This window comes from Cornus florida, unplaced genomic scaffold, assembly GCF_030987335.1.
Source record: "Cornus florida cultivar Cherokee Brave unplaced genomic scaffold, ASM3098733v1 CherokeeBrave_3.0.0_Hap2_Chr10, whole genome shotgun sequence".
Taxonomy (NCBI): Eukaryota; Viridiplantae; Streptophyta; class Magnoliopsida; order Cornales; family Cornaceae; genus Cornus; species Cornus florida.
Genome location: NW_026775580.1, coordinates 94793499 through 94865237, shown reverse-complemented (window position 1 = coordinate 94865237; position 71739 = coordinate 94793499). Strand labels below are relative to the sequence as shown.

The following is a 71739-nucleotide window of genomic DNA, read 5'->3' as shown; positions in this document are numbered from 1 at the left end:
CTTTCTTTAGCTACAGTATTAATCACACGCAAAATAAACCAAGAGCAATGAGATTAGAGAGGCCGGAGTAGAGGAGAGAGAAAGGGACAAGAGGAGGAGGAGAAGTATTGGTGACTGTTTGCACAATAACAGTGAGGTAAGAAAGTGTATATGTCAAATTGATCTTTGAGTAATTAATTAAATATTGTTTATTTTTGCATAGATATCATCTATTTACTTATTTCTGAATTGTTTCAAAGGCCATCTTGGGTGAATTGATATCTTGGTTATTTCATTTGAATTTTTAGGTTGGAAACTGATGTAAAGACTTGTGATCAGAATTTTAATTACAATTGTATATTAAGTTAAGAGTTATTATTAAATTGATGATTATTGTTTGTAGCACCTTAGAAACAAATATGACCTGATTATAATATTGTATAGGCAAAGAGAAGGGGACGGAAGTTACGATGATACGAAATGACAAATAAATAATTTGAAAAGTAGTTAAGGTGAGTGCACCCACCGGAAGTTTTACATTTGAATGTGTTAATTGATGTATCGATGATATTTATATAAAATGAGGATGTTGATATAATAGGAATATATTATATAAGGTTCATGCTCTGTCCAGTAAGGAGAATAATATATTATATAATATCCATACTCTAGTCCGGAAGGAGAGTAATATTTATATATATATATATATATATATATATATATATATATATAAAGCCCATGCTCGGCCTAGAAAGAGAGTACTATTTTTTAATGTCTGTAAAGTTGTAAGTTATATGTTAATGAAGTTTATTTGATGTTATCAAATAATATTTGTTTATATTACTATGTAATATTGCATTCACTGACCTTTAAGCTCACTCCTTCCATATCTATATTTTTCAGGTACAAGGTTGAGTTGCTACTGCCAAATCTAGAGTCTTAGGTGTGAATAGGAAAGGAACAACAGAAAATCTTTTGTATAAGATGTAAATATTGTAATAGAATTTAGTAGTATAACTTGTAATTAACGGTTTATTTTAAATCGTAAACTATTAAGTAGGCACTCTCATGTATAATGACGTCACTTATGTATAAGGTTAATGCAGATGGTTAGATACATTCCAATTGTTCAATTTAATAAATAGTGTAAATTGAGTTGGGGTGTGTTAGCCTAAACGGGACCTTTCTACCCATTCCCACCCCGTTTAACTTTTTCACCCCACAGGCACCCGCCCCGCCCAGTTTAGTTCCAAAATTTCTCTTCTTTTTAAAATTTTTTTTTTCCTCAAATACAATTATATCACTGTTAAAAAAATCATAAAAAATGAGTAATCAATAATTTAACATAAAATTTAAAGCTACGAGCGTTCTTAATTCGTAGAACTCTGCCACTCTCGATAACGAGTGAGTGAATGTGGCATAGGATTTTTAGAGCTAACTATATATATTAATAAAATAATTTAGTAATTTACCTATCTAAACGGGCAGGGTGGGGTAACCTACCCCGCCCCCGCCCCCGCCGCGAACCCAAGTGGATTTTCATTAATAAAAAATTATTTTCACCCAAATAAGTTAAGCGGTCCCCCAAAAAACTATAAACAAGGCAAAATAGGGCGAATACCTATTCCCGCTAAAAGTCATTCCTCGTTCCACACGCATGAAGAAAAACACAAATCTGATTTCATCTAATATATAAAACTGTTTCAAGCTAGAATTGAAAAATGAAAAATAAAATAAGGGAGAAGATCATTGTAATCCAAATAAAACCACGGAACAAATTGTCATCCCTACGCATCATATAAGACTATAAGAGGAGTCATAAAATATATATATATATAATAATAATAATAATAATAATAAAATAAAATTTGAGGGTCAAGATTTACGGGCCCAATCCATCGTACCTTTAACAATTAAGTTGGTCTCAAAAAAAAAAAAATCCACCTCCCTTTTTAGTACTTTACTTTTTTTTTTTCTTTTGTTTTTTCACCAGCAAGTAGTAAATTTATATTAATCAAAAAGCATTAAGTACATCCAAATGAGCTTTATCTAAAAGATAACTAAGAAAGTTATCATCCCACAATCAATAACTTCTATCCTTCAATACTTGCCCAGTAACTTCATGAGCAACCCCATTCCTTTTTCTACTCACACAAGCCAACAACTAGGCTAATCAAGAGAGATGAAGTACCTTCCTTTTGCACTGCTCGAACAACCACCTCTGCATCAGACTCAAAATAACTTTGTTGTATCCCCATTGAATAACCGTCTCCACCGCTTTTTGAAGCACCAAACACTCGGCAACCGTGGGATCGACCACCCTTTGAAAGAAAAAAGAGGCCAATCGAATCATTCTACCCGTATGACCCCGCAAAACCACACCAACCCCAGCTTCACAAGAGCTTTTAGAGAAGGATACATCCGAATTTGCCTTTAGAACATCCATCGGAGGAGCATGCCAAACCACTGAATTACCTCTGCGACTATCAGCATACTATCTAGAACTCTGATCAACAAGAGGTTTGTCAACATAATTAAAAAACTCTAAGCATTGAGCCTTTCCAATTCTTACAATATCCGCAACATCCCACCATTTCCTTTCAAAGCACCACTTATTTCTGGCCTTCCAAATCTGCCAACGCAAAAACCCAGCAATGCTCTTTAACACTTGCTCTTCACTAGAATTAGACCATATCTCCATCATCGATCTCCACCATCTATCCCACTGCCCATGCCCCACCTCAATACCATCCAACCCGAGCATGGATAGTTTCCACACCAATTTCGCTCTTGGACATCGACATAAAAGGCGACTGGTAGTTTCAGGTTCACTATCACAAACTTTGCAGGTAATTTTATCCATCATTCTCCTCCTACCCAAACTTTCAAATTCTGCCACATCCTCATTCAAGCATCTCCAAAGAAAGTGTTTGATTTTAGGCTTAACCTTTAATTGCCATAAGCCTTTCTATTGAAATTGTTTCTCCCTTCGCACACTTGATTCACCTTCAAAATTGTTGACGTTTTGATTATTACCTCTCTTCAATCGCAAAGCAACATGATATGCGGACTTAAAAATAAAAATTCCATTAGAGGTAAATTGCCACCATTGCTTGTCCATTCCTCCCATTACCCCCAACTGGATCAGAAGGATTCTCTTCCAATCTTCTTCAACAAAAATTTGCTTGATTAAATCCTCATTCCAGACCCCTGCAACAGGATCAATTAAATCTACAACTCCGAAAATACTAGAGTTTTGTGGAGTTGGAGTTAATAGGATTGGATTGTGGTTATCTGGAATCCACCTATCTTCCCACACCCTAATATTCTGACCATCAGCTACTATCCAAACAAGACCAAAAAAACTCTGCCAGATGGATTCAAACTCTTTTCAGCCTTAAGGAACTCGCAATGAGGAAAATACTTACTTCTGCATAACTGAAAAAAGAGTCATTTCCTCTCAACTTGTAAGCTCCAAGTTTGTTTAGCTAACAAAGCAATATTGAAGGCTTCCATATTCTTTAAACCCCAGACCTCCTTCATTCTTATTTTCGGTCATTTTCTGCCAACTAGTCCAATGTGTGGTGTGCTTCCCCGTGTTTCCACTCCACCAAAATTAAGAAATACTATTTTTGATGGGTATTTTGAAACAAGACATAGTATAGGCTGGAATAGCTTGAAGAACACTCTTAACCATAATCTCTCTACGTCCAGCTGATAGGAATTGCACTTGTCACCCGGTAATTTTAGAGTTAACTTTCTGTTCAATATACCCAAAAAATTTTGTTTTAGATCTGCCCACCACTGATGGAAGACCCAAATATCTTTCATTCATTCCTTCCCGTGAAATGCCAAAAATATTTCTGACAATATCCCTATCCGCCGAAGGAGTGTTACCGCTGAAGAAAAGAACTGATTCATCCATGTTAACGGATTGCCCAGAAGATTGTAGGGGTTCTTTTCTACTAGGTAATAAAACAGTAATAAAATAGAGATATTAGGAATACAAATACGAAGGAAAATAGAGGAGATGCTCAGTGCAGGAGAAGGAGAAGAAGGCCAACTAACAAGATAAAGATGGTGGTAGGGCGAGTATACAATATTTCATGACAGCTTTTCTTTCTTTCGGGGGTTGGTTCTTTCTTCATAGGACAGTGCCATTTATAGACCTAGATTCCATTGGTTATTATCCAATGGTTCCTTCCATGCATGATCCCTCGCATGCATCACCCCCAATCCGGATTATGTGAGTAATCCTGAAGATTTAGGGGTCTAAAGGGTCTAATCCTTTCCTCGAGCCTTGTCCCACGTTGCCATGTCACTTCTCCCCTAATCAGGGGCATTAAATGTTGCTTAGCCGTCGGTTTGTCAAGCCTGACATAGCATTAATTGTGATTTTAAGGTTTGCTGTCACGACGTGCATAATCCCATCATCTTGTTAATTGGGCCTTGCCGAGAGTAAAGGCACCTCTTGACTTCTCATCCACCAATCCAAGATCCTCCTAAGTTTCCCAAATATGGATTCCTATAACACGAAGATCCTACCTTCATCTCGTGCTAAGGAGTTCCAATCTTTCAAAACAGCATCGTCTGGCGTAACACCAGGGTTTAAGACATTCGAGAGTGGGTCTATTGAGGCTTGATGGGCCTGGTGTGGTGTCAGGGCTTGGGATGCTCGAGGATCAGTTTCTCGAGGCTTATTAGGCCTGGAGCGATGCCAGGGCTTAGAGTCCTCGAAGTTTGATCTTTCGAGGCTTGATGGGCTTGGAGCAATGTCAGGGCTTAGGGTGCTCGAGATTAGATCTTTCGAGGCTTGAGGGCCTAGAGCTATGCTAAGGCTTAGCGTGCTCGAGATTTGATCTTTCGAGACTTGAGGGCCTGGACAGATGCCAGGGCTTAGAGTGCTCGAGATTTGATCTTTCGAGACTTGAGGGCCTAGAGCGATGCCAGGGCTTAGCGTGCTCGAGATTTGATCTTTCGAAGCTTGAGGGCCTGGAGCGATGCCAGGACTTAGAGTGCTCGAGATTTGATCTTTCGAGGCTTAAGGGCCTGGAGCAATGCCAGGGCTTAGAGTGTTCAAGATTTGATCTTTCGAGGCTTAAGGGCTTGGAGCGATGCCAGGGCTTAGAGTGCTCGAGATTTGTTCTTTTGAGGCTTTTGACTTGTCAAATTGCCACGGAGGATTTGGCTAGGGTTGTATTGACTTGTCAATATGCCACATCAGCGTCTAATAAATGACTCCCACATTTTTCCCCCTGCACGTGCGACGATTCAGAATGAATTATTGCGCGTGCAAAACTAGGTTTCTAGGTCATTTATTGTTTTAAGGAGGTTGAAGGGACGCGAGCTTGAAAAGTCGCCTCCAGTTATTAATGCGCCGTCTATTGCCGATTTAATTTTTGGGGGTTCCCGAGGTGAGAAGGCTATTAAAAGGGAATAGTGACGGTGTATAGGGTTTACTTGTGAAAAGAGTTTAGAAAGTATTGAGGTTACCTGAACTTCCATCGTCGCCGGAGAAAAGATCTTACGAAAGTTTAAAGTTCCTTTGGTTCATTGTTGTTCTTAGTGGAAAGGACTGCCACCACGGTTAGTAAGAAACAAGAGTTATGTAAAAAGGATTGCCCTCTGCCAAAGGTGCTAGCAGATTCAGAATGGCGACGGGCACTATTTTTTGGAAAGAGTGACATGTTTTGGCACCAGGCGAGCAAGTCTGTGGTCGCCGGCGAACTGCTTGAAGTGGTTGAATTGATGGAAGATGAGGTTGAAATTAACCTAGCTCCTCGCATCCCTGCGGATATGATCCTGCGATTTGGGGTCGAGCAAGGGCAATATCCATGGTCCTATGTGAACTTCAATAATCACATAAGTCCAGCCCATAATTGGGGAAAATGGACAGACGCGATCCTTACAAACCCGGTGTACGAGGCAATTTTGGATGCAGTGAGCTTGAGATCGTATATTAAGCTGTTTCGCCAAATACACATTCCTCGCGATACTGCCGGTTTATGGGACTTAACCTCGCAATGGAGCTCAAGCTCGCACACTTTCATTACTGCGTGGGGAGAGTTCACTCCTACTATTGAGGATGTGAGCCAGTTGCTAGGGCTGCCTTTTCAAGGGGTAGAGAATCCTGGCTCTTGGGAATTCGTGCAAGCTGAAGAGACTTTGGCTCATGATCTCGAGACAGCTCTGGAGAAAACCAAAGATTTCAAGTCGTTGTGGGGCGCACAGGGTGTTCGCCATGCTAAGCGAGGCAAAGGTACGCGCAAGGCCACTCTTGGGGTTTGGTGCGATACTACTTCAAGGATTTCCTTATGACAAAAAAGAATCTCTCAGAGGAGGGAAGAAAAGGGATTCCAGGTCCATGGGCTGATCATTCTTTCAGTCTCGCGGCCTACTTGCTATGTTGGCTATCGAGATACCTTTTCGAGGGGAATCCAAAAGATGCTCCACAGCCATGACTTGTAGATCTGGCGGTGAAGCTGGCGAGTGGTGTGAAAGTGGCCCTCGCACCTCTCTTTTTAGGAACATTGTACCATCGTCTCGATATGGTGTGGGAAGACATGGGAGGTCTATGGGGCGCTATGTCCATTGCTCGTACGCATCTACCATGTTTGTACAAATGTTCCTGTACGAAAGGTTCCAATCTTATGCTCCCATCCCAACAGACTTGGCTGTAGACGAAGAGGTAGTGCGAGGCATGAGATGGCATGGTCGGTCGCCGCGAGGACGACTGGGATATGCCTTAGACCAAAGTTTCCAATTCATTAGTCGCCCCTATGCGGTGGACCTGCCTGGGGCTAAAACTCTGCCCATGTATTTTGATGGTAATGAACACATTCCAGAGGGTGTTTACCGCTTGAACGCGAGCGAAGTGTTGTTGATGAGCACCCCTGGCTACTTGCCCGCGATATAGGAAAGGGGCTAAATATCAAAGACATATAACCCTCGCAGAGTCCCTCTGCAATTTGGCTATGATATGGGGTACCTTCACAATACATCTTTGTGGAGGGCGAGGACTCTTACGAAAGTAGCTTCGCGAGGTATGTAGCGGCTCACATTAGGCTACTCCGTGAAGAAATTGGCGCTGTCTTCCTGCCAGAAAGGGGCAAGGTCCCGAGGTGTACAGAGACGGCTCGCTCACTCTGGGCGATAGAATTAGTGAGCTGGAAAGACTTTTGTCAGATATCTGCCCAACGCGCAAAGGCATTGATGATCTATTCGAGGGACTATTCACTGAGGCCCCCTATAGAATTTGACAGGGGGGAACTCTGTAGCTTCGCTCCTGATCCTACACCCACCGCAACGCAACAAGGGAAAACCTCGCAATCTATCGCGGCGACCGCTAACCCTGTCGTCGAGGCAGCCCCAGCGCCTGTCCGTAGGCGCAAGACAAAGGCCACTTCACGCGCAAACCTTGCCCCCCAGCAAATGAGCAGCTGTAAGTGCTACAGAGCCAGCCAGCGCTACCATAAGGGAAGAGAGTGTAAAGCCTTCAGCGCCAAGCACATCTCGACCCATGGCTTCCACGAGCAGAATCCCACTCGTAGATGAACCCACTGAGAGTGAGGATACGACCACTTCTGAAGATGATGGCGAACAGCCTCTTGTTGGAGAGCATGGCTCGATGGCTGCAACCTTTGGGCCGAGGCAAGGTGGGTCGCACAAGCTTCACCGGGTGCAAGATGGTGGAATTGACACCACTATCCATGATATAAGCTCAGGCGAGGTACTAGTTTCTGATAGTGAATTTCCAAATTTACCTACTTTTAACTTTATGTAAGCCTTAGATGAGAGTGCCCTATATTGTTATGGTCAGGAGGACACTTCAGCGAGGGTGAGAGAGGAAGAAATGGAAGAGCTAGCGCTGGATGTCTCGTCTCTCGTCACCATTCGAGACATACCTGTGCCCACATATACCGCTGAGGTGGCAAAGATGATGTGAGAATATGTAAGTGCTACAGTGCCACCTCGAGCGAGTGCTGACATTGCTGAGGCCACAGTTCTTCCCCGAGAAAGGGAAGATATGTCTCGAGACAACGCCCAAATGAGGGCTGAGAATGGGTCAGAATCCCCAAACCCTGAGGTGACAAATCGTTCGGGCGATCCTGCAGCTTAGTCACTTAGGGGCGAAGATGTAAAGGTGCCCCTGCGAGATAGTATAGACACAATGTCGTGCTCGCCCATGGAAGTACAAAAGCCCTCACAACCTAGAGACGAGCATATGGGAGGGCACGCCTCTTCCAAAAGAGGTGAGGCCCCCGATCGAGACCCCCAAGCCTCGCCTTTAGAGACACAGGAGGTATAACAGGCTTCTCTTGTGAACGAGGAGACGTTGCAAGAGGAGAGGGTTCAATCTTCTCCTTTAACGGAGTTGCACCCTTCACCAATCTTCCCTGCACCACAAGCGGAGACCACTGTGGTGAATGTTACGGCTACCCCAGCCAGGCAGTCCGCAGTTCCCACAGTCGAGCAAACCACAGCAGGCTCCATAGGTGAACAATTAGCGCAGGCAGAGCGGACTCATCACCCCTTAGCGAGCCAACCTTGGGGGCTGAGTAACTTGCTGTGAGTGGCGCGGGGACACAAGCTGCTGGTGCAGAAGCGGAGTGGATGGGCATGCCATTCCTTCGTGCCTATGTGCGACTCCTAGAAGCAGCCATTGCACATCATCCCGAGGTTTCACAATTTTTATCATCGCGCTATGCACATGTGCGGCAATCAATGTACCTATGCCTTGGCAAAATTTTAGAGGTTTTTGCAGAAATCGAGCAGGGCGCGACCAATGAAAACCTTATCAAGGAGGCTACACTCCTATTGGATGATGTTCAAAGGCTCGAAGTTCCAGTTTTGTGGCTGTAAAAATGGTTATATGTGGCTGAGAAGTGTTTGTAGCAGCGACTGCTCGCACCACGCCTTCAAGAAGTACGAGCTCGGATTGACAAATTGGAGGGGGAGCTCCCACAAGAGCGAAAAAGCTTGGCAGTATTGACAGCGTACTCGCGGGAGCTCGATGATGATTACTCGCTGCTGTCATCATATATGGATTAGACTTATAGGTTGCTCTTTGATTATTGATGTAAACATGAGTCAAAGACTCCACAATTATAATCGAACAACCTTGAATGAGAAAAGTTTGTGATTATCCCACTCTTGTTGTTATTGTTGTTTTTTTCTTTTTTTTTTAAGAACTCAAGTCATGCACCAAACTGAATAAAACCAGTAATTTTCATTCAGGAAAGCGAAGTTTAACAAAAGTAAGGCTTTAGCCAGATATTATTAATGGGGCTATGATCAGAGCCCTCGAGTGTGCAATAACCACTATCGCTAGATGTCTTGACGATATAGGGGCCCTCCCAATTAGGTGAGAACTTGGGAGCTGAGAGGCCACGCATAATGTGTGGAGTAGCTTTAAGAACGATCTGGCTTGGTTCGAACTGTCAAGGCTGGACATGCTTGTTATATGCTCGCGCTATGTTGTGCTGGTACAGCTGAAGGTGCTACAGGGCTACCTCGCGCTGCTCATCGAGGGCTTCCAACTCATTATCTCGAGACATGGGAATCCTGCTTCGCGAAGCGAGCTGCGCTGTAGGGACTACAATATCAATGAGCAAAACAGCCTTTGTTCCGTAGATAAGAAAGAATGGAGTTTGACCGATAGAGCGTTTAGCGGAAGTGCGATAAGCCCAGAGTGCTAGAGGCAATTGCTCTACCCATGTTCTAGGCTTTTCTTCGAGCGTTCGAGTTAAGATTCGAATGAGATTCTTGTTTAAAGCCTCTGCTTGGCCATTACCCTGCAGGTAATATGGCGAGAAACGCTTAGGCTGGACATTGTACCGCCTGAGCAATCACTTGACTTTATAATTAACGAAAGGAGTACCATTGTCAGTGAAAAGGTATTGAGGGATTCCGAAACGGCAAATGATATTCTCTTGTATGAAAGCCGCGATGGCCCCACAAGTGGCGTGCTTGAGGGGGACCGCCTCAATCCATTTAGTGAAGTACTCTGTTGCAACGAGAATCCACATATGACCTCGCACCGGTGGATGGATAAGCCCAATAAGATCTAGCCCCCATATGTGAAATGGCCAAGGGACTTCTATAGGATGGAGGGGTGTAGCCGGCGTATGGATCTGATGATGATAATATTGACAAGGTCGGCATTTTGATACATGAGACTTGACATCGCGCTCCATAGTAGGCCAATAAATTCCCTTTTGTAACAAGTGCGCAAAAAGCTATCACCTTTGGCGGTTTGCTATCACGACGTGCATAATCCCATCATCTTGTTAATTGGGCCTTGTCGAGAGCGAAGGCACCTCTTGACTTCTCATCCACCAATCCAAGATCCTCCTAAGTTTCCCAAATATGGATTCCTATAACATGAAGATCCTACCTTCATCTCTTGCTAAGGAGTTCCAATCTTTCAAAACAGCATCGTCTGGCTTAACACCAGGGTTCGAGACATTAGAGAGTCGGTCTCTCAAGGCTTGATGGGCCTGGTGTGGTGCCAGGGCTTGGGATGCTCGAGGATTAGCTTTTCGAGGTTTATTGGGCCTGGAGCGATGCCAGGGCTTAGAGTGCTCGAAGTTTGATCTTTTGAGGCTTGATGGGCCTGAAGTAATGCCAGGCCTCAAGGTGCTCGAGATTAGATCTTTCGAGGCTTGAGGGCCTGGAGCGATGCCAGGGCTTAGCGTGCTTGAGATTTGATCTTTCGAGGCTTAAGGGCCTGGACAGATGCCAGGGCTTAGGGTGCTCGAGATTTAATCTTTCGAGGCTTGAGGACCTGGAGCGATTCTAGGGCTTAGCGTGCTCGAGATTTGATCTTTCGAGGCTTAAGGGCCTGGAGCGATGCCAGGGCTTAGAGTGCTTGAGATTTGATCTTTCGAGGCTTGAGGGCCTGGAGCGATGCCAGGGCTTAGAGTGCTCGAGATTTGTTCTTTCGAAGCTTTTGACTTTTTAAATTGCCACGGAGGATTTGGCTAGGATTGTATTGACTTGTCAACATGCCACATCAGCGTCTAATGAGTGATTCCCACAAAGATAACTCATAATCTTTCAAAATAGTAGCTAACCTCTCAACTTCTTCACAATCTTTATTGCAAAAGAGCATACAATCATCTGCAAAAAATAGATAAGAAATTTTGGGAGCTCGATGACAAATTTGTACTCCTGAAAAAAATCTGTGGGCCAAGTTGAAATGCAAAATATTAGAGAGACTCTGAGCACATAAAGAGGAAAAGATAAGGGGATAAAGAGGTCCCTTGTCTCAATCCCCTGTAAGGATAAATCATCCCACGAGGAATACGACCATTCAACACCACTGAATAACTCACTGTAGAGAGACATGTTTTAATCCTCTGCACCCATTCCTCTAAGAATCCCATCTGGTTCATCATTGCTAGGAGATAACTCCATTCAAATCTATCATAAGCTTTGGGAATATCCAATTTTAAAGCAACAAATTAATCCTTTCCCCACTTTTTATTCTTCAAGAAGGGAATAACCTCATGCACAATCAAAATGCTGTCAAATATAAGCCTATTCGGCACAAAAGCAGATTGATGCTCATCGATGATCTTCTCAAGCAAGGGCTTCAACCTGTTCACCAAGGCTTTTGAGAAAATTTTGTAGACCACATTGCAAAGAGCCATAGGCCTAAATTGCATAATTTTTGTTGGGACTTTTCACTTTAGGGACAAGAGCAATAATAGTATGATTCAAACACTTTAGGAGATTACCTGAGCTTAAAAAATCATTAAAATCTCTCAAAATATCAACTTTAAACATGTCCCAATAACATTGGAAAAAAAAAAAAAAAAACCCATCTGGAACCGGGGCCTTCAACGGATCCATAGCAAATAATGCCTCCTTGAGTTCCTCTTCGGTGCCCACTCTCATTAAGAGGTGAAGTGAATAAAGTTGTCAAAAATGGTATTCTGGTCTGAACGATATAAATCTTTAAAATAACTCTCCACAATATTGCCAACCTGTCTTTCAACCTCAACCCATAATCCTTCAGAATTTTTTAATCCTTTACTTTACCTAAGCAATTTTGCAGGCCTCCTGTATTTGTTATAACCTCCCTTTTTTTCCTTCTTTTTTTTTTTTTTCCTTTATTTGATATGTTCCATAAAAACAAATTAAATTTAAAGCATCCCTCTGTCTAATTATTTGATTGAATTGAACCATGTAACAATCCAATGTACTTCCACTATTTCTTCACTTTTTCACACTTTTTTTCTCATTCTTTCAAAATTATCCTCACTTATTATTATATTTTACCTTTTCCGAACTCTTATTTGTGGGTTAATAAGAAATTAATTAACATTATATTTTTGTGTATTTGTAGTCTTTCCCATCTGTAAGTCGCATAAGTAATTTTGGTCTTTGTCATGTGTTAGCCGCATAGGTATTATTTATTTTTACAATCACTCATTCTAATATACATGTTTTTTGTGCACTCCCACACATGCATATGGAGTTTACGTCCATATTTGGAGTCAAAATTAAAACAAAATATTCAACTTTATTAATTTTTTTATTAATTATCTTGATATTTTTAATAATTATATATATATATATCACTTATGATAATTATCAGTACTATATACCTGACATTTTAGATTGTGTGAAATTGTAATGTGAAATTGTAATTTGAATACTTGAATGATCACGAAAGAAAAGTGTCGACACTAATCATATGATGGCAGGAACATCGTGCATTACATTTGCACGAAGTAAGTCTTTTGATCAGAAGAGAAATAAATGCATTTCAAGTATTTATTAAGTCTTTCAATCAGAAGAGAAATAAAAGCATTTCAAGTATTTATTATTTTTCTCACACAAAATGATAAATTATTAATTGCAATCGTTTGCAAAGCGTCACAGCTACAAACATTGTGCACTACTCTCTCTCTCTACACATTAGCATTATGAGGACCACCCCTAACAGAATCGCCATCCACACTACACTTGCACGTGTGTTCTCCACACCCGTAACAGAAACGCCGTCCACATCTGCAAAATCAAATACAAGAGGAATAAATGAATAAATATGGTAAAAAGATGAATATAAACAATGAAAATCATTCCAGGTATATCAACAGTTAGTACTTAGATAAAGAGTTGTGATCATGCTTGCCAACGGGCTCAATTAGATACTAATGTTCTGTTTGGCAGGAGGAGGACAGAGTGGGAAAGAAAGGAGGGGAAGGGAGGAAAAGGGATGGAGTTTTGATTGTTTGGTAGGAAAGAAGAGGAGGGGGGTGTTTTCCTCCAGAGCTACAGGATTCATTCTTTCCAAAGTGGAAGAAAAAAAGGAGGGGAAGGACTCTCCTCAACATTTTGTTCTTATGCATGCATTTTTCCCAAATTCCTTGGATATGTAATGGGAAAGAATGGTGAAATCCTCCTCCTCCTCCTCCTCCTCCTCCTCCTTCCAGTAACCCCAGAAATAGAAATTCTTTTGAGTGGGTGTCATAGGATTAAAAGAAAATGAAGATAATTCATTTTAAAATAAAAATGACGAATATGTATTAAAACTTAATTTTAGTTAATAATATTTGTGCTTATTACATTTGAACGAATACTAGAGAGCCACCAAACGATAGTGATATAGTTTATTATCATCTAAGAAATATGGACATGGATATGGGACCGTATATGCCGTCCTAGAGCAATATTATTTTTCATTCATTAAACTCGGTGACGAAAATTTTTCCAATCATAATAATTAATGAATTATCAACTTTACAACAAGAATCCACAATAAGATTTTTAAAAAATAATAATAATAATAATAAAAATAGTGAGAAAACGAGAGAGTGAGAGATAGTAGTATTACAATGGATGGAGCCGGGCCCATGAATGGAGCAGTAGAGAGTGAAGAACATAGAGGAAGCCAAAAGGAAATCACGAAATGAGACCGTGACATAATTAGCTTTCCAGAGAGATAAACCCTCACTCTTTCGTTTGGAAAAGAATTTTCTTTTTCTTGAATCGTCTTAGATTTCCTTTTGGGAAGCTGTCAACCATATAATTTTAGATTTTTGCTTAAATACGGTGTGTGTGTGTGTCTTATATATATATATATATGGAAGCACGTATATAATTAACCATGGAGAGAAGAATACGTAAATAATTCTTATGTGTTGGTATGAAACTATAATTTGTAGTATAATAACTTCAAAATTAAGATTATATTTGTATCTCTTTTGCATAGTTAGAGTTTAGGATTACGGAAAGTTCCTCAAGCAAATTTAGTGGACAATTGCCTGATGCATTGTAGAGGTACTTTGATAGCTTCAATGTAGACATGCAATGGTAGAGGGCTATGGATCTTTATACTTTTGGAAAGAGAATACTAAGAGAGAAAAACTAGCCTAAGAATAGAATAACAAAGGTTGGAGAAATACAATTTGTTATACAATCTTTAAATTTTTTCCTTGCACATTTTTTTTTTTTTTTGATAAGTAAATTTTTTCCTTGCACATCTCAAATTAAAAATCTTGTAAGTGAATTAAGAGTCTCCCAAACGTTGAATTCAAGTTATTAAGTTATATTAGGGTTTGGATTCCATAATTATAAGTTTGGCTATTTTTTCCTTTCTTTGTTTCAGGATAAAATCACAAATTAAAATTCCTGAAGCATTTTCCTATTAGAAATTCACCAAACAAAAATCGTTACCGATATTTTATTTTATTTTTTAAATTTAATTTTATAGAAAGGTATATGAAATTGAAAAAAAAAAAAACAGAGTAGATGAACAAACTAACCTGCAGTACACATTGTTACAGCCTAGGGTTTTCTCAACATAGAATCTGCAATTAGGACACCGACTCCACCTCTTCTCCTCAGCAAGCTGCTTAAACATAATACCATCCTCCTCTCTCTCATCCTCGTCCATTCTCTGAAAATCCGCGCATTCCATATTCCAATGCCAAGACACCTTACAATCTGCACAAAACCACCTGCTGCAATTGGGACACTGTACCTGGCTACTAACCCTTCCGCCTTCTCTGTCATCATCAATCAAAAGCGCGGAGCAATCGGTGTGGGGACAGTATAATTTCTCCGATCCGGGAATGACCGCCTCGCAGAAAGATTTTCCCCAGCTATCAAACAGCTCCGGTGGCAAAATGGTTCGGCAATACTCTGGTTCCAAAAGCCCTATACAGCGCGAAACAGGGCATCCAATCTGCGGAATGCTTTCTTGTAGCTTTGAAGCCACATATTTGATCACACAATCAGAACAGAAAGAATGTGCACAACCCATTATGAGAAAAGCCTCATAGCATGACTTTGGCTCAACACAAATTTCACACATAAAGGTTGCAGTATGAATTTTATCAGAAGAAGATGATTTAGAATTCCAAGACTCCCCTGTTTCGGTAAACAGCTTATTTTTCAGAGAGGGGTCTTCGTCGCCGTCAATTGGGTCTTCGATGATCGAGGTATTGGGTATTGGGGTTGAGAGAGAGGCCATGATTGCGAGCTGGAGGTCACTTTCTTCATCAGAGTACCGGTTGTGATCAGATAACTGTGATAGATCGTCATCCTCGTCAAAGATGTTTATTGTTGGAAATTTTGGAGTCACGGAGTTCATGGTTGGTTTTATATCGGGTAGGATCGTGCTCGTGCTCGTGCTCGTGCTCGTGCTCGTGCTCGGCTTCTGTGTCGTGTTCGTGATCGGCTTCTGCGTCGTGTCATCGCTTGCGAATCCTGTTGTCCGTCTCATCTCCATCCCTACGCCTGTGTGTGTTTTTTTTTTTTTTTTGGCCTATTGAATTCTGGAAATGTAGACTCAGCTTCCGATTAGTCGTCATTTTATTTTGGGAGTCATCTATTCTCACAAGGAAACTTCCACAGCATCTCCCGATGGGAAACTTAGGGGTTAAGGTTATGTGAATTAGGGTTACGAAAATTCCTAATAGGTACTAGTAGTACTTTTTGGGGTGAGGCATTGACTTCTTCTTTTTTATATAATAAAATTACCATTTTAACCTGCATAAGTCATTTAATGGGCCAAACTGACCCTCTATTTTTTTCATTTAAAACGCTAAATAATTATAATAAAAGATTACCAAAAAAAAAAAAACACACTTAAAGCTAGATATTCAATGACCATTATAAAAACGTACAATAATTTAGACACGTAGAATAAAAACCTAGTCACTATACTTTAGGTTCAAATGAAAAAGAAATTAAAAAACTTCAAACCCCAACTCAAATAAATAACTCGTGACATCTCCCCCTACAACATATTATTGTTAATTTTTTTTCTCAGTTTGCTTGGCTTGGGATTGATAATACAACAATTTAACAATCAGTGTTTTACAGCCACAGCTCTCCTCACGTCTTCTTAGACGACGGCACCCTCCACCTTCACTGCAGCCACCCACACCCTATTTCATCATAATTTAGAGTCGACTAGAGTTTTAGACGAGTTAGGCCGTCGTTTAAGGCCTACTCAATAAGAAGGTCTCAAAATTTTTTATTTCTTTATATATTATTTACCTTTCTAAATTTGTTACTATTATTAAACCTCAACTAATACAGTGATTTAATACTGTGTCAATCCATTCTCATTTCTCTTCTTTACAATTTTTTTTATTTCTGTATATATTATAACTTCCTAATTTTTTATTATTATTAAATTTCAACAAATAGAGATATTTAATAATGGCCCAAAAATTTTCAATCCATTCTCATTTCTCACCTTATTTTTTTATGGGCCCCAATTTTTTTTTTCCTTTATATATTAAAATTAGGACTGCAATTCGGGTGGGCCTAACCCGAAATAACCCGAGCCCGGTCAAAAATTTTGTGAGCTTGAGCAATGTTTTTCTAATTTCGGTTTGGGCTTAAGCTATATATTTTGAGCCCGAATTCAATTCAGACTAGGCTTGGGTTAATATGGATGAAGCTTGAAGCCCAACCCGAGCCCGAAAATATTGTAGCTAAGTTTGATAGTGTACTTGGGATTTATATTTGAGGTTTCATGTTTAAGTCATGGGTGTAGCATTAATTGATCTATTTTTTACACACAAATTCTTCTAAGGTAGGCTCATTAAAATCTCCGTAAAAATAATAGAAGAGGTTAACATTAGATCCTTACTAGTGAAAATTTACAACATAATGTTTAAGTCATGGGTACAGTATTAACTGATTTATTTTTTACACACAATTTCTTCTGAGATGGGCTATTTAAAACCTCATAAAAATAATAGAAGGTGTTAATATTAGATCCTTACTAGTGAGAATTTACAACATACTCACTGTTAATGTGGACCCATAATAAATAAACATGTAATCTTTAATTGCCAAATCAAATATGGTAGGATAAATATTCACTTACCAAATCAAAGGTTGTGATTTTATTACTATCAATAATTTGGTATTTAAAATAAAACGTGTCCATTTATTATTGATTTACACGATGTTATAAATCCCAGGATTTAAGTATTGTTCATCTCCATCCTTATCTCACATTCCCCATATATATATATATATATATATATATATATATATATATATATATATATATCTCAGATTCCTATTTGTGGGTTAATAGGAAATTAATTGATATTATAATTTATATGTGTAGTCTTTCCCATCAGTAAGTCATTATTATTATTTATTTTTTTATTTTTTTGGGACACCTGTAAGTCACATAAGTTATTATTGTAGGTAAAAGACTTTGGTCTTTGTCATGTATCGGCTGCATAGTTAACTATTTACCATCCCACGTTCCAGAAAGGATGAAGTGTAAAAAAAAACTTTCTGAATTATTGACTTTTTGGAATTAATCTTCTGAATAAAAGATTGTTCCTTTAAATTATTAATTTCTTATAATTAAGGATAAATTCATCACAAAAAAATATTTTATTCTTTGTTATTAAATTTGTCATTTTTTATTATATTATTTTTTATTATATTTTTTTCTTATTTAAATATTAATTATACCATTGATTATAAAAATAGAAAAAATAAATAAATTTGTAGTTATCATTTTCTAAAATGATTAATTTATTATAATAAAACTTATTATACTCACTTTAAAAAAAAAATAGTATTAAAAAATATCTTCTTTTTCAAACAATATTCATGAAAAATTAATAAATTACTTAAACAAAAAATATCTTCTTTTTAATGCAATATATTCATGAAAATTAAGAAATTACTTAAATTGTTTCAAAATTTTCTATTTAAAAAATTAAAAGCAAGCTTATGCAAATTTAATGAGAATATTTCATCAAATTAGTATGAATTTTTTTCATAATTTATTTTAACAAAAATATATATATATAAGTGTAATTCAATAAGAAAGAGTATTATGGTCATTTAATGAAAAATAGGTATGACAATGGGGCATTTCACAACTAAATGTGATAATTTAGGAGATTTTATATACAAAACATAGTTCTGGAGGTTATTTGCAAATTTAGACATAGTTTTTTGCACTTTACTCTTCTTAAAATAATGAGGACTGCTAATTGCAGTCACCGCAGTCGCACTTGTAATTAGTTAAAAAATCAACTATAATTAATACATTGATCTTATTTTTATGGAGCATTAAAATCTAATTTTGTAAGACGAAATTACCCTTTTTTGTTTGTTAACTATTATTCTCTCTTCTCCTTCCAATACCTGTCTATATATATATAATATATATTATATATAGCTAACTTTTGTCAATACATTATTTCCTTTCCTTGTTTTTTTTTTTTTGGAATTGTCTTTAAATGGATTCATTCTTTCCTTTTTCATTGTTTTTCTTTTTTCAATTTTTTTTTTTTTTTTTTAATAACCGTGGATGGATTGTGTGCATGTTAAATATTATTTATTTATACTTTAGATGTGAATTTTTAAGACTGTAAATTTTAATTGAAGTAAATTATAGAATTGAATTTTTGAAGTAAAATTGTATAATTGAGTTTAGTTTATTTGTAAAAGATAAAAGTGAATAGTTTAGTAAAGATGTAGGAGAGAAAACTATAGTGGTGATGGAGATAATCACACTTATTGAATTTTAGTTGAAGTAAATTTATATAATTCAGTTTTTATTATTAGTAATGACAAGAGATAAGTGTAATAGTCACGAGATAGTCATATTTTATAGATAAGATGATTTGATGAGTGATGGATAATTATTGATGATAACATAAAATAAATTATTGGTTTTGAAAATATATATATATATATATATATATATATATATACAAATACACAGGAAGAGAGAGAATAAAATCAAAAATATATTGATTATAACTATTTTTATAACCAATCACAAATAGGACAGTGGCGGGCTGCCACTGCAATGAGCAGTCCACAAAAATAATTCTCGTAACAAAGATTTTTATCGAATGATGCGTCATTTATTAAGAGGGACTACAAGACTCTGCACACTACTTATTGGAGTTGGCACCTAAAAAGAGGGACTTTAATCTTATAAAACAAAAATAAAAATAAAAATATTAAAAATAAATAAATAAAAGTATAGTTTTTTTCTAGCATTTGTCAGTTACATACATAGATACGACAAGAGGACAATGGAACACACGTCACTCTCTTATAACCACACTGATCTAAACACGTGTCCACTTCTATGAGCTTAGACTACATGTTACATGTGTGCGTAGTATCAACTTTCAACTCTCTGTGTCAAATTGACCCAATGGATAAGGTGATTAAAAAATTATGTTCGGCAAAAATGATTACAAGGAAGGGATAGAAAAAAAAAAGAAAAGAATAATTTTGGAAGGATAACATAAAATTTATATGGTAACTTTCTTATCTTCTTAAAAACAAGGAAAAAATGGATGAAAAGAAAAGAAGAGACTTGATGTATTATTTTTTATACCAAATTTACCCTTACACAAAACTTGATTTTGGTTTGCAAAACAAGAATTAGAGACCTTGATAAGTTGATTTAGAAAAAATTTAAAACAAAACCCATACATACAAAGTTAGCAATTACAGAGAGAGGGGGGCAAGCTTGAGAGTTGAGAGACAGCGGGCCAACAGCTAAAGCTTGTGAATGGCAAACCCAAACTGGGTTTTGATATTTTGAGCAATTTGAAATGATATGCCGATATAGGTTTTGAACTTCTGATTCTTGCAAACAGATATATGAACGATTCTTGCAAACAGATATATGAACTGATATGCCGATTTGGGTTTTGAACTTCTGATTCTTGCAGACAGATATATGAACTGAAATATATGGGTTTTGAACTTCTGATTCTTGTAGGCTGAAATAATTTGCCCAAAAAATAAAAAAAAATTCCTTGTGGCCCATCATATAAATTATATGGTTAAATCTATAAATTTATTAAAATTTATTATTTTTTTTTTTCTTTTCTTTTTCCAAACATGATTATTATTTTTTCCTTTCTTTTTCTTCATTAATCAACCAAACACTATAAGGGGTTAAAATTATCCTCCTTTCCCTTCTCTTTTTTTTCTTTTCCCTCATAACTAATGTTATCATTTCTTTTCGTTCCCACGTAGCCTAAGAAAAAGCGTCACTTATCCAAAAAAAGTAAAAAGAAAAAAAAAAGAGAGATGATAATAATAAGAAAAACACCCCATTAAGGTAATTTCCATTAGTCATCTTAGTCCTTAATCTTTATCAAAGTCACCCCCGCAACAATTCATGGAAAAAAGCCACATAATGACATAAAGGAGTATAAAGAGGGGAAACAAAAAAAATAACAATAAAAAATAATTGGGTGTAAGGTCGCTTTTAGAGGCAGAACTAAAAAGTCATAAAATTAATGAAAATATACACATTAATATTGATAAATATCACAACCAAAGTCCTATTATGTATAAAGTTATAAACATGTAGCAAGTCCCACTGGGCGAATCCATTTTAGAATAGACTGGCGGGCAATAACTTTAAGAATGGACTTCGTTGTCCAAGTGCAAAGCCATGTGGTTTCAAACACCTTGAATAATGTATTGTACAATTGTAAATCCACGATTGAGATTCTGTACCAACTGGGATATTTACACCATCTAGAGAATTCAGAGATTCATATAGAAAGGGAGTGACTTCACCAGTGTTGCATATTGACGTGAAGAGGGAACTAATACTGAAGTTTGGAATACAGTTCATGAAGGGCAACATACAAAGGCTCAGCAGCGTTTGGCCTGTCTACGGTCCCAATAAGGATGTCCGCCGTGGTCAGATAAGGATCGCCATAGAAGCGTAGATTAGTGTCCATCCTTGTTGCAACAATGTTCCCTTCCAGAGAGACTCCCAAAAATGCACCTAAGTATTTATAACAACACAAACACAAGTCGTTAAGCATAATATCTTAAACTATGCCGTCTACACAGATTACAAAACATTTTTTTTTCCCCGAAAACACATCTAACTTGGGAAAAAAAAGGAAGGGTTCTGTAAGAAACCCAATCCCTTTTAAGTTACCCGAAACACCTTAGTATTTATATATCAGGCAAAAATCCTAAACTATGTTCTCCACGGATAATCCAAATATATACATACAAACACACACACACACATATATATGTTTCAGAAACACTTCTAGCATGGAGAGAAAAGTGGGATTCTGTTCGGAAGTAAATCCTCTTAGTTACCTGGCAATACATCCTCAATTTACCAACAATTCACTTCAAAATATAGAAAAGAAAATTTTACCAAACTAAAATAAATGAGATAGCTAGGCAAAATATAATAGCACTGAGGTTTGACTGAGGTTATACCCCTTGGATAAAATAGAATAGTGAAACAAGATGCATGTAGCTGACCTCAAATAGTTCTAAATACCCTTTGTTGAGTTGCATTTTCGAAAAATCATTAAAACTCTTGTGAAGATGTCCATAGGTATCTTTTATCCCAAAAATAGGGGCTATGCAGTTGGTACCATACATAAATACAATGCTCACATTCATTGTTTGATTAAATGGTCAAATCTAATAGATTTTATCACAGGATAGAAATCCTAATAATTCATAAAACTACAGTTCTGAAATAGGGCAGAAGAAGTATCATCTAGGATACAATACCTTTGCTACAACTGTAAGTATAGCACATGCCGGAACCTTTCTCTCCAGCTCGAAGATCTGCTTCCAACACTCTCCCAACAGGTCCTGCAGCAGCACTGCAACCAGCCCCAAGAGAAAAATGCATGCGACTACAAAATGTTTTCACAGCTTTAGAATCGTGGAGCACAATTATGAAGTCCATGAGCTCACCGCCAACCTATGCAACAAGAGGGCAACAGAAGAATAATCACTTTTTTTTACCAGGAATTTCAAGCAAATAGAATAATCACTTGTTACCAATACATATATATGGAACTTCTTCCAATCAGTGAGTACTAAAAATTTAATCTATATGGAGATTAAATCAACCAATTGTATATAGAAGGTTGATATATCATGGATCCTTGAAAAAGAACATCCCACAAACTGTAAATAAGACACAAAGAATAAACACACAAGTGCAGATGGAAAGAATAGCACAAGTGCAGATGGAAAGAATAGCACCTACATCATATTGACAAAATAAAGACATTCTTCCATGCATCTTTGAAAGGCATAAATATTGTAAAACAGTTAAAGTGTGAGTGCAATTAAAAGTGATGTATGACTTCAGGGAAGATATGGAAAGAGAGCACAATGGATGCAGACTTACAGATATTTTCCGTACTTTGACGAAATGAAAATTCATGTAGGAAAAAATAAAACCAACAGAAACTACATGGATATCAAAATCTTTAAACCGATTATAAGTTTACCTGCGCACCCCATCCCAAACCAACAGAAACTATAGCAGATGGTGCAGACCATGATCCATCTGACCTTCGAGCAACTACCAAACCAGTGCCAATCTTGTATGCAACTAACATCCCAGCTTTAGCAACTGTTAAAATTGCTAAACCTTTTGCTCCTTTCAAAACTGCTGCAGGTATAGACTTCTCAGGATTCAACCTGGCAACCTATTTATTTCAACAAAAAAAAATCTGCACTTAGAATATATATACATTTCATTTTATCCAGACTCCCATACCCATGTCCAAGGGATGTGTTTCCGACACGGGAACTTCACTACGTTTGAAGAGTCCATGTAACAGAGCTTTTGAATTATCTGCAAGTTCTCTCTTACAAAAAACTTTCAACCTTAAAATTGTCATTTCTGGCAGGTCAGTTGTGTACATATAAATTGTGTTTGTGTTTGTGTTTGAGGTAAAGACCGAACAACTTCAATGCTAAATAGATGGTTAGACATCAATCCTTTAATCACAGAAAGTCCAATTATATGAAAAGGCAGAAAGCTGATATTTGTTTCAGAGGAACGCAAAGAATTACTTGTAAAAAGAGATCTTCACCAAGAATGCGAACAATACCTGACAGTAACTCCTCAGTGTATTAGATGATTTATATATCTCATGTTCCATTGACAAACCCACTGGAAGATTCAGCCACCCTCTCATGCATGTCCAATCCATCACATCATGCTTTGCAGCCTGCACAGAATTGCTGATGGTATTGATAAGTACACCTTGTAATGGGTCGAGTCTATCATAACAAGTGTCGCACACCCTCTGCGGATTCCTCTCCCTGAACTTAATAGGTAGCAAGCACCTTCCCTTCGAGCACGCCCTACAAAAGATTCCTCCACAAAACCGACAATGATGTCTCCCACGAGTAAGGGCAGTGAAAGGAGCAGTGCACTGCATGCAAACTGTAGTGGAACTGTCTGGAAGCCACTCTGGAGGATCAGCTTCCAACACTTCTTTGCAAGCACTATAGTTAATCCCATTTAGTTCAAAAAGTGGGGGAGCACTTGGTATGTAGACCGAAGAGTGCAAGACAGTATCTCCATTCTTGGCAGAGCCAAGAAACGAAACATCTGAACTGGAAAAGTGCTGACCTCCACTTAAACTTGAATCTTTATTACGTCCAGTGACAATTGCAACTAAACCACTCAATACATTTTTCAGGTTCACCTCTGGAGATATATTCCGCTGCCTAGAACTAGAATGATCTTCACCAGAATCATATTCTCCATCAACAAAGTCTTCAGATTCTAGGGGAAAATCATATGTATAATCTTCTCGCGAGGCCGAGGGGTAGGGAGTCCGACCTTCTGGCATGGCCCAGACAGAATCACTGTAGTCGTCAATATAGTGGAATTTGCTGTTCTCCTTATCTATATTAGAAAGTGAAGAATATGAAACTTTTCCCTCGGGTATTGCCATAAATTATACCACATGCAGCCAACAACTGAAATCAACTAGATATTACACTGCAAAGAACAAAGTGAATAAACAGTAACAATTCACATCCAATAAAAACCAAATTCTATTCAAAACATTTAACGTGTGTATATATGATTGCATCTGGAATCTGGATTCATGCAAATGAATGCTTAAAGAAAAACCATAACAAAAACAAGTTTCTAGCTAGAAGAATATCAATTATTAGTGACACAATAAAATTTGCCTTTTTTAACCCCAAGGGGTTGGGTCAAGTGGGTAAGTCACTTGGCCCTGGTGCCTCACGAAGCATCCAACTCCTCTTGGATGCAAACAATTCCTTGGAGGTGGGTGTGGAGTACCAACTAGGAAAATAAAAATAAAAATTACTTTTTTCTCTGCCAAACATGCCAAACTCATTTGCCCGAATTTTGAAATAATCACATTGATACCAAATAGTGATTCTAATGAGATGCGAAAGAACCATGGCCTATATGTTTGACATAAGAAGTTCAATAGGAGCCGTACTTGAAATGGCAATCCATATAAATAAATATAAACACGGTCCTAAGATCGGCTAGAACAAATAGATTACCCAAGAGGAATAATCGAACAACATAGTAAATTTAATATAACTGCTCTGGATGGTCCGACACTGAATAAGAGGAGTCTGTCCTCCAGATGGAAGAAGCTTCTCTTTAAAAATAAATTTTGTCCCATCTGCTAGAGCTTGAAGAATTCCCAACCACATGTTAAGTTTGGGAACTCTGGAGGAGCTATTTTTTTGTTGAAGGTTAGATTTTTACTATTTATTTGCAGCATTGAGCACAAATTCTATAACTATTCTGGTTTTTGGTAAAGAATTAAATACAGGCATTAAAGCATACTGCATAAGTCGTCATATGCATACGCACACATAAGAATTAAGAACATAATAGAAAAGATTGAAATAGCACCACCTACCGTACAAATTGAATTGAGAGCCTTTTTTTTTTTATATAATTTCATCAATTAATTGACGAATTGGGTAAAAATAAATATTCATCATGGGATGCAGTTTGTAAACCCTATCGGGAGGCCATGATCGTGCTCTTGCTTTCAAATTAGGGTTTCTGCGTATACCGTTCCCTCCCTCGAGGGTTACCTCTAACCAAGACGATACAAAAAAATAACTTGCAGAGGAATGATACACACAGAAATTAGATGAATACCTCTTTGTTTGCACGAATTTGTGATGATCTTTGATTTCTTCAAGCTATAGACATTAGATGGCTATAGCTTGTATATATCAGATAACCCGTCTTCGGTCCAAACAGTCGTACGGAGATAAGTATATTATGATGGCGTCTACGGAATTTTCGTTAATTGCCCTAGCTACCTTCTTGAAATTTATAATTGTATCCACCCAAATTGACATATTAACTCAACATGCGGTGCTCATGTTTGGTCATTTCTACTATTAAAATCGTGCATAAATTTACAGTAAAATTAAAAAACTTTCTAAAACTAATAAAATTTATCAAATTACTACCAAATTCATGACTAAAGGAGTTGTAGAATTTACAATTTAATATTTAATTAAATGTAAAATTATTATTTTAAAATTTTAAAAATAATATTAGGGACAAAAAATTGGTCATCGTAAAATAACACAACCCATCTAACATTAAATAATATTATTATAAAGGGTATTTTTATAATTTAAAATAATAATTATAACTTTTAATTTAATACTAAATAGTAAAGTCAAATTTGACATTTTACAATCCATCTATTTTAAAATGCTAATACAGATTTAAGGATAACTTGATAAGTTTTGTCAATAAATTTTTAAATTTTACTAGCATTTTATACACGATTTTAAAAGTAGAAGGCACTTTTATAATTTTAACACCCTGAAATTTTATACAGTTGTCTAATTAATTGTGTCATATTTTTTAAAAAATTATTTAAAGTATAGTAGTGTTATTATGATCGCATTTGCAGAATTTTTGTTAATTGCCTATTACTTTTGTGAGATTTATAGTTGTATGGACATATTAACTCGAGGTGCTTTGTTCATGTTTGGCCACAATCATCATTTACAATTAATTAATTGATTAATTAATTTTTATATATGTATATTTTTATTATTAATAAAAAAAACTCGCAAATATGATGGCTATAGAACTTATCAAGTTGACATATTAACTCAACATGCGATGCTCATGTTTGGTCATTTCTACTATTAAAATCGTGCATAAATTTACAGTAAAATTAAAAAACTTTCTAAAACTAATAAAATTTATCAAATTACTACCAAATTCATGACTAAAGGAGTTGTAGAATTTACAATTTAATATTTAATTAAATGTAAAATTTTTATTTTAAAATTTTAAAAATAATATTAGGGACAAAAAATTGGTCATCGTAAAATAACACAACCCATCTAACATTAAATAATATTATTATAAAGGGTATTTTTATAATTTAAAATAATAATTATAACTTTTAATTTAATACTAAATAGTAAAGTCAAATTTGACATTTTACAATCCATCTATTTTAAAATGCTAATACAGATTTAAGGATAACTTGATAAGTTTTGTCAATAAATTTTTAAATTTTACTAGCATTTTATACACGATTTTAAAAGTAGAAGGCACTTTTATAATTTTAACACCCTGAAATTTTATTACAGTTGTCTAATTAATTGTGTCATATTTTTTAAAAAATTATTTAAAGTATAGTAGTGTTATTATGATCGCATTTGCAGAATTTTTGTTAATTGCCTATTACTTTTGTGAGATTTATAGTTGTATGGACATATTAACTCGAGGTGCTTTGTTCATGTTTGGCCACAATCATCATTTACAATTAATTAATTGATTAATTAATTTTTATATATGTATATTTTTATTATTAATAAAAAAAACTCGCAAATATGATGGCTATAGAACTTATCAAGTTGACATATTAACTCAACATGCGGTGCTCATGTTTGGTCATTTCTACTATTAAAATCGTGCATAAATTTACAGTAAAATTAAAAAACTTTCTAAAACTAATAAAATTTATCAAATTACTACCAAATTCATGACTAAAGGAGTTGTAGAATTTACAATTTAATATTTAATTAAATGTAAAATTTTTATTTTAAAATTTTAAAAATAATATTAGGGACAAAAAATTGGTCATCCTAAAATAACACAACCCATCTAACATTAAAATTTATTATTATAAAGGGTATTTTTATAATTTAAAATAATAATTATAACTTTTAATTTAATACTAAATAGTAAAGTCAAATTTGACATTTTACAATCCATCTATTTTAAAATGCTAATACAGATTTAAGGATAACTTGATAAGTTTTGTCAATAAACTTTTAAATTTTACTAGCATTTTATACACGATTTTAAAAGTAGAAGGCACTTTTATAATTTTAACCCTCTGAAATTTTATTACAGTTGTCTAATTAATTGTGTCATATTTTTTTAAAAATTATTTAAAGTATAGTAGTGTTATTATGATCGCATTTGCAGAATTTTTGTTAATTGCCTATTACTTTTGTGAGATTTATAGTTGTATGGACATATTAACTCGAGGTGCTTTGTTCATGTTTGGCCACAATCATCATTTACAATTAATTAATTGATTAATTAATTTTTATATATGTATATTTTTATTATTAATAAAAAAAAACTCGCAAATATCGTCACTCACACATCCACTTTGTTCATTTGAAGATTCCAACTCTCACCATCACTTTAAAAGGTAGAAGAGATATTATGAATCACAAAGCCCTCGGTATCATCATTTATAATTTGATTACACTCCCCTAATTAACTGTGTTATTAAAAAAAATAAAAAATTATTAAAGTATAATGGTATATCATGATGACGTCTACGAAATTTTCGTTAATTACAATGCTATCTTTGTGAAATTTATTATTGTGTCCATTCAAATTGACATATTAATTCAAGGTGTGATGCCCGTGTATAGCCACAATTATAATTTATAATTTAATTATAATCGTTTAATTAATTGTGTCATGTTTTGTTATAAATAAATAATTTTAAATAATTCTTTATAATAAATAATTCTTTTAATTAAAAATATCAAAACTAACACTAATATTTAAAATAAAATAAAATTTTAATTAAACATGTCATCCTAGCAATTGTTTCCTTAATCAACATGGGCTTGTATTCATCCACAGGACAGGATAACCATGGCATGGCAGTATACAAATATAACACGTAAAATAAATTGTCTTCTATGCCAAGCATTGGCGCAATAAAAACACAACAGAATACGTAAGAACTATATTTATACATATATATATATATATATATATATATATATATATATATATATATATCTAGTTAATTATATATGTTACCACATAGACATGTTAAAATGTATATTATTATATACACTATAAATAACTTTGTAGCCCTTTTATCTAAATTATTATGAATTTAATCAATATTTTTCAAATTAACTAGATATGTCGTATTATGTTTTAAATTATATTAAATAATAATAATAATAATAATAATAATAATAACAGCGATAATGATGGTTTCTGCGCTAAATTTAATTTTAACGTGTGCAATAAACCATTTTAATACATTCACTCATATATTTGTATTTGAATTAAGTGTTGTGTAATAAATCACATTACATTACATGACTCTAATAAACTTAGATGATGAAATTTAATTGATTGGTACTCAAAAATAATAATAATAATAATAATAATAATAGTATAATACCTTATATATTTCTTAAGGGTTTAGGTTTATGAAATACCATTACCATATGTTTTCGGGGTTAAGTACAAAAAAAATCCATTAACATATATAAAATGTGCACCAACTACGTTAAAAAATTACTTACTCTTTTAATTGATCAATTATGTAACAAATAAGTAAGTGAAACTCCTCCACTTAATTGAGTTTGAGAAATCACTGCTAATGTTTGGTGTAACCAAATAAGAACAATTTGTTCTTCAAATTGAAGATTGAAATATCTAAAATGTCGTTAACAAAGGTTTAAAGGAATTTATATATATATTTTTAGATTTTGTAATTAAAAAAATATTGAAGATTGAAATAGCCAATTAAAAATTATTGGGTTTGAGAATTCACTGCAATTATCCTTCTTTTTTTTCTTTTTTTTTTTCCTTATACAAACTCTAAAATTTGCAAAAAAAAAAAATTATAAAAACTAGAAAATATCCAATTGAGCAATTAAGGACAATTCTTCAAATTGAAGATTGAAATATCTAAAATGTCGTTAACAAAAATAAAAAAAAAAGTTTAAAAAAATTGGAAATTTTATATATATTTTTAAATTTTATAATTAAAAAATATTGAGGTATTTGGATATTTTATAGTTTTTATAATTTTTTTGCAAATTTTAGAGTTTGTATAAAAAAAAAAAAAAGAAAAAGAAAAAAAAATGTACCTAAAATGCCTGTAAGGATATTTTGTGAGTTTTTATATAAAAAATTGGTCAAAATTGTTGACATGGGACAATTTGTTACAAATTGTCAAAATACATGAATTTACATGTACTTTTTAAACAGCAAGGTTATTTCTTGTATATTTTGTATACAGTTTTTTTATATATTTTTTTATACTTTACCCGGTATTTTTTTATTACCATTCATTTTTTTTTATACTGTGTTCGGTAAAAAGGAAGTAAGAGGTGTAAAAAGAAAATAGAAAGGAAAAAACAAATTTGTATTCAGCAGAGATGATACAAGGAAAAAAATGAGATTAGGAATGATGGGTTATCAACTTATCATACCTCCTTAACAAATTTTCATCTGCTACAAAATAGGTGAAAGAAATGAGAGAAGGTAAGTACACTATTATTATAGAAGTTTTGAATTAAATATTATCTAAATTATACCAATTTTAAATTAGAGTTCTGTCTTCCATAAATTACAATATTATAGATATTATTAGATATAATTGTAAAAATAATTAAAACTTTATCTTTCATTCTCTTAACAAATAAATTATGAGTATTTTCTGTCCAATCGAAAAAAAGAAAAGAAAATACACAATATCTTTTATAGGTGTGGATAAAATTTATCATCTATCCATTATTTTCCATTTATAATATTTAGAGAGTAAAAAAAGTGTGTTTGGAATGTGACCGGCAGATGTAATTTATAGACCATTAAAAAAAGTGTGGATAAAATTTGTTGTTCCAAACAAAAAAAAAAAATCAGGACTCATACAGTAGTATAATACCTGATAATCAGATTGAAAATCATGTGTTCCGTTTGAGGATTATATCCAAAAAAAGTTAAAACTCACAAACACAAGGGTGTTAGAGTGCAAAAGGGCAGATGGAGTAAGGAAATTAAATGTAGGATTATGTAGGTGATATGAGAAGTTTTTTTTCTTATTTTTTTTTTAAAACGATGTCCAACAACATAATTACGATGTTAATATTAAATTAATCTTAAATTAAACAAATTCTTACTACGAATCTGTCAAAAATGACAGCGGGATCAAATAGTGTACAAAAGGGATCATTCTAGAATCAGAATTGGTATTACTCTAATTAGGTCATCAGAATCAATCAGAAGTCGTAAATGGATTGGTTTTTGAGTTGTAGTCGTCACCACGACTTCAGAATTCAGATCAAGCACTCTTCTCACCAACGTATTAAGACTAATAAAAGAAACCTCAATCATTGGAAGTTGTCTTTTTTAATATCATACACTAACCCCGAAAACTGGTAAAATTAAACATTTGACTTTTATATTTGACACACGTTTGCCAAACAGACCTTCGTTGTAATTTAATATATATTTATATAATTTATTTCATAGGTATAAAAGACATTATTTAATTAATTAATCAAAAAAAAAGAAAAAGAAAAGGAAAAATCAAGTATTGTTCACAAGAAGCTCGCACATTAAATTGGCCTTTTGGGTCAGCGGAAAATGGAATAATTTTAGTAACAAAAATAATGTATTTTTTGTGTATATGGTGTGGCCACCCAAGGTGTGGTTTTGATTTCTTCTTCGCATCCGAGAGTTCCTTCTCCTTTCTCTCTCTACATTCATTCACTCTTTCTTGAATCTCTAATAAATATTACCAATATATATCATCATCATCATCAAGAAAATTAGGTATATTCAACTTCGAAGCTTTTCTAGTTCCTCCCACCAAAATTTTTATTTTATTTTTTCATTCTGATCTTTTCCCTGTTCCTCCTCCTACAATATATCCATTTTCAATTTTCAATTTCAAATTTCCCTTAAATTTCGCCTCAATTATCGATCTATCTTATTTCTTTCCAATTTTTGTTTTGCCTCTCGCCATTAGCTTCAAATTGTGTATCTTTTTGTTATCTGTATTATCTGGCCGAAGATCAGAAGCTGTTTGTAGGATTAGAGCCTCTCTTTCTACATCTCTGTGTGTATATAAATAAATATATATAATATATATTGTATATATATAATTATTTTGACACACACATATACAAAGAATTGTGGGTATAATCTAGGGGTTTCTGTTAGGGTGTTTGTTTGTGAATGGAAGACACAAAAAAATTGGAATAAAAGTGAGGAGGGTTGAAGATAGAGAAGGGAAAGAAAATGCTATACTTGAAGCAGCCAAACTTCATGATGGGGTGCATATGGCGGGAAAGTCGGTGAGTTTCTCAGTTGAATGCGAGTCTGATTGCTTCCCGAGCCCGAGGCTCGGGATCTGAACCCTAATGGCGTCGGAGAATGGGAGCCCCCTGCTCACTCTGACAAACACCGAAGACGAATCCTCCTCTCCCGCATCCCAGGCCTGTATGCAGAAATTCAGGCTATACGAGACTCGATCGGTATAAAGATGTTCTGATTTTCTATTGTCTTGAATTGACTAGCTTAGTTAGCTTACTTCGATCTGAAATCATATCTCCAAACTTCTATAACATTAGGTTGTTCAAATTACATTTGTTAGCACTCTTTATATTCAATTAAGGACAAATTTTTCATCAGTGTTGTTGATATCGATGTATGCATTTACCTGCCTTTGTGCTCAAGTTCCAGTTTACATAGAAGTCAAAGCAAACTAATTCATTGTGTCTTACATCAATCTGAAAGGTTTGTCGATTACATAAGGATTTCAGAAGTTTCAAAATTCAGTATAAATATATATTTTTCATTTATGACATTTACAAGATTATAACCTCACTATTTATTTTATGCATTTGGTTTCATTACAGCAGTATAGCATATACATTGTGCTACTATCAGTTTTCGTGTGCAACAACAAAAAGTTTGAATTTGGTTGAAAACGAAGGATTGTTCAATTTTCATATCTATTTGTTTTGAGGTTTGATATGTTCTCCAATATTTTAAACATTCCAAGGGCGAATATGTCTTTGCCTCAGCACCTTAACTCATTTTGGCCAATATTTGTGCTTATAATGTTGTCATTGATTACTGCATACAGTTAATATTTGGTGTACACCTTAGAAAGTAATTATGTCAGAATGCTCTAAACCGTCTGCTAGCATTTTAATGTTGAATGAAAATTGAGTATATTGATCACATAATCAAGTTTCAATAATAACCTGTCTACAATTCAAAATGGTAAGTTGGTATTTTAGCTCTCTCTCTCTTTTTTTCTTAAGGAAAAATAGATTTTAGAGACAGAATCTAAACAAAATTGCTCTTCAAGTGACCATAAAATTGAGAAAAGATGAGTAGTTACCAAATTAAAAGTTAAATGCCTTTAAGTGACCATTGAAGGATAACTTCGTCAAAATACTTTCTTCTTTTTTTTTTTTTGAAAATAATAGAAGAATGTAGAATAACCTAAACTACCCTCCCGCTTGAGAGTGGCAGCGTCGGAACCAATCCACCGGCCACCCGGGTAGGGCATGACGAGAGTGACGGTGGAGTTGGCGATTTGGCCCCTTCGAGCTCAGATTGCGCTGGCCTCGTCGCCGTGAGGAGGACGGCCAAGTCCACCTTTACAATATTATATAATTCTCCATTATTGATTTGTCCACCTTCCATTGATCTCTTCATTATTATGTCCTCTCTTGAACTGAGTGAAACCCTAGAAATTATTTATCTCGGCCAATAGGTTCTAATTTATCATTCTGAGATGTAACGCCAATTTCTCAATGAGAAGACAATGAATGTATACTAATGTAGGCATATATATATGTATAGATGGATGTTTGTAGTAAATAACATCAGTGACGGTGGTGAAGGTGAAAGGATAGATTTGTCCAACAATGAAATGAGTTACTTCTAGATAGACATATATGGAAAAAATCATCAAATGGTCAATGAAGAACATATCTTTTTTGGTAACTATTCGTCTCTTCCTAAATTTAGGGTCGCTAAAGAGCAATTATGTTTTAAGTTTGGTCACTAAAATCCAAAATTTCCTTTGTTTTATTTTATTTTATATTTTTCTTTTTTTGTGTGCGTGTCTGTATTTGAAAGCAGTTTATGAGTACTTCACTGAACTTACCATAATATTTGAGCATTTTCTTTTTTGATTTATGGTTTGATTTCTGTGTTGATGTTTTAAATGTATCTCTATTCTACCAAGTATCAACAATGATCGAGTGATCTTTAGTATCGTCAATCATGTGATCTTCTCTAGCAGATATTTACAGTGGTTGCACATACATGCACACATTTATATGATTGTGTGTGTATACATATTTATTTTCTTATTGAGTATACTTTTGCCTATAATATTGCACAATTTACACCATTGTATTTCAAATATTATGCTGCAGAAATTTTATATGATAGGAAGAGATAAGAGTAGAACATACTGGAGAGTTTTAAAGATTGACAGGTTGGAGCCTTCTGAGCTAAACATCCGTGAAGATTCTACTACATATACAGAGATTGAATGCTCTGACCTGTTGAGAAGGATACACGAGGGAAACAGGTCAACCGGAGGCCTTAAATTTGTCACTACTTGTTACGGAATTGTTGGTATGTAGTCTTTCAAGTGTATATCTTTTATATCCCAACGGACTTAAGCAGTTAATTGTATTCATTACAATATTCACCGTGCTATGCTGTTTCTAGGGTTCATTAGATTTCTGGGGCCTTATTACATGCTGCTTATTACGAAACGAAGGCAGATTGGTGCAATTTGTGGCCATACCATCTATGCTGTCTCCAAGAGTGAGATGATTCCACTTCCAAATTCTGCAGTTCTAGACAACATGGTTGAATCTAAGAATGAGAACAGGTTATTGTCTATTCTGCATGTTAATGTTTTTGTCCAGGTTTCTCGTAAAGAAGTCACAGAAATCACTTTGAACTATGAAGAGGTGTATTGTCCTTTTTTATATTTCATTGAAATTGCGATTGACTTTCTTAAAAAATATTGCCGCCTTCAAGTTGGTCGAGACTGGGATCGGATGATTACCAAAAAGAAAAAAAAGGAAATCTGGATCTGATGTATCGATAAGTTTTTCAGGATGTGGGTTGAATCTTAAAATCAGATTGTGAATTACAACATTCTATAAAATGAAATAAATTACCTCATTATGTTATTACATTAAAAGAATTATTATAATGTATCATCAACAAACAAAAAAGTGATGAAAAAAATATGAAATAATGAACATGTGATGTTGTGGCCCGAATTTGGTGTTGGGTCGCGTTGTGACCCGTTGAATGGAGAACTTTTGAACTTGATTTTTGCTTGCAGGCCATGGACCCAGTTTAGTATTCTCTTGTAGCCTAATATATAAGGGTGCTTAGGATTTGGGGTGGAATTATTGAGACACTGAAAATTGCAGAGGGAGTGAGAGCAAAAGCTAGGGTTTGGGGGTTGAAACTTTTAATCTCCTATTTTTCGCATAGTGACCACCATGGATGTAGGCTTTATTGAATCACGCTAAATCTTTGTGTTCTTTGTGTGGCGTGTTTACCTTTTCTATCGTGTTTCTTAATTTGTTCTTGGGTTTGCTGCGTTTTTCGTAATAGAACATAAATTTTTGGAGCACTAGAAGTTGCAAAAGTTATTCCCAATAATTTTGAAGCATGTTCACCCTTATGTTAAATGAAACTTTATACACGTCTCAGGTGTGGGTTTGTGTCTAAGTGTGAGACTGATGAAATTTTCCAAACCCGAGGATAAGAATGGTTAATGTTTGCATTATTTAATAATTTTCTTTTAGTCTTTTAGAATAAAATTAATATTATGCAATAGATAAGAGTTTAATATAGGCACTTCACTTACTTTGAACCAATGACGTGACACAATAGGCGTAGTGTGAGAGTTCTTTGAGATGCAGACTGATTCATTAGTTGAGCATTGTATCTCAGGATCCAGATTGTTGGATCTATATCGTAACAAATTTGGGAGATGTGTGATTCATTAGTTTTGCAGTTTGATGCACTTATATCTTTTTTAAGTATGATAACAAAGTTGGGATTGGCAAATTATGAAATCATCAAAATATTTTGGTTTTAGCATCTTTATCAATTGCTATGTTTTACAGTCACTTTATGCAATTACAATTCTGCCATTCAGCAGAAATGTATTGGCAAACTTCAGTCTTCGTTAGCCCGGTATTAATTTCACAAATACACACACATGCACACATTTTTATATTTTGGCATATAAGTTACTATAGTAGTCAACGGGAATTCCTATTTATTGTTACTGTTTATCATCTACCTGTTTTTTTATGCTTCATCTTTTTCATCTCAAATTTCTTGGGGTGTATTTATTGACTTTGTTTTATTTATTTTTGATGGCATAGATACAAGAAGCTCCTGAGCATGGTGGATCTTACAAAGGACTTCTTTTTCAGCTACTCATACCATGTTATGCGGAGTTTTCAAAAGAATATGTGTTATAGTGAGCCAGGACCGGTTCTCTATGAAACTATGTTCGTCTGGAATGAGTTCTTGACTCATGGAGTTCGGAATCTCCTTCAGAATACTATTTGGACAGTTGCTTTGGTCTATGGTTTTTTTAAACAGGTGATTTTTTTGCTGCTTCTCTGGTCTGGAGTTATACTAGGATTTTCTTGTATCCATCTGTAGTATGTCCTCTGATTTACCAATCTTTGTTTATATATTAGAAAACCTATTGTTCAATCTTTAGCTTTTTTATAATCTAAAAATATGTTAGCTGACGAATTTATTCTCTTGCAACTTCGTTTATATACTAATGCCCTTATTTTCTTTTAAAGTAAATTAATTTGAAGTTTTCAATCAGTGTTTTTCTTTATGGTACAATTTCATAGATTTGAGCATAAATTTAGACATTTGAATGTCTTGTTTATTGGGTTAGAATAACACGTCACTTAAGTTAATTATTTGAACTAAAAAAATGCTACTGAATTATGTTTAGTATTCTTGTCGCCTTTTGAGGGTGGGCCTCCGCTGGGCCAGCCCTCTTATTTTTGTCAGCTTTTAATATTGCCTGCTGAACTTTATAGATTGCTATGAGTTCTTTTTTCATGATTTAAATGTTTGAGGTTTTATTAGTTGCTTTGTGAATCCAGGCTACATTATCTATATCCGGGCGGGACTTCAAGCTGACTCTCATTGCAAGACGTTCACGTCATTATGCTGGCACCAGGTATGTAATTGTGAAGAATGCATTGGATGTCTGTAATTAGTGAAGTTGTAACCGTTTCTTCTTAAGGAAAACATTGAGTATTTCTTCTTTTTTTCCCCCCTGGTTAAAGGAAATAATTGTCGCAAGTGTTATGTCCTTGGTCTTTTTATCTATCTGGATATCTTTTATAGCGGGCTAAGTGCCTGTTTGGCATTCCTGTTGGAGAGACTAAAAGCGATATTAATTTCCAAACTTTCTTTTAAATGGGCTTGGTCATAAAAAGGCGCCTTTTAGTTGTAGAGGTTTTGCCTCAATAGAGCTTTTAGCCAAAGCTAACAATTGGAGCTTTTTGCAAGTAGAGGTAACAAATACATAGAAGGAGTCTATTTATGAAAGAAGAATGTTTATAAAATCGCCCTACTTACTGCATTACCAAACACTATTTTGATGTTCCATATAGAACACATTTTTGACAGCTCTACATAAAAAAATTGTTTTTTTTAAGGTACTGCAATGCTAACTGTGCACTAAATATGGGTTGAATTTGGGTACCCATATTCTGCCGATTTTAACCTATTGTTATACCGAATCTGGCTTTTACTGCTCGGTTTGACCCGCAACTGAAGGTAGTTCATTTCTATCCACTAATGACCTGGCGGGATTTTAACCTTTGTTATATTGAATACTGTACTAAGTCTTTGGAATCTGTAGTTTAATGGTCAAGTTGTTACATTTCCTTTCAAGGCAAGGAATTCGTTTATTTATTATTATTTTTGTCTTGACGAAAAATTTTGGGGAAAAAAATTAATTGTCAAAAGTTTTATTCCCCTAATCTTTGTTGGAATTGACCTGTTGCATCTAATCAAGTCATGATGGATTCGAGTTGCCTAATCTGGGTTGGAAAGGTATTTGTTTATTTTTTACTATAGGAACATACAGTCTTTACCTTTGTTAGATGCATGACTGAACATAACCTGCCACTTTTATCTGTGTTGTCAATTTGATTTCAACTGATACAGAGCAAGGGTATGGTCAGGGAAGAAAGGGAATGTGGGTATATAGTCTTGAGTGACAGTTGCAGTATAGTGAGGGTTTGGAGACACGTGATTTGGGCTCCAGAAATTGCAAGTTTGCTGCATATTTGGTTTCAAAGCGTGACCATAGGACTTAGTTGGCTAATTTCCTCCATAACTTGGAGTTTGGAGTTACCTTTGTCCAAGACGAACTTGGAATTTAAAGCTACAAGCAGGGGCAAAAAGTTAATTGCAACTGGCAATATGCACTCACCAAATTAGGGTTAATATTCATATGCATTCATCTCACTAAACATCTTAGGGTTTTTAGATTACATGTTTGATTCATGAAAACCTCAATTGGAATGCATAAGATATTTTATAAAATTTATACTTTTGGAATCCTAAAGAGTTCAGGATAGGGCTTCTTCGACTGATTGATGGATTGAGTGAAAGCCATTGGGGTACTTATAAATTTGTTGAAAGTTTGTTTGATCGAATGAAACCTGCGGAATTGAAGTTTCCAATTAGGATTTACTCTCTTGGCCATAGTCCTTTAATGCTTTGATGCTATATAGACAGCGTATGTTATCAAAGAACATAAGCACAACCTAAGCAAGCATAGCTTAAGCATGCACAAGATATGAAATCTTATTGAGTGCATTATAGCAACCCAATTGTGAAAGTTTTCTTGTTGAGTGCTAGAAGGATTATTTAAATCCGAAAGTATCTTCCACACACCTATGAACGGGACAATTCTAGTCATAGATTTCAATGTGCTAAAGGAGGAGAAGATCAAGGAGAATGTCCGACTTGAGTCTGGGTTAGAGGTAAATAGCGAATTCTTGTGTTTATATTCCGGTTAACCCAGTACAACCTTTGTCACAGTGGATTTAATATGTCTGGTATAGTTCTCATGGTATTTTTTCAATGGATTTTTTCAATGGATTTTTTCACGTACACGTGTGTTTGTGTGTGAATGTTATCTTTGTTTACCTGCTTTATGTTTGCAAACATGATGGTTTTTATATGGTTTTATGATAATTCAAATTATCATTAATAGTAGTTTATTTTTGAATTTCTGTTCAAATAGGTAATTTGTTTACTAACACCTATTCCCTCCACTCTAGGTCTTCATCAAGACATTCGTATACTCTGACTATCTGAGTCTAGGGTTACAATCTATTATATCTGAAAAGAAAATTTGTATTATGAATTGATTTTTGGCATATAAATGTGAACAACAGGAGGAACCTCTGTGCTATAGAATTGGGGAAAGTGTGTAGCTTTTTGGTGGATGTTTTATGTGGTTTGGTAAAATGATAGTTTGCACTGAAACTCTAGATTTAGTGAGGAATTCAAGGTCTAATAATTTGAAGTGTCCTTAAAAATGCGAAAGGAAAGAAATTCGAACCATCATGGCTCTTCTTGAAAACTTAAATGCAACAATTTTTCTGATGGAAGTAAGGGATGTGATCTGGAGTATTAGATTGCAGGGTGTATTCTAATTAAAATATTTTTAGGTCCCTGTAAGTGAATTCAGTCTTTTCTCTTTCTTCTTTTCAGTGGGGTTTGCAGTTCAATTGCTATGTCAGTGGTTGCGTTGTTTGTCTGAGTAGCAAATGGAGACGAATAACTGACCATGGATCATTTGCAGTTCAATTGCTATGTCAGTGGTTGCGTTGTTTGTATGTATAAGATGATTGCAATTTAGTCAATCATTGTTGTCTTCTTCATTGTTCGATGGTGCTATTCTTCGAATGTTTCTGTTAATCTATGGTTGGGATGAGTAGGGTGATACCATCGTAGTTATGCTTTCTTTCCATGATTGGTAGTGAAAGCAGCAACACTGGCCAATGGTCAACAACATGACAAATAGGGTTGTAGTGGGCACCCAGTTTCTGTGTCCTTGGTGTTTCTAGAAAGTAAAAAGTGGGTGTGATTCAGGTCTTGGTTTGGTGGTTGATCTAATTTTGTTTACTTCCTTGATTCATGTTGCATTATTAATGCTTTGTAGCCTCTTTTTCCGGCTTCATCATCTTGAATTTACATGAATTTTGCAGTTTTTCTTTAATGAAATTATTCGTCTTTCTATTTCAAATGGTTAATATCATTTTCACTGCACATATTTATAGTGGTCTTGGCACCTTAATGCTTTCTTCTGATATAGATATCTAAAACGAGGTGTAAATGAGAAGGGCAGAGTTGCAAATGATGTTGAGACAGAACAGATTGTTTTTGAGGATGTTCCTGAAGGGTTTCCGATGCAAATTAGTTCTGTCGTTCAAAACCGTGGCTCAATCCCTCTTTTCTGGTCTCAAGAAACTTCACGCCTGAATATCAAACCTGATATTATATGTATGTATTTGCATGTTAATTGTAGCCTCTTAGGTAATTCCCCATGTCTTTAGATTGATTTTATCTTTTTTCAGTGTCAAAGAAGGACCAAAATTATGAGGCCACCAGACTTCATTTTGAAAATCTTGGCAAGAGATATGGAAATCCCATAATCATTTTGAATTTGATTAAGGTAAGGTTTTTGTTATTGATTTAGGGTTGTATTGATGATTTTATACTTTATTTTGGTAACTGGATTTGCTTTATTTATTTCTTTTGTAACTGTAAAATGTCATTAATCCAAAAGGAATTTAAAATTATCTAACCTTCTCCACCCCTTTCCGATGGAAGAAAAAAGGATGTTTTGATTAATTATCAGTTTTTGCAATCAACAGACGCATGAAAAGAAGCCAAGAGAATCTATTCTCCGAGCAGAGTTTGCTAATGCGATTGAATTTATAAATAAAGATTTATCAGAGGAGAACCGTCTTAAGTTTCTTCACTGGGATTTACACAAACATTCTCGCAGGTATTTTTTTCCGTGCTCAGATTCTTTGCTCCTCTTTTACTCCTTTTATTGCTTATCTTCTTTTTAATTTCTTTCTTTCTTTCTTTCTTTCTTTCTTTTTGGGTTTTTCCAGTAAAGCTACAAATGTCTTGCTACTTTTGGGCAAAGTTGCTGCATATGCATTGACACTTACAGGTCTCTTTTATTGTCAAGTAGCACCAGCCATGAGGTCTGAGGGGTGTTTAAAATGTCCTTATTTTGAGTAAGTTTGTTTTGTTCATTCCAATAATTTTCTGAACCATATATACTTTTTTCCCCTGGTATTACTCCATCTGTATGCATAATGGTGACTTGTATGGTAGGCAATATTTTCCATTCCTTCAATCCTTCTACAGTGGGAAAAAATGATTTGACAAAGGATGGGCTTTAAATATAATCCTTCTTGTTTGTTCTTTTGTGTTAGCTTTGGTATTTTGTATTTGTTAGAGTTTGGCTTGTGCTCCCTAATGCCCCCTCTATCTTTCTAAGCAATGTTCTCGTCCTCTACTTTGCATCATAGCAGTGGAACATGCTCAGTGAATTGGATTTCTCATTATCTTAAATTAAATTAAAATCAATTGGAGACAATTCGTTTCTAAAATGAAAATAAACTATGTGAATTTTATCTATATAATTAATTGAACCTTTTAATGAAAATACTTGAATTTTGGGTTTTGAGGTTGTATTTGGTCTAAAGTCCCTCACCAGCTGAATCTTTTGGGCAATGTTCACCTAAAGACAACAGTTAACCAGAAAAAATTTCATGATTTTGATTTTTTCTTTTTTTTTTTGGGGTAAATTTCGTGATCTTGATTTTGCTTTTGTATTTTTAAGAATATTTTAGTAGTCAGTCAGTTGCATTGGTTTATACTGCAAAAAATATGTGTTTGTACCTGAGTGTCAAGAATAATAATCCTAGTTTTTGGTAGTCAAATCAAGTGTTGTTTAGTTGCCAATGACCATGAGATACTACTAGTAATTGTTGCACATTTGACCTGAGAATTTATAGCTGCAGATTTTACCTTTATTTATTTATTTGTGTTTAATATGCCATAATGAATATATGATGCAGGGATGATGATGATAACAGTCTGTCTCCCTCTACACATTGCAAAATCAATATCGAAAAACATTATGACAATGACAACGAAGATGCTAATAACTCAGACACAAAACTTTATGAGAGTAACTCCATGGCTAATGGAAATCATCCTGTTAAGCCACCCATGTTCCAAAAGGGGGTTCTCAGGACCAATTGCATCGACTGCTTAGACCGCACAAATGTTGCACAGTATGCATATGGGTTGGCTGCTCTTGGAAAGCAACTCCGTTCTCTTGGAGTCATAGACGCTGCAAAGATAGACCTCGATGACCCTATAGCTGATGAATTGATGGGGTTCTACGAGAGAATGGGTGACACACTTGCGCACCAGTATGGTGGCTCAGCCGCGCACAACAAGGTAGTTTAATGTGCCTGGGAATACTTGATGTTTGTTGAGTTTGATTATAGTGATCCGGATTTATTATTAGTTTTTGTTAATCTTGTTCCTACTTTTGGCCTATGTTACCTAAACTCTTTAAAAGTATGTGAAGTGCTCGTGTCAGCCACACAATTCTTGATTCTGGTATGGGATGTGTGTCCAAAACTTTTAATTGGACATGCATATTAAATTATTCAATTTTATTATATTATTGCTTCAAAACCAGTGAAATGCCTGTATTGAACTCTATCTATATGTAAATGCATTATCTTACTCTTGAAAATTAAATAAAATCTTAAATGATATTAATTTTTAGCTGTATTCCCGTTTTCTTCAGTTTGGGAATTTGACACGTTTGATACTTGGATACATATCTGCACTCAACACACGTGCCCGAGCCTACGACATCTTAATTAGGTCTCTCATTATCCATCCATTGACATCTTAAATTTTTGACTCTAAATAGATATTCTCCCAGAGAAGGGGCCAGTGGCAAGCCGCAACACAATCCCAGGAATTCTTCAGGACTCTTCAGCGGTACTACAGCAATGCGTACATGGATGCTGAGAAACAAAATGCAATTAATGTGTAAGTTGTGTTGTACTCCTCCTCCTCTTTTTTTTTTTTTGGGGGCGGGGGGCGCGGTGTTCCACTTTCTCAGAACCTGTCTATTTTTTTTACTTGCTTAATTGATTTTTAAAATAATGGATGCACTTCATATTGAAAATAACCTTTGGTATGACAAAAATTTGAGCAGATTCTTGGGGTATTTCCAGCCGCAACAGGGTAAACCTGAACTCTGGGAGTTGGATTCTGACCAGCATTACAGTGGATGGAGAAATGGACAAACAAATGTGGTTGAAAATGGAAGGTACTCATTGTTCTTTACCATTATTAACGTGTCTCTTTTGGTAAAATACACCACCATATCTGCACTATCCCTTGCTATGGCTCTTCCTGGAAAAAGAATATCTTGCCTGAGAATCCTGAGTTGCCTTCTTGATTTTCAATTTTTTGAATTTCCACTGTAAATAACTTAAAGATGTTCAGCAAAGACATTTTACATTTATTTATTTATTTTTGATAACCGGGGTGTCCGGGGCTTTGCCCTAACTAATCCACGGGACCCATGCAAATCGACCCTCCACACGAATTGGGTAAAGCTCGGACTATGTCCGCGGTTGTGGCCCTAAGAAATTGATCGCACTTGAGAAGATTCGAACCTGAGACTTAATGCTTCATGAGGCACCAAGTCCCAGGGCTTCACCACTAGAGCCAACCCCTTGGGAAGACATGCTACATCTATACACATAAAAATGTGAGTTCAGATATTGTCTTTCATTGTCCTATGTGATTAGTTACCAGGGAGTTGAGTACTATGGCATTATTTTGATTCGTTCATTTTTATTGATAATATTGCTTGATTTATAGCAACTGAGAGATCAAAATCATGTTGCTGCAGCTTATACTGTAACCGTTGTCCACTGTATTGCCAGGTCATTTTTCAAAAGATCCATGTCAGATGGAAACATCCTCCGTGAAAGATCATCCATGTCTAGCTCAAACATGAAGCAGGACCTTTGTAACTCTGTATTATCTGGTATGTCACAAGGAGGAAATAACATTCTTTCAGAATCGACGCCAGAAATATCAAGTTGTGAAAGTGGTGATATGACGTTTTCAAGGTTTGCCTACTCTTTTCAAATTAAATCCTTGAGTTACTTTCCTAAAAGGCATTTTTCCTCCCTTTCTCACTGAGAGCCACGAACACCCTTATGCTATGTTTGGTTGGAATGAAGGATTGAGGAAGGGATGGAAGAGAGGCGGAATAGAAGAAGCTTCTCTTGTTTGGTTGGAAGGAAGGGAAAGAGAGGGATGAAGCATCCCTCATAGCCTATTTTTTAAAATGAAAAAATGAAAATTTTAAAAATCTAATTTCCTTGCTTCCAACCAAAAAAAAAAAAGTGTCACTTCATCCATCCTTTCTACTACCCCTTCCATTCAACCAAACAAAAAGTGATGGAGACACCTTCCCTTCCCTAGGAATACCTCATTTATCCCTCCCCCTCTACCTTCCATCCATTTTCCATCCTTCCAACCAAACAGAGCATGAATGACCAGGGAAGCTCTAAACTATTGTATATGTATTGCACTTGTAGTAGAAGTTGTATTATCAATTCCCTTCCCTAGAGAATTGAAGAGCTATCCTAGACTGACTGTAACATCATATTTATAGCCAATCACATAGAATCTTAATCCTTTAAAATTCTATTCTGAGAGAGTATTCAAAAGAAAATAAATTGTGTCAATCAGTCAAACAAGAAAAATTGACACGACTTCATTTGATTGAGCTTTCGATCAGTGCATTCTAGTCTTTGATAAAAGTTCTTACTGGAAATCTCAATCATGACATTGATTGAACCATTTGGTTTTGCAAAAATACCTGATTAAAAATTTCAATCAATCTCTTTGAAAATGGAGAAGAAAGAATAAACCCACAATCAAAGGGCTTCTTAGATGACCTACACATAAAGGACACAATCTATTTACTTGATTCCATGATCAAAAATCCTGATTTTGGAAAACATGTTTAAGACAAGATTTTGAACCTTTCAATGATCAATCCTAGGTCTTAGAAGAACACTAAGTCTCAATTTACCTTAATCTAGGTCTGTGATTGAGCTTGATAATTTTTCGCCTTGTTCTCATTGTTCTTATCTCCAACATATCTGTTTTTTGTTGTAGACAAATGACAAGACTTCTAACACAAACTACTATCCTAATTTTGATAGAAAATTGTGAACACATGACTAATTAACTTACCAACATCAATTGTTTTGTTGCCAATGATGATATTAGTGTGCATTATTTGAATTTCGATGATTGCTTACTATCTTATAAGTGGAAAGATTCTCATCTTTTCTTCCTAGGCTTTGTTATCTATTGCTATTGTTTGTGGCATAGCATGAAGCAAACAGGGTGGATCGTCTATAAGATAAAGAGGACTCCGCTTTTTAGAATCATTTTATATTGATAAGGGCGCATTCTTGACATGCATAGCCATGGAATAACGGTTGCTGTTTACATGCTTTTTCATAACTGCTGTATCATCTGGTTTCCTCATGTCCTCACATTTTCTTTCCCATTTTAACAAATTGACACATATTCTGTCGCATAATGTGTATTGGAGGGATGGTATGCACAGAAATCTGGGCTTTCTGATAGATATTGTGATCTTCAATATGATTCCATAATCTGTAATTTTTTATTCAGCTTATTTGCAAGCAATTGTTTACATGTAGATATACTCCCTTGATGCCTCGAAGGCACCTTTTTCGAGATATGCAAAGAGACAGATACCCTGACGATGATCATGGGGATGCATTTGACTGCTCCAACTTTGTTGATTTAGATTGGCTATCCTCCTCTGGAAATTCATGTGAGGAAGATTTATATGAGAGGTAATCCTTTGATGAGTGCTGAGGAGGTAAAAATCTTGTCAGTGAGCTCTGATGGAACTCGGTTGCTGCGTGAGCATGAAATTATCAGCATTATCTTACAAAATTGTCAATTTGTAGTTGGACTTCGTTGAAAGTTTTGATAACACTACTGTACCAGATTATTTTCTTTTGAATCAAGAACAAAATCCCAAGGGGATATTCAAGAATAGCAAAAGAAAGATTTATACATACCAAGAAAAGCCTCAATTTCTAGTTTTCTGATTTGTGGAATATAGCGTGTAACCAAAGTTCATGTTAATTTCTCGGTATATAAAATTCATTGTTTACTTTGCTTCAATTAGAACCTTTACCATGATTGTATTAAAAGTTTCTGCAATGACTGCTTCATTGTGCTTTTTCTTACCAAATGTGACACTTTGGTTTTTGGTTGTCAATTATTTTAACAATTTACTATTAGTCACTCATCCTTACAATGACTTCATTCTTTTTGAAAAATAAAAATAAAAATTTTTGTTTCTGTTTTCTTTTGTTTATTTATCTGGCGCAACAAAGAACAACCTTTGGATATAGAACAAATATATTTAACTATTAATAGATTTAATTTAGGATACATTATTTATGATGTTTGTTCCATTTATTCTTTTAGTATTTTTGCATGTGTAAAAGTGTCATAGTGTTGCTGTCATATATATAAGCATTCTAGTGAATATCAAAAGAAATTGTCTTCTTTTTTGTAGGTTTCTGGGTTGAAGATTTTATGGCCATACCTAGATTCTGCTGTAAACATTTTGAAAGCATTTCTGACATTTTGTACATTTTATAATATTTTATGGCCATACCCTAAGCCCTGCATATTGAAAAGAAAATATATCCTTTTTGTGGATTAGATTGCTGATATGTCACAGATGTGAATTGTTTTTGGTGGAACTTAGTCACCCACCCTTTTTTATGGTTGCAGGTCAACAATAACGAACTCTCCAATTGCTGGGTTGTCGTCAGAGAATGTCATCAATGGAGTTGTTGGGGATATGACCCCATCTACCAGTGAATGTGGATCTAGCATAAAGGTTAGTATCTTTTCTTGTTATGCTATTAGTATTCTCTGAGGAATAGATTTTCTAATTGATTTTATAGTAAGAGGCTACATGCCTAAGATGTGTGAAGTTCTGCAGTCCTTTATCTGCAATAGTAAAGTGTGCTAAAAAAATTCCTTACTAAGATAATTTTTATCTATTTTGTCTTTGGACTGCTCACAAAAGAATGTGGTGAAGATTTGGTCATCTAGATTGTGAAGTTCCAAGTGGTCACTATGCCGTGATAAGAACTAGTAATGGTGGAGGCTATCTATAGCTGCCTTTGATGCAAATCTATGGGTACACTAACGTATATACTTAAAATTGTGTTCTATCAGTAAACTGCTCTTGTCGTCTTTAATTGTTGTTACAGCAGATCAAATTAGCTTAATGCATGGTCTTTTATAAACAGTTTTACTAATTATATAGTAAAATTTGAACACCTTCAATTTGTATTGATTGTTGTATTATCTCATACATGTTGACTTCGGGGTATAGAGATATTGCATTATGCAATAGTGATATTCTACACTCTTTAATATAGCAAGAACTGTTGTTTTTGTTTGGTCTTGTGTATGATTTATGCCGTTGATATGGCTCTGCAAGGCTCACATGATATGTGGTCTAAGTTTCAGTTAAAATCAATGATCTTTTCTTTTCTGTTTTTCCTTGTGATTTTATTGATTTAAGCCCACCTCTGTTACGTTATATTGGTAGGGGAGGGAGCAGACTGCAATGGAGCTATCCTATGATGAAACCCAGTGTTTAGAGGTTCTTGAGGAATTTTCGGATAGTTTTGTGCGCTGGGTAACCTATGGAGAGACACTCTGCCACTGAAGTTTGGATCAGGTTCTTGGTATCAGTAATTCTTCCATCCTCGTTCGTGTCAACATGCCATTTTGCATGGGAATGGTAGAGCTTAGAGGTGGTAATGGAAACAAGAAGGAAAGAAAGCAGTGGTACCGGCACCCTTTTTTCCCCCCCCAAGTAGCTATTGGCCCGCTCCTCATGTATGTCTTGCAGCGTTAATTTGTTCATGGAAATCTCAATCGGAACCTGATACCATAGTACACAGAGTAAATAGCCGAAAGTTTAAAGATTCTTTTTGGAGCGCAATTTTTTTTTTGTTTTTTTTGTTTTTTGTTTTCCTGGGCACTGTTTTATGGACTTGGTATGCTCCAATGCTGTAAATATATAAATGTTCGGGAGCCCCATTGTTACAACTTTAGGTCATTGATTCTTTATATCCATTCATGTTAATCTGTGTCTAATTAATATTGCAAATAAGTTTAAGATCCAATGATTTAGTGCGGTAATGACAATCTTTGTGCCATCAACATCTGGTGTATATCTCTCAGTATTCGATAAAAAATCTCTCTCTATACCTTATGTTCCTATGTTCAGCTAAGTACTAAGTTATTTCAAGAATGAAGCTTTATACATAAGTTCCACGTGATGTTTTTTTAGTTTTAGCAGATGCAGAGTCGTGTGCAATAGTTGGTGCCATGGTCATGGAGGCCTTGTTCCTTATTCTGCCTTCTCAGGCTTCCTGTATAAAAAAATATCGGAAAGATAAGATGTGCTTATCCGGTACCCCTGACCCTAAAATTATATCCGGTTTTAACAACGTGTAGATTTTGGCTCTAAAAAAAATACTTTGCTCTAACCATTTTTATAAAAATTCTCTCTTTTTAAGAATCATTATTAAATAAACATTGTAAACACATGAAAACGCATACAATTATCCTCTCCAAACTATTAGTATAAAAGACAAGAAAATCAGTGTTATAAAACATGAAAATTTATCTTATAATGTAACCAAGCTCCATTGTATTATCTGGAAGTCGAAAAAAAAAAAAAAAAAAAAGATGTATGTATACCTTTGCGGCCTATTTCACACAGGCCCACTACACTAGGCTCCCACTCGAAAAAGATCCCTGTATCCGGGGCAAATACAAGGCAGGGTCCATTTCATAAATTCTTTCAAGATGTTGGTCTTAAGTTGCGGTGCTTGCTTATTAGATTAGACTCCATCCCTTCAAGAAAGAAAAGATTTCCTCCACACCTTGAAGAGATTTTTGTTGGAACACCAGTATCCTAGAATTGACGATCCGGCACTGCCATCTCATTTAAAAATCAACTAGTGTATTACTACTCAGGCCTACCCGTGTAAGAAGAGACATCGTGTATTACTGCGGATTGAACGCATAACTCTAGCTTTGATCGATCGAACCAGCATTATCAATTTACCAAAATATCTATTTAAAAAGAAATCTAACAGATCTAATGGCTCATAAAAAAACACAACTTAATTAAAAAACGACAACTTAATTAAAAACAAAACTAAGAACAGTGGTATTGGATTCATCTTGTTCTGAAACTAACGTAAGTTATTCTACAAAGAGTTTAAGAGAAAAATTATGCTCAAGATGAGCCAACTCTCACCCTTGGAGTATTTCACTCTTGGTGTTTAATTTTTATGGGGTTTTTTTTGGAATAAAATGATAGTATAGGGGAAATATGTGATTTTTTTTGGATTTTTTTTTATATAGTAGAGATACGAGGGTTTCATTGCATGATTATTGATTATAAACTTGAGTGACCATGCAGTATATATATATATATATATATATATTTTGTTGAATATTATTTATATTTACATTATTTGAAAAGAAAAATACAATGAAATATTTGTAAAATTGAAGTAAACTAAAAATAATTAGTGAAAGTCGGCTGCGATGCGTCTCATCGCTGAATAGGGAATCCCTAACAGTCCCATAACTTCATTTCACTAATTCTATTCAGAAACTAGTAATTTATTCCACTAGAAGTTTAAGAGAAAAATTAGACAAAAAACGGACATATAAAGGAAAAAGGGTAAACTGGTAATTATTCAGAAATATCCGGGCATAACCGAGCACATCGTTGGATAGACAACGAAAAATTAGTCAAGTTCAAAAAAAAAATTTACTCCATTTGGAGTCCGGACAAGAGAGAGGTCAAAAACAAACCTATGTTCTAGATCAATTAAATTATAAATTATAGTTTTAATGGTTCTTTAAACAATTCTAAAATTATACTAGAGATATATATTCCACGTATCAAAGTGAGACAACTCTCACTATTGGAGTTTTTCATTCCTGGTTGAGCTTGAATGTTACAAATGACACTCCTTACTTATTTATAGGCATCTTCTTACCTTCTACCACTCTCTACATAAATGTCCTAATTATTTAGGATCTACAAAATCCTCACTATTCTATTCTAGAATGCTCTCCCTCTCTTTCTACAACTTCTCCAACATTACTGAATCTCGAACTCTTTCTACACTCCACAGTTATGTAAACTATTATGAAAGACTCCAGAATCCCATTTCCAAAGACTAAAGAGAAGAAGGAGAGCAGACGGGTAAGTTTAAAAGAGGATAAAGAGAATGGATAGACATTGTTTGGTCTCTTAAGAAAGATATAATAGGGTTGAAGGAAGCTTAGATAATATTAATGAGTTGCACGTATCGCGTGATTGGTATGTTCATTCAATAAAAAGGCAATACATTCACTAAAATTAGTCTTAATTCTTTTTAAAAACTTGTCTCAATAATTTCAATGCGACAGTGCTTTATTTATTTATTAAGAACGGAGATAGTGACAGTGACGAGCGATCCAAATTCATTTGCGGGTGAGGATGACCTTATCAAAACCTTTACTAACACACACATAACGTCCATTCTTTTTGTCTATTTTTTTAAATCTTACGGCATGTTTATATATGTGTGTTTTGGTATTTGCATACATCCATGCTACTTGCTAGTACCGATCATCATGTAATATATTGCTGGCTTCTTGTCATTATCCACAATCCCTAGCGTAAAGTTTTTATTTTATTTTCTTTTAGAGAAATTATTAGATGGTGAGCTATTAAAAATATATGATTATTTCGGTTGTAGTGATGATATGATTTTTTAATTATATATATATATATATATATTTTTATTGACACCAAGAATTTCAATAGGTAGGGCCTCTTCGAGATCCACCTTAGACTACAAACATGAAAATGCATAAATGAACATAGATGAACCATTAAAATAAATATTGATACATAAATGAATCATTAAAATATTGATACATGGATGAACCATTAAAATAAATTACTTTTATTTTTATGACATAATATAATTAATTAATGGTACATATAACAAAATATTAAAGGGGATAGAGAAGTCTTTGGTACCACGACGTGTTCTCAACCAATCGTTACTTTTAGTGATATATTGATTGAGATTAAGGAGAAAACTCCTTAGCATTATCCTTTCCCTAGAAATATTTTGAGTACTCTATTCCGTGGTAGCGACTCTTTTGGGTTTTTTTTACAAATGTTGACAAAATAAATAAAACTCATGATTTGGCTGTATCTTCTGCTTGGATGGCATCATTTCAGTATTCACTATTGAGGGCATGCCGTTGAAAAAGTTGCGTGTAAGTAACAAAACTTCATGAATAATGTAGCTCATGATTTTAATGAATTTGGATCTATATGCCTAGTTGCGCGATATATGACATATACCAATATGTGGTGTGTGTGGGGACTTCAATTTTTGACTTTTGTACCTTTATTTAAAGAAAATGACATTTATAACCTTAATTTGATTATTCTTTTTCAAATTACACAATTACCTTTATATCTAATGTATTATTCTATATTACCTAACAGAAATTAGAAATCAATATTGATTTGAGTTTCATATAATTAACATATTTTTAGGCGGTCTCAACAAATAAAGTAATTTTTGGATTTTTTTTTTTTTTTTTTTTTTTTTTCTTTTCGGTCGCATTCTAATTTTTAATATTTTGATCTCTTTTAAAAAAAAAAAAAAAAAAAAACCAAAGACGATTACATATATTGAATAAATTATCTCTTTTGACAACACTAAGAAAAAAAAGTACAAAAAACACAACCCAAAAAAAAAAAAAAAAAAAAAGTCATTTATGTTGAATAAATTATATGTTTTGACACCAAAAAAAAAAACTTTGTTGATTAAATTATCTTTTTGAAGAAATTCCAAAAAACAAGTTACCTATGTTGGATAAATTATTTCTTTTAACAGGATAAAAAATAAAAAAAATACCCTAAAGGAAGTAAATAAGGTAAAATAAAGTTAAATTTATGGTAGAAAAAATTCATATTTTTTATTTGGACCAAGAAGTCCTATTTTCAAACCTATTTTCAAATTGGTTCAAATATATATATATATATATATATATATATATATATATATATATATATCCAAAATTACCCTTATTAATATTGTTCAATCATCTTCTCTCAAATGTGTGTGTGTATATATATATATATATATATATATATCCAAAATTACCCTTATTAATATTGCTCAATCATCTTCTCTCAAATGTGTCGCATCCCTCGAGCAGCCACGGCCCAGCTCCACCCCACTTCTCAATCATTTCCCTCTCTGATAATTTTTTTAGGAGAAGATGGTTGAACGGTACTAATAAGGGTAGTTTAAAAAAATATATATATATGAAACAAATTTAAAAATAGGACTTCTCAGTCCAAATAAAAAATATTTTGGGACAAAACTACACTCCATCCACCACCACCTTCTTCTGGAATATCATTCACCTCACTGCCTCCTGGAAAACCACCCACCTTTTTCTTCCCCATCTCCGGTGGCGGTCCATCGTTACCCCCAAGAAACTTACACCTCACACATTCACTGCTAAAGTTTTAAATATTTAGCCCTCTCTTCATTTTATTTTCAATAATTTTCCTTACTTAAAGTAATTAATCGGAAGACTCACACTCGTGGTGTCCATTCTGTCCATCATAAAATAAAAATAAAAATAAATAAAAAAAGGGGCAAACTCACCCAAGTGGTGTCCATTTTGTTCACCATCAAACTGTTCTTCCATAGGCTATTTTGTTCACCTGAAAGTTCCGACCTTCGTCCTCGCCTAGCATATAGCTTGCCGACAGTTCCGACATTCGTCGGCGATGACGCTGACGTCGGAATCTATGGCCGTCATCCTCAAGATTGTTCACCGGGATGCCTTCGGGCCCGGCGCTTGGCGTGGCACCGAATCAAGGACTGGATCTAACTCTAATATTCAAAATTTTAAGTTGTTGGGTAGTGTTGCATACCCATCCATTTATACGTACCTATTCACCTCTCTATCTAAATCCAATGTAGGACAAGCTCTCCCTTGTTACAGTTATCATCATTGACCCAATCTATATATATATATATATATATATATACACACATTAGTATTAGCTCATCCTATTAACAATTTCTAGATTCGCCATCGGTTATAGTTGTCCTTGTGACAAATCTCAAGGATGCCATAGGTTTACTCATGAATAGTTGAAAATATTGTTCGTGTGGATAGTGTAAAATATGTTCAAAAGAAAAGTGTGCAAGAGAAAGTAGAAATCGAGTTGTGGAGAGCGGATAAAGAAACAATATGATGCCGTAGAATGAAGAAATTATGGTTCGGCTAGAGAACGAAGAAAACATGATTCCGGCGTATCGTTATATAAATCAAACAAAACGGTGAAAAAGTCAGCTATAAATATACATGCATCTTGAAGGAAAAAGGATTGATTGAGGTGAAGAATTGACAAAGAAATAGAGATAACTTTCTGATTTTGAAACTTATGTTTCCTTTATATTTTTAGGCTATATACTTGAATTATTTTGATGATTCCATTGTCGAACAAAACGATCAGGTCTGTAAAGAAATTTTAAATTAGTAATTATAAATTAATAATTATTAGCATTTTAATTTAATATGAAATTGTAAGGTAATTTTGTCATTTAATTAATCACAAAAATAAAATATAGAGTATTAATTACTTTTGTTAATTCGGAGAGTTTTATAATTCTATTGGGGATTTGTGTATATTTTCTTATAGTACTGGAGTTTTTATGATGTTAATCCTATTAAATTTTGAATTGAATAGAAAGCAAACCCATCTACTTTTATTTCAAGAGGAAAACAGATATTTTGAAATTTAGTTCTGCGTATGTGAACAGATTCAATATTTTTATTTTGTTAATCCTATATGTGAGTAATTTCTTAACTTTTTTTTTTCTTTAACTAAAAAAAATTTCTTAACTTTTTTTTGACAGTGCATGCAATTTTTTTTGAAAGGTAAAAAAAATAATAATTTAAATAAAGTTGACACTTACATATTTTTTTGCCTGTCAAGTCGTCAACTAATGATTCACGGGGAAGCATGTAATAATTTTTTTGTTCATATATATATATATATATTGCATTTATTATCTGGGCTATTTTTGACCAAAAATCATTGAATACGGGAGCGCTCTATATTCATTGCGGGGGAGGGGGGACCTTATGTCCAATATCCTGTGGAGTCTTCTCTGTCAAGTGCCAAGCCTTCACACAACACAGTACACACTACACACACATATACAGCTACGAAGGAAGGAAGCAGATCTTGTTTGGCTCGCCAATGAAATCTATACAGTATTATTTGACAGCTTTTTCAAGCATCTTATTAGCTTGTTTACTTGCAATAACACTACAAGTCTTCTTCTTCTCACCTATATCTCCTGACCCACTCCAATTGCCTCCCGCATCCACTTCCTTTCTTCCCACTAACTCCCAGTTACAGGTGATCCTAGCCAGCTTTTATGTTATGTATGTGTTTTTTTGTTATGCAAGTGTGTGATGCTCCGCCATAATATTGTGGGATCTAGGAGTGTCAGATTTATGCGGTCTTATATTTGCATATAAAAAGGCTGTTTCCTTGTTTAAAGGTCAAAAATGGAGCAACCGTACTGTGGCTCCTCGTGTGATAGGTGCTTATTATATATAATTAATGGTGTGCAAATATATATGAATTTACAGGGAGTGATAAAACTTGGAGAAGGAATTCTGGATAAGCCGGAAGACGTTTGTGTGGATAGAGAGGGTGTAGTTTATACGGCTACGAGAGATGGTTGGATCAAAAGATTACAAACTAATGGAAGCTGGGAAAATTGGAGGATGATTGGGGGTGATACGTTACTTGGAATCACCATTACTACTGCAGGTCATCTCATTGTATGCGATTCTGAAAAGGTAATATATATATATATTAACTAGACTCAAAACAATTATTAGTTAGTAGACAAATTAATATTATGATAATTATTATGATGGATCAATTGATGTGCAGGGTTTGCTAAAGGTTAGTGAAGACGGGGTAACTGTTCTTGCTTCACATGTTAATGGCGTCAAAATAAGGCAAGAGAATTAATTATTACTACTTTATTAGGGTAAATTACAGACAACCACGTACTAGCTTTACACCCTTAGGATTACAAACAACCACCAACTTTACACCCTTAGGTTGTGTTTTTGAATTGGAACTTTAGAATTAAAATTGGTGTTATTGAAAAAAATAATAATAATAATAATAATAATAATTAATTAATTTAAGTTGCTTTTCTTTAATTCTAATTTCACAGCCGAACATACTTTAACATGTGGTACTTCTCTTAATAAAAATCTTCATTTCGGTTGATAACTCCCTTCTTTATTATAAAAAAAAAATTAAGGCTTTTTCGAGAAATATCAAGGGTTAAAATATCCGAAAACATAATATGTTGTACACTGTGCAACACAATTAATTAGATGCAAAACATTATTTCAAGACTTAATTAGTAGTGTTGCAGTCTCAAAATTCATAAAGGTTTGCATCCTCTATTAATCTAGGTTTCAAAATTATTAAATTAATAATATAATATTTGTACTAATGACATAAGATACAGGACCCACCCAATAAATATTTTTTATATTTTTGGGAAAGCTTTCTTGAGTTATGGATTTATTTATTTATTTTTTAACGGGAAATTCTCCTAGGTAGGGTCCTAACCCATCCCAAATTACAAATTGAGGTGCTGCAATCATTCCCACAACGACAATATCCTTAAATTAAGAATCATAATGAGGGAGTGGGAGTTCAAAATCGAGACATGTTAGAACCCAACCCCTTGCCTTTTCACCATCACCAAACCCTGAGGCTTTTCCAAGAAGCCCATTCAAATTTGAAAAGTGAAATTAGAAATACCCCTTCCTCGGGCTTGACCAATTAATAGAAAAAAAGATGAAAGTTTTTTCAGTAGGGAAAAGTTGGTTTCTTAAACTTTTTGATGTATTTTATTACATGTAAATGAAATATGGAACACAGAAAATAGACAGAAACAGAAATGGAGGTTGGATTTTATATCTCAGCGATATTGTGGGATGGATTTGTTTGTTTCTGGGTCTTTTGTATTTCTAAGAAAGATGAGCTCACCGTCTTTTTCTTTTCTTTTCTTTTTTATTAAGTCCAGATGGTTTCTAGGTCTTATTTAGAGAGAGAACGATAGAGAAGAAGAAACAGAAGGTGATTTTAGAGAAAGAAATAGAGATAGAAAATGATGGAGAAGAAGAAATAGAAGTTGATTTTAAAGAGACAGTGACCTTAATAGTTAACTGATAAGCTATTTTTTAATAATCACTAGTGTAAGTAGCCTAGGGTTACTATGAAGATGTTTAACTCCTAAGGATTAGTAATAATAAATAAATATATATTGAATGAAGGATAATATATTTGGTCTGTTCGGTACACCATGCATCGGTCTATTAAAGCTATTTATACTCACACGTATAGCGTAAAAACGATTCTGATGCATTCTATAAATACACAGGCACACCAAATACCTTCTCATAAGTGAAGAACGTGTTGGGATTTAATGGAGGTTTGAATGCCTTATTTTCCTTGGTAAAGCTATACCCCATGTCTCAAATACGTTTACGTGTCAATGACTCAATGCTCTCTAAAGTCTCAATCATTTTTAATGTTTCTGGTTGTGGGTCACACATTTAAATTAATACGTTATATATGGACGGGGTTGATCAGATTTGCTGATGATGTGATAGAAGCATCAGACGGTAGCGTGTACTTCAGTGTTGCAAGCACCAAGTTTGGACTTCACAATTGGCAACTTGACTTGCTTGAAGCAAAACCTCACGGCCAGCTTCTCAAGCATGATCCATTATCAAATCACACCTCAACATTGCTTGATCATCTTTGTTTTGCAAATGGTGTTGCACTCTCCAAGGACCAAGATTATCTGGTGGTCTGCGAAACATGGAAGTAAGTATTTGAGTAAATTTAACTCTAAACAGCTTTACCTCGGCACGTAAAGTGAGACTGTTACATTATTTCCAACCTGTCACAATTTATTAGAACTTTTTATGTTTGTGGGTCAGATTTAGGTGCCTCAAGTATTGGCTAGATGAGGAAAACAGAGGAAAAACAGAGATCTTCATTGATAATCTTCCTGGTGGACCTGATAACATCAATCTTGCTCCTGATGGCACATTCTGGATCGCTCTGCTTCAGGTATAAGCAATTCATTACAAAATAATCTTTAAATTATTACATATTTTGTAATTCTTCTTTATATAATGTTCCTTTGGGTTTATAGAGCTAACGAGAAAAGTGTGTGTATGTGTGTGCAGCTAACGCGTAGGAACTTCGAGTTTGTGCATGGCTCGAAACTATCCAAGCATTTGCTAGCAACATTTCCAAAATTGTATGAGCGAGTGAACGGACTTGGAGAGAAAGCAATGGTAGTGAAAGTGGACAGCAATGGAAGGATACTGAAGAAGCTTGATGATCCTAATGGCGAGGTGATGTCCTTTGTGACATCGGCCGTGGAGTTTGAGGACCATCTCTACTTGGGAAGTTTGAACACCAATTTCATTGGAAAATTACCCTTGAAATTTGTGTAATGCTAATTAATTAAACTTGTTTATCTACCTAATTGTTGGACACTAGATAGCTGCTAGTATAGTTAACCCTAAGCTCACAGTCAGTAATCATTGAATAATATATGGAGAATCTCTTTAAAAATACTATATGCAACGTAATATTATGTGTGTGTGTATATATATATAACCGTACTGTGGCATTACCATCAATCTGACATTCAACATTTCAGATTTAGAAAAAAACCCTAATCAAACTCAATCTCCTTCTTTCCTCATAAAAGAAACAAAGAGATGGAGTATATACAGAGTAATGTTATATATACTAGCCGAGATAACTCGCTGCTGCTGTCTGACCGAAGGGATTGCAGCGTAGAACCATTTTTGGTCCACTTCCATGAAATCTCAAGTTTAGAAGGGTCAAGGCAGTAGGTGAGTACAAACTGTTAGATGTGAATTATTTGGTAAGTACGTAAAAGAATGTACCTTATCATCTGCACTCTCTCTGGAGCCTTATCTGTCACGCCATTAATTAAATATTACTAGCTAACAGACAGACACTGTCCTATTTATATGGTGTCCAAACTTAATTTGGTTATTAATTGCATCTGATGACATTTCATTTACCATCTCACCTTCTTGATAATTTACTGAAGCTAGCTACTAGTAGTTTTTTCGCCCACAACCTACCAATGGAATCCGGACAATATTGGTGTTCAAGCTTTGTATTAGCTTGTTTACTAGCAGTACGTACCACTTCGAGTCTTCTTCTTCTCACCATTATCTCCGGACCAGGCCACTCCAATTGCCTCCTGCAACCACCTCCTTTCTTCCCACTAACTCCCATTTACAGGTGATCGATCTATCATGAAGAGCTTGCTAAATTTTATGTTATGTTATGTGATATATGCTTATTATATATATATATATATATATATATATATATATACATACATATATTATATTAATTAATGGTGTCCCAATATGAATTAATTAATTACAGGGAGTGATAAAACTTGGAGAAGGATTTCTGGAGAAGCCAGGAGATGTCTGTGTGGATATATATTGAAGCTATGTATAATTAACCATGGAGAGAATCGAAAGATATGTAAAGACTTCTCATGTGTTGGTCTGAAACTATAACTCCAAAATTTAGGTTTATATTTGCGTAGTTAGGAGTTAAGATTATGGATAATTACTCAAAAAAAAAAAATTAAGCACCTATAAACGAAATTAGCCATGGACAATTGTTTGATACACATGTAGAGAATGACTATATTGATGGGCTTGAATATTGACGTCTGTGATGATTGTAGTAGAGTGATGATTGTAGTAGAGGAAGGTTATAGATCTTTATAATTTTAGAAAGAAAATATTGAGAGAGAGAAACTAGTCTAAGAAAGAGGAGAGAGTGAGATGGGTAGAGAAATACAACATTTATATATCTCGATTTTATTTATGTTGTCGAGTTTATTTATGTATCATTTGTCAATGCTCTATAAATCATTCTTAAATTTTCTGGTTGTGGGTCAGATTCTGGGTGTTATTCTTCATAAATGAATGAAAAAAGAACAATCACATTTTAATTAATACTTTACACATGGATGGTTGATCAGACTTGCTAATGATGTGATGGAAGCATCGGATGGTAGCCTCTATTCAGTGTTGCAACCACCAAGTTTGGACTTCACAACTGTTACCTTGACACGCTTGAGGCTAAACCTCATGGCCAGCTTCTCAAGTATGATCCACTCTCAAATCACACCTCAATGTTGCTTCATCATCTCCACTTTCCAAATGGTGTTGCATTGTCCAAGGACCAAGATTATCTGGTGGTCTGCGAAACATGGAAGTAAGCATTTAAGTGAATTTGCAGGCTTAGGAAGGCTCGAAACTTTTCTTATTTCGAACTTGTGATCGTTTGTCACAATTTTTTAGATGTTTTTTTTTTTTTTTTTTTTTTTTTTTTGGTCAGATTTAGGTGCCTCAAGTATTTGCTAAATAAATCTTCATTGACAATCTTCCTGGTGCACCTGATAACATCAATCTTGCTCCTGATGGCTCATTCTGGACCGCTATCCTCCAGGTATATAAACACTTCAATCCAAACTTTATCAGAAATTAAGACCGTTAAATTAAATATATAGTTTGTAATTTTTTATATAATCAATGACATGACGGTCTATATCACAAACCTAGCTAGCTCGTGGCTCTTAATGCCCCAAGAAAATTGAAGCATTTATAATTGAGAGTAATGTACCTTTCAATTTTATAGAGCTAACAAGAGAAGTACGTGAAGTGTGTGCAGTTCGTGCGAAGGAACTTCGAGTTTGTGCATAGCTCCAAAGCATCCAAACATTTGTTAGCAACGTTCCCAAAATTGTACCAGCTAGTAGTAAACGGAGTGCGACAGAAAGCAATGGTAGTAAATGTGGACAGCAATGGAAAGATAATCAAGAAGCTTGAAGATCCTAATGGAGAAGTGATGTCCTTCGTGACGTCGGCCATCGAGTTTGAGGACCATCTCTACCTGGGAAGTCTAAACGCCAATTTCATTGGAAAATTACCATTGAAAATTGCATAATACCAGTCGACATTAGTGTAACCCTAAGCTCGTAGTTGGTTCAAGGAAGCACCTGTCGGTGATTGTTAAAATAGAAAATGGGCAATCTCATTAGACTAAACGACCATATATGCATGTGTGTATGTAAATCTGACTTCGACCACTCAAGCAACTATTTGCTGGTACTGTGACAGAAATCAGTGTCAGAAACGCCTATAGTCACAAATTATATTTAGTCAGTAAAGAATTTGCAGCATACATGTCTGTGGTGTGCGCAATGCAACAATCAAATGAACCACGAACATGTGCAAAAACATACCAATTCGATCTACTTCAGTCTCATCCTCTTCTCCAGATTCTTGGGATCTCCACTGGGTGAATGACTTTTTGACGACAATTGATTGTCATTGGCTTTTTTGCTGTTAATAAAATCCGAGAAAGATGGGATTGGCGGCAGCTTTATACCTTGGGAAATGCTCTGTGGTGGATTTACATTAGTTTCTGATCTAACACTGTCGTGGATTTCTTCATTCCTAATTTCCGTCGGTCTATCTAACAAAGAGGATGATGTTGGAGAAGAATTCATTTTCGAGTTTATGCTTTTGGAAGTAGAACCAGTACTCGTGCTGAGCCTAGTCATCAATTCTGTGAAATTTGAGGTTGAAAGCCACCTCACTGTACTTGCTACTTGTGAATAATAGAACGATTTCCCAGACTTCCCATATTTCTTGAAGCACTCATCTTCGAGGAAGGTGGCTGATGTTTCCAAGTCAATCCTGCAACCCAAACAGCAAACAAAGAGATAATCCCATGGTTGAATACAAGAAATTAGGTTATTCATAAGAAAATTGCAAGCCTCAACAAAAGGGAGTTGTTTACTTCCATAAGCAAGGGTCAAGAGATTAGAATTTAGAATCATTGGCTATATAATGTGTGCACACCGTAAGTTGCGAAGCCGCTGCTGAGTTTCCTTCAAAGCATTTAATAATCTTTGCTTACTTGCTTCTCTCAGCTTTTCAGATATGGCATTCTTGTCCAACTTATTGTTCTGTTAACAGCTTCAAGGTTAGTGGGTGTGCAGGCAAAAAAACTTTAGAGCAGTTAGAACTTAAAGTACAGATCTATTGCAGCATATAAGACAATATTTCTAGCTCATGAACAAAAACATTCATGTTAATTCTACAGCAAACAAAATTCAATTTAATGGAAGCGTGATATATATGTTTTTACAATAATAAGAGACCATGCACAAAGATAACAACTAGTCCTGCAATAAATGTTTGTATAAGGTGAATCTCATCTCAGATTTAAGACCTTCGGTCTGATTGACTGAACTTTAAAATCTATATTGCTTTGCAAACAGGTATGTCAGGTTACTCATATATCTCTAAACACCTCAGTATCAACTTAGTGCAAGATTTTAGTGAGTTACAAACACTTCAATTCAGTCAAGAAAATATTATTATTACCACCAAGCCTTCAACCCTGATAACCTATTGAAACTAAGTTGGTTCCCCAAGAAGACACCAGACAAGACATATAAAAGAAAAAACCAACCTGTTTGTCGGGGATTTTATGCTGATAATAATTCTCTTCTGCACGCTGCAACACCTCAATCTTCTCATTTAGTCTTGATTTTGATGATAACTTTGACCGGGCTACGCTCTTTGCAACATCAATACCATCTAGCAGTAGAAGTTTATGAAAACTATCAAATAAAGGAAAAAAATAAACTTTACAGTTTTAAGATACACCTGTTACACGGACTCTTGAAAAATGATGCAGTACTTCCGAGTTCCGGCACTTGAACATGGGTATGAGATATGCGTTAAACACGTCTGGTTGGACATGCACCAAGCAAGCAATATCCAATAAACAAATTTATTATATGACTATACAAAAAAAAACTATCTTATCAAGTCTCTTTGTTATAATATTACTTTAAAATGAGTGAAGCGCATAGAAAATGATAGGAGAATATTGGATATTGAGCCGTGTCCTTGGGTTTACGAATTGGATGAATCTGACACTTAAAACACATACCTACACCAACACACATACTGAATTTATGTAACATAGCTTATCACAAGAAACGCATGTGCAAAAACACAACTCATCATTACAGAGGCACTTGATAATATATTCAACATTTAATGAATTTCCAGGAAATGGATATACCATCACAATCAGATATATCTTCCTCAGACCCACTTGCTTCATCATTGCGATTCCAGAATTCTGAGAATTGCTCTTCATCAATCAGATTTGAGGAGCTGAAATAAAAACCCTGTATGAATTAGCTTCTCAAGCAACACTAAAATCAAATTTTGTATGACCTTAAGGCTCACTCGCTTTAGAATAAGGGAAAGCCAACCTCTGTATCTTCAAAACTTTAAGTTAGAAGACAAGAACCATGGAACAGAAATGAAATTTTGAATATAACCCAAATGTCACAGTAGAAAATCTCCAACATTCAAGCGAGCCAATAGATCTGTTCAACTTCAACAATCAAGTAGTTGGTGCTTAAACTCTTGAAAAATGATTACAGAACAGACTATATGGCATGTAGTGGTTTACAAAATTGTCCTGGATTCTGATAATCATGTCTCAATCACAAACGCCCATAAGCACTAATTCAATTCATTCACCATACCCGACAAAAATATAACATTAAAAACTACATAAATGGTCAAATCTCTTGGCCATCAATCTTCCCATTCTCGTGTTAGAATATTGAACCATGTATTGGCAAATTTCTTAGTAAAAAAGTTGGTTTGTAAGATTAAACAAAATGTCATTAGTCAATTTGTCTGCAACCAAAGAAGCCAATGAAGATAAAGAGCACGCTGAATTATTCATCAAGCTCAATCACATATCTACATTAAGGTAAGATGAGATCTTAGAAAACATAGGAATCTAGGTTGGAGCTATTTATTAGATACAGGTCTTCCGGTAACATAGATTTGATTATGAGAAGATTCAATTAATGATTAAACAAGTTTTTAAAAATCAAGGATGTCGATTGATTGAAAGATTGATGGATTGATTGAACTTTTGAATAGGAAAATAAGTTTGAAGACAATGAGCTTCGAAAGAAGCTTCAATAGCTCGAACATCACTCGAACTAATTCCAGCATGCTTCAACCTATAGGATAATCGATCAAAACTGGCTAGTACATCATTCAAAGGTTACTGGAAAAGTCCGATTGATCAATCTGATTTAAAAATTATTTGGAAACTCTTAAAATAAATCTTTTAATTGGGTTTAGTTTCCCATTTTACATAGTACTCCTTTATTGGCTATAAATGTGAGATTTTTTAGAGATAAGAAACTGAGAATCAATCTAGGGTTTCTAAAGAACATCACATTCCACGTGATTAAAGGATTCAAAGAAAGGAGCAAATCAGAAATTCATCAAGCAACCATCGACTAATGAAAAAGCAAAGTTTCTGATACAGCACTAACATTCCGGTTCGCTGATGGAATTGGAAATAAAGTACCTGCTTATAAATATTCGAGAAGATCCATTTTTGTGGCAAAAGGCAATAGCTGAGAGCTCCTCCAAATACTTGGCAACCAGAGTAGGATGTTTGCAGGCATCACATGATTTTTTACATAGTGATGCAGGTACCTGCTTCAAAACATGATGTCATAAGTGGCATAACTTGAACATTGGTAACAATACAAAGCATCCTAATGTCTACAGGACCATGCATAAACTAGATAAAATTACCTGTTCTCCAAAACTCTCAAGAATTTTCTTCCTACGGCAACCAGAACCTTCACAATACTCGACCATCTACATGCATAATACGCTTAAGCTCCTTGAAACATCAGTTACAAATAGACGGGATTGAGACTTACTTTGTTGAAGTCTACTAACGACTTCTTTGATGACCCATCTTGCACGCCCGACGACTGCATCTTCTTGCTTTCAGCTTTGTTCAGAATAAATTCCTGCAACATATTTTTCATGTTTCAAGCAAAATTCTACACCTTGCAAACAAAAGAAATCGGAGATCGTGGTGCAAAAATGGAAATCCAACCATTTTTCTCCTATCATCCATTCCGTAGTACAACACACTTCTAGAGGGCAATTGATCTCGACCAGCTCTGCCTGACTCTTGATAGAAGGCTTCCATTGACTTAGGAATATTGAAGTGGCAAACGATTCGGACATCCTTTCGGTCTATACCCTAGACATATTACGCATAACCTATTAGTTCAAAATGTTTCTGCTTAACAATACCTCCCGATAGAATAAAGTGGAAAAAGTTGTTTTCAGAGTTTGTTAAAATTAATATCTAATAGTTCCGTACCATCCTGAAGGAGCGCCACTAGATCAGTATCAGTGCAAGCACCAGAGTTGCTCCAAGAAAAATCAGCAAAAGAAGCAATGTATATCACAATCAGATTAATAAATAATTACTTTTGAGTAACAAAGTCAAACTAAAGATCTCAGCATGGAAAACAAATAAATAATTCTTCTTTGAATAATCTTCCCAAGTAAGCATTTATCATCAAATCATGTAGGAAATGTGTGCGCGCGCGCATGTGCATCCAAAAAGGTTTAGTAATGGTTGGGATTTACAAGCTTAGCGTCAGATATGTATGCTCCCTGGTGGAAACCCTAAATGGGGAGAACTCGACAAGCCAACTATATTGGTGCTCAACATTATTCTTTCATGGCTAATATTATATTATGGCACTTGTATATAATATCCTACTCACTTCCAATACGATTAAATGGATTTAAGACTTGATAATCAGGATTTTCCAATTGAAAATCCAAACAATCAAAGTCTACTACTTTTGACAACTCAACCCAGACTTTAGTTAAACAACAAATATATGCATATATATATATATATATATATATATATAGCATATTTAATGTTATTGCATAAATCACTTCATATTTGTGTGCGTGTATATATTCTACTTGACCTTAGCCAAACCAGTTGAGCTAGCTACAAAGATCATTTTTTTTTTTCTCCAGTGAACTCTATCTAGGACACTACTTCTAATGCCCAATCATAAAATTGAAAGTCTTCAGAAACTAGCATTTGCAATGAATTATCTACAGGTTTTACAACGTTGCCTATTTATCACAACCCTCTAACTTTCTTCACATGGGAACAGCTTTATAAGAGAGGACCAGACACAGAACATGCATAGTTCACATTTATAGCTGAACATGATTATCATAATAATGACTAAACTCTAAAAATATCATCCAATTCAGACACATGTACGGGAGAAAATTCAGAACAAGTTTGAGTCTGGGGGAGGCAGCAAGTATAATCATGCTTGCTCAGTCTCCAACTTGCAGCTCCCATAAAACTAAATTTTGCTATCACTAAAGTAAATATGGACCAGTGCATCATAATAAGATGAAAGACACATCAGGAAGCTATTTTAGTCATAAGCCAGATGGTTGCACACAGAAAAAATGCATATACAACACAATTCACAGGGGAAATACTCCTGTAAGATTTGAAATGCAATTTTACCCGAAGGCCACTGTGGCCACAACTACTTGTGTCTTAGAAGAAATCCAATCATCCAAAACAGAACTCCGCAATTTATTGTTCAAGCCAGCATGATATGCTGAAAACACAGCAGAAACAAAAATACTAATAAAATATTACTACAAACCCAACAAGATTAAATGTTTCAAGAGAAGAGGGAGGGGGGGGGGGGGGGGGGGGGGGGAGGACACATGGTTACCAGCACAGGAAATGCCATTCTTTGATAGATGAGCAGCGAGGTCATCGCAAGTTGTACGTTCAAGGCAGTAAACAATTGCACAGACATCCCCACAAATTTTCAGTAGATTTGTTAAATCAACATATGAGTCGTCCAAAAGATCTTTGTATCGAACTGCATTGTAAACAATGTCTATTCAGATACATATATGCAGTGATCACATCAATATTATAAAAAAGAAAAAATTTAAAATAAAACAGTAAGACACACATCATGCCTCCAGAAAGTGTCTTGGGGTAATAGTAACTTTATCCATGCAAACTATGTCATTCTCCCAGGACAATAGGAAGAGCAATCCATGAGAAAAACAGAAAGCTAACATAACTTGTGCCAATCAGTTATTAAGTTTAAAATTTAAACAAATTTCAAAATAGAGATTAACATGTTAAAATACTCTAAAATTGAGAAAATGCAAGATGCACTTGCAAGTGTAACTTGCATGCTATACAAAACCCATGGAAAATGTTAGATCACTAAAAATGCTACTTTCCTTCATAATGCTTCTCAATTTAATCAAACTAGTGTTTTGTACTACTGGAAACATAATGGGGATGGCATAGTTGGAAAAAAGAATCCCTCTGATAGGCAGGCAAGTGTAATGTAGAAAATTACATTAAAAATAAAATTTAAATCACAGTTTTAACTCTTCACAAACTTGAACTCGCAAGAATATTCCGCCCCCTTGACCAATACTCCAAAATTTTAAATACTTAAACACGACAAACACATCATCTAGGGGAATTACAAACCAATCAAGTGAGCATTCCAGGCTTCAACAGGTTGTAACATAAATTGGATACAAAAGAGCAAAATTCATGCACAAAATAGAGCTATTTGGACCTAACCTTCATAATATATATTTGAACGGTTAAATGACGATTTCAGTACTAAAGGGTTTTGCAAGCACAATGATTCTATCACATCCTTCTGAACTCTGCAGAAAGAAAGAAAGGGCAAGAAAATGAGTATTGCCCTGCAATTCATATAAAGAAAAATATATAGTTCTGAACAAAAACACCCGGGAAAAAAGAACTAAAGTAGATCTCATATAAGTTCAAAAATTTAGGAATTCTTAAGAACTAATTCATTCCTTGATGAAACACTATACCGACTTTAATATTCACAATAGACCACTGCATGAAACCAGTATGTTGTATAGGCTAATTAGAGGAAGGAATCAATAACAATCGACTTTCAGAACCAAACATTGTCTGAAGAACATGGCTATTCTGATAAAGAGTAAAAGACATTTTTTTCTTTTTTTTCCTTTTTCTTTTTCTTCTTTTTTTTATTTTTTGCTCCCGGGGGGGGGTGGTGGTTGAAGTAATGGATCAATGTGAGTATGGGCAGAAATCTAGACACACTGTTGTGAAAATAAAATGAATTATCATTCAAAATTTTCGTGGACAGAATCTAGAAACACTTGTGAAAATAAAATGGATTAAAAATAAAAAAAATTCAACAAAGGGTGGAGTGGAAGACACACTTTGGAACAGCAGTAGCAGTCAAAGCCAATATCGGTATGTTAGGTAGGCAGTTCCTTAGAGCAGAAAGCTTCCGGTAGCTAGGCCTGCATTACATGGACAAGTAGGAAAGAAGAAGATCATAAAAATGAGTAAATAGAGCTCCAGTAGCAACCTGAGTTCTGTGAGTAACCATGAATGCAAACACCAATTCTCAATCTATAAAACAATAATCGACCCATGTGAGTTATATTGGTGAGCAGCAAACCCAACAATCAAACATGTATACCAATAGTATGATGAGAATGGAAGTAGGTATATATATATAACAGCCACGTATGAGAATTTCAGACAGTTGAATGAGCAGTAACTAAGATATGGAGAAAAAGTCAAAAATAGATTTGGACTTATTGCAAATTTCCAAGACATTAACCATTATAACTAATATCTCACCTAGCCAATTGTGCTGAGAGAAAAAAATTCACACATTTGTGTGTGTGTGTGTGTAGAGAGAGAGAGAGAGTTACCTGAAATCGTGGCCCCATGATGAGATGCAATGTGCCTGAAAATTTTGAGAAAAGAGGTAGAATGAAATGGCAAAATCTGAACCTTCCTGCCAAAATCAATTAATTATCATGTTTCTTGGTGTAGGACATGTAACTCCAAACCTCATCGATGGCAATCAGATTCAACAACCCTCTAGCATGCAACTTTTTTAGCTTTGGCATAAATCCTGATGTTGCAATCAGCTCTGGTGTGACATACAGCAACCTTAAGGATGGTTTCCCAGATTCAAGGTCTTCGTGAATCTAAAATAAATAAATCACCAGTTATATGGAACATCACTTTGCACATTTCATGTACAACAAGAAGTTTCCAATGTCAACACAAATCGTAAAGATAACTAAAAGAACTCGGATGTGAGAAAAAGTTAGACATGGACCATGATATCCAGACTGATGACTGTAGTGGTGACATGAACATAAAACAAGAAAGAGATAAAGGTACTAAACTCTTCTATGCCAAGGAAACTAATGAACGAAACCAAGATCAAATTGATGAGACTTGAGAGCCAGAATTTAGCACAAGGAAGAGAGTCAATAATCAATAAGTCATCTCGAGTCAACAATATGTCCAATGTGATTTTACAAACTGCGCCAACTACTAATTTTATCTCAAGTTCTGTCATGAAGATAGTAACCTAAATGGCCCTTATTTATTAGCAGTGTACACCAGAAACTGAAATCTGCTCACTTCCTCGAGAATCTAGTTTCATTGTACAATGCCATAGAATAAAGATTATGGAACCTTCTTGTGATTTCGTCTTCACAAAGGCATGTCAACCCTCTATAGACATCATTGCTTTTACGAAAGTAACATATTGCCAAGACAATACTTCAAAAAAGTCGATTTACTTTACTACTGTTGAAGAACACCCTAAAAAAATGAGCACCCCACATGATAAGGTAGATGATCTCTGTGGATAACATCATGAAGAGAAGAAGTACTTGTAGAAGGATTAAAAAATATATAAATAAGACAATAAGAAAGTATCAACATGGGGAAAAAAGAAAAAAGAGAAATAAAACATAGAGACAGAGAAGTAAAGCATCCATCTGAAACTTGAAATTGGAAACTCTGAAATGTGGATCAAGTACAGAAACTTATCAACTTGATTGAATGCTTTTGGTCTATGAAGCATGGATACAGACACAGGAAAAGAATACGACATGATACGAATATAGCAATACGACAACTCTCAAAAAGATAAGACACTGCAGAGATACGTCAACACCTTGTTTTTTGCTCTTTTTATCCATATTATCGAGAATATAATCAATAATTTGGAGCTTAGAGCTAGATGGATGTTATTCTTGTTTTCTAAAAATTTATATTGTCTTTCTATTAACCCATAATATGTTTCAAAATGCATTGAAATCCCTTTCTTTTAAAAAAATTATTGCAGAACTACCCCAGATTGTGTCCTAAATGTCTGTGTCATGTCTCGACCTTGTCCCCATTGTGTTCCAACCATGTCCAAACTCCAAGACACTCCTAGGCGTGTTGGACAAGTGTCCAACACTTGTCACGTCACCTCCATGCTTCCTAGATTTTTTTTATCTAACTCATTTGATGAAAAGTGAAGTTTTCAAATTATCAGAAATGACAGTTCTCCCAATATTTGAGGAGCATCAAAGTTTGAAGTGAAAACCATCCCTTTGCTTGCTTAGGTGACTTCCTTACTTGATTGATTTATGGATTTTGTGATGAAACCTATGGTGACATTTCTCATAATAGTGAAATATAATCTAATCATGGCAATCATAAATCATGCTAGTGAAGTATAAATTTAAGGGAAAGCACATCTTTCAGCATACGACCCTTCTCTTCGTGGCCTTTCTCATAAATGGTTATCATGACTTCATAGCCAGTGCCATTTCTTTTACAGCATCTGGAAAGTTTATATACACCATCCAGTGCTTGAGAACGACAATAATTCATAGTTCTTGGCAGTTAGCACGAGATCAATATTAATAGTGAAATTACAACAAAAGATGTCACACCTTATTTCTCACTTGTGATGTTTGGGTTGAGGAAAGATATTCAGCAGCAATACCTTTCTCCTTCAGTGCCATCACTTGGTTTTCCTGATTAGAAAAGTAAAACAGGTGTCAATACAAACCATATCAAACCCCAAAAATGAATATCGGAAACTAAAGGTACAAGAAAGATATAACATGTTTACCATCAAGGCTGCGAGTATAGATTGAACAAATATTGTAAGCAATCAGAGCCGTGTCCTAGCATTTGAAAGCCAACCAAAAATCTTATGTAGCTTCGGCTTTCTCTACTATGTGAAAATTAAACAAAAGAAACACCATTCACCTATTAAAGGACAAACAACAAGCACAATTCCTGTTTTTAAGAGTGCAGGGATCTGATAACACATCGACTTCCCTCCACCAGTCGGCATCAAACAAAAACAATCTCTTCCTGGAATGAAGAAATTCAAAAGTATACAGTGAAATTAAATTTATATAGGCTACTAGAATCAGTCAATATAAGTACACTATGAAGGCAATATCAACAGCACCTGATTTAACTGCTTCAATAGCTTCCAACTGCTTCCCCCGGAATTCAGAATGCCCAAAATGCCATCTTAAAAGTTTCACTAAAGCTTCCCTTCCACATATCTGTTTCTCAGTTCCACATATATTTTGCACTGGCAGTGGAGACTTCTTCATATGGAATGTTTAATCTGTTCGTCCACGTAAACAAAAAAAATAAAGAAAAAAAAAAAAAAAAAAATTTGAAAATATTATAAACACAATAGTTATAGCTCAAGATCCCAAAGAGATGCACGTGACTGTGGTAAATAAAAATTATTTTAAATTATTGGGCAACCTATATAACAATGAATACTAGAGAGTGCTTTTGTTTTCAAATTGTGTTATGGAATTGTATGAATTAGAGGTGAAATGATAAAGTACAACTGCATTGAATTCTCTACGAACAAACCTAAAGATGAGCATTACACAAAATCAAATGAAATTAAAGTGCTGATATTTGAACCGACGTCAACATTTCGTGATCAAAAGAAAACCTTAAAATTTGGGTGAAATTTGAATTAGAAAACGAAAAAGATTAACTAAAAATCCGATTATAAAATTAAAGAAAAAATTTTGCATCATTTTAGGTCTAAAAAAAAAACCTTTTTGCCAGAAAATCTATAAAAAAAAATGCCGAATTAAGAATTGAAAGAGCACGACTACATAAACAAATATATACATACATACACCAACAAATATACGTGTAGATATATGTATACATTATAGGTAGGTGCATAGAGAGAACCTGGACTGAACTCACCGGGGATCGTAAGGTCGATGAAAGGGTGATGGAAGAGGCTTTTGCCGGGAACTCGATACTATGGGTCGGCACGAATAGCTTCTTCGCTATAACTTTTTACCCCTTTTTTTCATATCTTATTTTCTTCTATACGTCTACTGTAAAATATTTTGACTCTGATATATTTCTTTTTTTTTTTAATATTTCTTTTTTTTTTTATAAATATTTTACAACAATCAAACATAGAAAACATTAAACATTTAAAACATTTAGGCTGCATTTGTTTTTTATTTACTTTACATCCAAACAAATTAAGCCTAAGTTCAAACAAATTGACTTATATCTAGTATCTACTTTGAACTACAATATTAATTTATTACAATTAAAGGCAAATTCATTACAAAATATTATTTTACCCTTTTTCATTATATTTGTCATTTCTTATTAAACTATGTTTATTATATTTTCTTTTATCTAAATATTAATTATACTGGTACCATTTATCTTAATTTTATTTGAGTGCTAGGACAATGGCGCTCCATCCACTGTGGCTCTCCTTATTAGTCACAGTTTATAATTACACGTTCATTTATAAGATGTGTATTATCTTTTT

General features: G+C 34.7%; 5 protein-coding genes and 1 pseudogene across 7 annotated transcripts; 3 read left to right on the top strand and 3 right to left on the bottom strand.

Annotated features, from left to right (window-relative positions):
- Positions 1–12742: 12742 nt before the first annotated feature.
- On the bottom strand, positions 12743–15904 carry LOC132276042 (E3 ubiquitin-protein ligase RSL1-like). Its single transcript, XM_059777294.1, has 2 exons — positions 14757–15904; positions 12743–12999 (listed from the first exon to the last, which is right to left on the bottom strand). The coding sequence occupies exons 1-2, from the start codon at positions 15722–15724 to the stop codon at positions 12900–12902; spliced, it is 1068 nt and encodes a 355-aa protein (XP_059633277.1). The 5' UTR covers positions 15725–15904; the 3' UTR covers positions 12743–12899.
- Positions 15905–20756: 4852 nt separating this feature from the next.
- On the bottom strand, positions 20757–25580 carry LOC132276041 (uncharacterized). Of its 2 annotated transcripts, none has more exons than XM_059777292.1 (5): positions 25424–25580; positions 23361–24262; positions 22752–22952; positions 22018–22213; positions 20757–21259 (listed from the first exon to the last, which is right to left on the bottom strand). In XM_059777292.1, exons 2-5 carry the CDS (start codon positions 24213–24215, stop codon positions 21075–21077), a joined length of 1437 nt encoding a protein of 478 aa, XP_059633275.1. In that variant the 5' UTR covers positions 24216–24262; positions 25424–25580; the 3' UTR covers positions 20757–21074. The 2 variants fall into 2 exon arrangements, with proteins under 2 accessions (XP_059633275.1, XP_059633276.1); XM_059777293.1 differs by having other exon boundaries at positions 23361–24166; positions 25424–25570.
- A 5621-nt stretch (positions 25581–31201) lies between these two features.
- LOC132276039 (phosphoinositide phosphatase SAC3-like) lies at positions 31202–48013 on the top strand. 2 transcript variants are annotated; one of them, XM_059777289.1, is made up of 16 exons: positions 31203–32058; positions 33982–34186; positions 34283–34448; positions 35974–36196; positions 36724–36800; positions 39963–40150; positions 40225–40322; positions 40525–40658; positions 40771–40899; positions 41749–42136; positions 42624–42745; positions 42915–43028; positions 43654–43842; positions 45460–45618; positions 46577–46685; positions 47409–48013. In XM_059777289.1, exons 1-16 carry the CDS (start codon positions 31945–31947, stop codon positions 47526–47528), a joined length of 2535 nt encoding a protein of 844 aa, XP_059633272.1. In that variant the 5' UTR covers positions 31203–31944; the 3' UTR covers positions 47529–48013. The 2 variants fall into 2 exon arrangements, with proteins under 2 accessions (XP_059633273.1, XP_059633272.1); XM_059777290.1 differs by lacking the exon at positions 40771–40899 and having other exon boundaries at positions 31202–32058.
- A 6000-nt stretch (positions 48014–54013) lies between these two features.
- LOC132276037 (protein STRICTOSIDINE SYNTHASE-LIKE 4-like) lies at positions 54014–57631 on the top strand. The gene is made up of 6 exons (XM_059777286.1): positions 54014–54353; positions 54590–54802; positions 54900–54967; positions 56628–56864; positions 56981–57113; positions 57233–57631. Exons 1-6 carry the CDS (start codon positions 54192–54194, stop codon positions 57503–57505), a joined length of 1086 nt encoding a protein of 361 aa, XP_059633269.1. The 5' UTR covers positions 54014–54191; the 3' UTR covers positions 57506–57631.
- A 542-nt stretch (positions 57632–58173) lies between these two features.
- On the top strand, positions 58174–60118 carry LOC132278155 (protein STRICTOSIDINE SYNTHASE-LIKE 4-like; annotated as a pseudogene).
- Positions 60119–60245: 127 nt separating this feature from the next.
- LOC132276038 (ATP-dependent DNA helicase Q-like 3) lies at positions 60246–71288 on the bottom strand. Its single transcript, XM_059777288.1, has 20 exons — positions 71133–71288; positions 70372–70536; positions 70164–70271; positions 70024–70031; positions 69842–69925; positions 67946–68086; positions 67805–67839; positions 67301–67384; positions 66660–66748; positions 65776–65928; positions 65559–65655; positions 64365–64368; positions 64092–64241; positions 63910–64002; positions 63779–63844; positions 63546–63676; positions 62223–62317; positions 61602–61729; positions 60986–61092; positions 60246–60820 (listed from the first exon to the last, which is right to left on the bottom strand). The coding sequence occupies exons 2-20, from the start codon at positions 70520–70522 to the stop codon at positions 60373–60375; spliced, it is 2172 nt and encodes a 723-aa protein (XP_059633271.1). The 5' UTR covers positions 70523–70536; positions 71133–71288; the 3' UTR covers positions 60246–60372.
- Between the last annotated feature and the right edge of the window lie 451 nt (positions 71289–71739).

What these genes read in the sequence shown, in the direction of transcription:
- LOC132276038 (XM_059777288.1), bottom strand. Translation starts at nt 70,522, where the DNA reads ATGAAGAAGTCTCCACTGCCAGTGCAAAATATATGTGGAACTGAGAAA. An exon ending in TCATGGGGCCACGATTTCAG is followed by an intron (nt 67,385 to 67,804) that starts GTAACTCTCTCT and finishes CATGTAATGCAG; the next exon opens with GCCTAGCTACCGGAAGCTTT. An exon ending in AGATATATCTGATTGTGATG is followed by an intron (nt 61,730 to 62,222) that starts GTATATCCATTT and finishes TTCTACTGCTAG; the next exon opens with ATGGTATTGATGTTGCAAAG.
- LOC132276041 (XM_059777292.1), bottom strand. Translation starts at nt 24,215, where the DNA reads ATGGCAATACCCGAGGGAAAAGTTTCATATTCTTCACTTTCTAATATA. An exon ending in GTTTGGGATGGGGTGCGCAG is followed by an intron (nt 22,214 to 22,751) that starts GTAAACTTATAA and finishes CTTGTTGCATAG; the next exon opens with GTTGGCGGTGAGCTCATGGA. An exon ending in TACTTACAGTTGTAGCAAAG is followed by an intron (nt 21,260 to 22,017) that starts GTATTGTATCCT and finishes ATAAATACTTAG; the next exon opens with GTGCATTTTTGGGAGTCTCT.
- LOC132276037 (XM_059777286.1), top strand. Translation starts at nt 54,192, where the DNA reads ATGAAATCTATACAGTATTATTTGACAGCTTTTTCAAGCATCTTATTA. An exon ending in CCACTAACTCCCAGTTACAG is followed by an intron (nt 54,354 to 54,589) that starts GTGATCCTAGCC and finishes ATGAATTTACAG; the next exon opens with GGAGTGATAAAACTTGGAGA. An exon ending in TCTGGATCGCTCTGCTTCAG is followed by an intron (nt 57,114 to 57,232) that starts GTATAAGCAATT and finishes ATGTGTGTGCAG; the next exon opens with CTAACGCGTAGGAACTTCGA.
- LOC132276039 (XM_059777289.1), top strand. Translation starts at nt 31,945, where the DNA reads ATGGCGTCGGAGAATGGGAGCCCCCTGCTCACTCTGACAAACACCGAA. An exon ending in GGCTATACGAGACTCGATCG is followed by an intron (nt 32,059 to 33,981) that starts GTATAAAGATGT and finishes ATTATGCTGCAG; the next exon opens with AAATTTTATATGATAGGAAG. An exon ending in AATGTGGTTGAAAATGGAAG is followed by an intron (nt 43,029 to 43,653) that starts GTACTCATTGTT and finishes CTGTATTGCCAG; the next exon opens with GTCATTTTTCAAAAGATCCA.
- LOC132276042 (XM_059777294.1), bottom strand. Translation starts at nt 15,724, where the DNA reads ATGGAGATGAGACGGACAACAGGATTCGCAAGCGATGACACGACGCAG. An exon ending in TGTAACAATGTGTACTGCAG is followed by an intron (nt 13,000 to 14,756) that starts GTTAGTTTGTTC and finishes TTGATTTTGCAG; the next exon opens with ATGTGGACGGCGTTTCTGTT.